The 71,452-nt window shown below is 44.0% G+C and overlaps 5 protein-coding genes across 6 annotated transcripts in view; 2 read left to right on the forward strand and 3 right to left on the reverse strand.

Moving 5' to 3' along the window:
* The first annotated feature begins 11,975 nt into the window (after positions 1-11,975).
* On the forward strand, positions 11,976-12,929 carry LOC146355186 (olfactory receptor 2A5-like). Its single transcript, XM_084829857.1, has one exon. It carries the CDS (start codon positions 11,976-11,978, stop codon positions 12,927-12,929), a length of 954 nt encoding a protein of 317 aa, XP_084685983.1.
* A 5,849-nt stretch (positions 12,930-18,778) lies between these two features.
* LOC146355187 (olfactory receptor 2T27-like) lies at positions 18,779-19,717 on the forward strand. Its single transcript, XM_084832529.1, has one exon. It carries the CDS (start codon positions 18,779-18,781, stop codon positions 19,715-19,717), a length of 939 nt encoding a protein of 312 aa, XP_084688655.1.
* Positions 19,718-28,827: 9,110 nt separating this feature from the next.
* On the reverse strand, positions 28,828-39,049 carry LOC146355188 (L-amino-acid oxidase-like). The gene is made up of 7 exons (XM_084829858.1): positions 39,037-39,049; positions 37,148-37,362; positions 34,262-34,368; positions 32,881-33,082; positions 32,507-32,560; positions 30,766-30,899; positions 28,828-29,590 (listed from the first exon to the last, which is right to left on the reverse strand). The coding sequence occupies exons 1-7, from the start codon at positions 39,047-39,049 to the stop codon at positions 28,828-28,830; spliced, it is 1,488 nt and encodes a 495-aa protein (XP_084685984.1).
* A 2,611-nt stretch (positions 39,050-41,660) lies between these two features.
* On the reverse strand, positions 41,661-56,138 carry LOC146355189 (L-amino-acid oxidase-like). The gene is made up of 6 exons (XM_084840780.1): positions 55,932-56,138; positions 53,699-53,805; positions 49,882-50,083; positions 48,183-48,236; positions 44,120-44,256; positions 41,661-42,477 (listed from the first exon to the last, which is right to left on the reverse strand). Exons 1-6 carry the CDS (start codon positions 56,082-56,084, stop codon positions 41,682-41,684), a joined length of 1,449 nt encoding a protein of 482 aa, XP_084696906.1. The 5' UTR covers positions 56,085-56,138; the 3' UTR covers positions 41,661-41,681.
* A 10,278-nt stretch (positions 56,139-66,416) lies between these two features.
* The window catches only part of LOC146355190 (L-amino-acid oxidase-like), a 16,422-nt gene continuing 11,386 nt past the window's right edge, over positions 66,417-71,452 (reverse strand). Inside the window, exons 7-8 of one of the 2 annotated variants that reach the window (XR_014788605.1) lie at positions 71,147-71,452; positions 66,417-67,300 (exon numbers count right to left, since the gene is read on the reverse strand). The exon at positions 71,147-71,452 is cut by the window's right edge and continues 668 nt beyond it. Coding sequence is in view for 1 of the 2 variants with exons in the window: in XM_084840778.1 (XP_084696904.1) it covers positions 71,325-71,452 (128 nt within the window). In the remaining variant the exon portion in view is untranslated. Of the gene's footprint in view, positions 67,301-69,447 lie in introns of those variants that run through there. The other variant, XM_084840778.1, reaches the window with a different exon arrangement.

Genomic DNA, 71,452 nt, shown 5'->3' on the forward strand with positions numbered 1-71,452 from the left:
CCCTTGAGGAAGAGTTTTCTCAAAACATTTTTTTTAAAGCATATTTTCTGGGCACCTTTCTGGTCCTTTTTCCTCTCATTTCTATTTTGGAGCTTTCCTCCTTTTTCCCTGAAGGCACATTGTTAAAGCTAAGGGTGCTCCCAGACAGAGGGTTCCTAACGCTACTAGTCAAAAGGCATTGTGCAGCTATATCATCCCTTGCTCCTTAACTGGGTTTTTTTTTCCCCCTCTGGAAAGAAAAAAGATAGGAAAAGCAGTGGGAAAAGCAGTGGGAAAATATAGGAGGTTATAAGTGGAAAATGATGATGACTGAATCCTCTGTAAAATTCTGTGAATGAGGCAGGGTGATTGCATGATAAAAGCCTTGGCTGGAAGCACCCTAAGTCTAGATGTGGTCAGTGCTGGGATGGAAGAGCATTAGGGAACCCACCAGCTTGATCTAATGGAAAAAAGGATGTGCTATAAATGTAAAAAACAAATAACAGTATCACTAATTCAGTTTCAACAAAAATGCTTCCATTTTACTAGAGTGTGGGTCCGATTGCTTCTGACCCACCACTATTTACATAGTGTTGTAAAAAATAAAAAGAGTGTTTCAAACAAAGACAATGAACTGAAGTCCTCGGTGTAGATTTATGATTCTTTTTGGCTGATTTATTTTCATTTGCTAAGTACTACTCAGTGTCTCATTAAAAGTTTGTTAATTGTAATATTCAGGGGGGCAATCATTTTCAACAAGATGAATTGGTACTTATTAATTGGGTTCATTAAAGTGCTGATGTTTATACAAACTGAAACTATTTTTTTAAGCAAATCTCATGGGAGAAATTTTCAGTCAATGAGGTTATTTGCTTCTGGGAGATGGTTCCCTGTGGAAGAAGTACTTTGGGAAACTCTGAGATATTTTGAATTCCATAAAAGCTTATTACCCAGTGACAGATTCTCCACAGATTTAAACTTGTTTGTGCTTGCTTTGATTAGATTACCTGCTGATTTTTCCATGGGAAAATTATCCCAGCTGTAGGCTTTCAGATAATGAGAGATATCACTCAGACTCTAAAAGAGATGCAAAATCTGATCCATACATTGTGTATGGAGTGCCACCTTACCATATAAATTATCTTCTCTGCTGTCAGTTTCTAATTACTGATTCCAAAAGGAGTCTCTGAAACTATTCTAATGGACATCTTCTCCTCTCTTCTCCTTGGGTTCACATGGATAATCTCTGGAAAGCCATAACTTGGAAATTGACAGACAGTATTTACAATGTCTTATAATACGTCATTTTGAAAATGAACACACACAAATTATACTCTGCTTGTTGCATCTACTAGCCACTGCAATACAAGACTGGGTTCCTTGAATTCCAGCCTTGCAGAGAACAAAGGCTACTAATAACAGTGAGAGGGAATTTCACAAAGGAAGCTGAACAGTGGAGAAGGTCCTGCTCAACCTCGTTCCCACTGTAACCTCAGATAAGTAGAGCCCTGATAGTTCAAAACAAAGATGGAGGTTGTACACAAAGCAAGGGATGGTCTTAAATGGCAGGGATACACATATGGGAGGAAGCATTCTCTAACACTGGAGAACCAAATATGTTTAGTGTGTTAAGGATTACTCTGGTTGTATTTTTATATTGTAGTTTTAAGCTTTCATATTTTTTATTGTTTTATGTTGTATTTTGTGATTTTAATTTTTGTGAACTGCCCAAAGAAGTTTGGCTATTGGGTGGTATAGAAATGGAATAAATAAGTAAATAAGGGTGAAAATCAGTGCCTTGAATTGATCCTGGCAACTAAGCAGGACTCCACTCTTTACATGGTAAATATGGTTGCTATGCTAATATTGGTGCTTCCCGTAGCAAACATGTAAAGTGGAGACACAATATACCCAGCTATTAAATAAGGATGGAAAAATGATAACAGATGACAAAGAAAAGGCAGAGGTGCTCAATTCCTACTTTGGCTCAGTCTTCTCCCAAAAGAGGGTCTATGACCCCCCTGGCAAAGGCGAAGTACAGGCTGAAGGGGCAGGATTGCAGCTTGAGATCGATAGGCATATGGTCAAGGAACACCTCATTACTTTGAATGAGTTCAAATCTCCAAGGCCAAATGAACTGCATCCTAGAGTCATAAAGGAACTGGCAGAAGAACTCTCAGAACCGCTGTCTATTCTCTTTGAGAAATCATGGAGGACGGGGGAAGTGCCAGATGACTGGAGGAGGGCTAACGTTGTCCCTATCTTCAAAAAGGGTAAAAAGGAGGAACCTGGGAACTACAGACCAGTCAGTCTGACATCAATCCCTGGGAAAATTCTGGAGCAGATCATAAGATCAAGGTGCAATCCATCTGGGAGCACCTTGACAACAATGCCGTGATTACTCGAAGCCAACATGGATTTGTCAAAAACAAGTCCTGCCAGACAAATCTGATCTCATTTCTTGATCAAGTAACCTCCCTTGTAGACCATGGGAATGCTGTAGACATCATATACCTCGACTTCAGCAAAGCTTTCAACAAAGTGCCCCATGATATCCTGATGAGCAAACTAGCTCGAAGTGGGCTAGATGAAACAACGATCCGGTGGATCCACAGTTGGCTACAGAATCGGACTCAAAGAGTGCTTATCAATGGGACCTTCTCAAGCTGGGGAGAGGTAATGAGTGGGGTACCGCAGGGCTCAGTCCTGGGCCCAGTGCTTTTCAATATTTTTATGAATGACTTGGAGGAGGAGGTGCAGGGAATGCTGATCAAATTTGCAGATGACACAAAATTGGGAGGGATAGCTAATGCTTTGGAAGACAGAAACAAACTTCAAAGTGATCTGGATAGACTGGAGCGCTGGGCAGAAAACAACAGAATGGCATTTAATAGGGACAAATGCCAAGTTCTGCACCTAGGAAAAAGAAACCAAATGCACAGTTACAAGATGGGGGATACGTGGCTCAACCACACTACGAGCGAGAAGGATCTTGGAATTGTTGTCGATCACAAGCTGAATATGAGCCAACAATGTGATGTGGCTGCAAAAAAGGCAAATGCTATTTTGGGCTGCATTCATAGAAGCATCGCTTCCAAATCCCGGGAAGTACTAGTTCCCCTCTACTCAGCACTGGTTAGGCCTCATCTGGAGTACTGTGTCCAGTTCTGAGCACCACACTTGAAGAAGGATGCAGACAAACTGGAGAGGGTTCAGAGGAGGGCAACAAAGATGATCAGGGGACTGGAAACAAAGCCCTATGAAGAGAGACTGAAAGAACTGGGCATGTTTAGCCTTGAGAAGAGAAGACTGAGGGGAGATATGATAGCACTCTTCAAGTACTTGAAAGGTTGTCACAGAGAAGAAGGACAGCATCTCTTCTTGATCATCCCAGAGTGCAGGACACGGAATAATGGGCTCAAGTTACAGGAAGCCAGATTCCGGCTGAACATCAGGAAAAACTTCCTGAGTGTCACAGCAATACGACAATGGAACCAATTACCTGGGGAGGTGGTGGGCTCTCCCACACTGGAGGCCTTCAAGACGAGGCTGGACAGCCATTTGTCAGGGATGCTCTGACTTGGATTCCTGCATTGAGCAGGGGGTTGGACTCGATGGCCTTGTAGGCCCCTTCCAACCCTACTATTCTATGATTCTATGATTCTATGACCCACCTGTTAAATACCCATGTGCACTCATCTAGGAACACTGATTGGACCAGGGTTCCTAGACATATGTACCTGGCTGTTTAACCTAGAAAGGTACAAATAGATGTTTATATCCAGGTAGAGGACTACTACCCAATTTGCATATCACGTTTGCTCTACGCAGCATATGTGGTATAACCATTGCCTCATAGACATTTCTTTCTGTTCCACAAAGACAGATGGTTCTCCTATCTTGAGGAATAGTTTTAATTAAATGGAACCACCCACACTCAAAGTCTGTGCCACACATCCAAGATGCAACTATATATGACATGGGAGATAAGATAATCAAGACTTCCCATCATAAAAAGCAGAACAAAAAAGGTTAAAAGCAGATGCAGAGATGGGGCAGATCATTTCTGCCCTCTGCTATTTTCCTAATTGTAATCTCCCCCAAAGCTGCTATTTGCCCATGGGGTGGAGGAGGGGACATTCAGGAACCATACAGGTATGTTTCCCTGTGTGTGGTAAATAGTAGCTTGGGGTAGGATTTCAATTTACAAAATGGCACAGGAAGAAAGGGTTAAACACCCATTTCCCCAGGGCTATAAGTCCAGTTTTTTGGATGCACACATGCATGCAGGGCTGCTTTTAATTTTTTTTTTTTAAGTGACACTAGTTGTGGCAGTGACATTGTTGTAATGAAAAGAGAGCAATATAAGTTTTTTAAAATACAATCATCATCATCATCATCTGCTACTGGTACAGAGTCTTTCAGGTTGCACTAGATCTCCCCATGCATGTTAGGAAGAATGTTGCTTTCACCAACAGAAAGCATAGCTACATGTGGGAGTGTGTACTTGTATCTCCTGTACAGGAGGCACTGCTACTAGCTCTTGGGGAAGAAGGATTCCTGCACCAATATACGTTAGGCAAGATTCAGTTTTCACATAGATCTGCCCTGCTCCATCAGGGTTTCCATTGTCCCAACAAGGTAAAAGCTCAGGCGAGAGGGTACAAGGGAGCTGAGTAGTGCAGATTTGGAACGGAGGGGGTTCAGGACCCTGGACAGTACTACAGCTAGCGAGCCTTGTGTTGGATTCAGGACCATGGCTAGCAATCCTGCAGCTGAGGCAGGGGTGTTGGCCTTCCAATTGTTGTTGGACTTCAACCCCCATCAGCTCCAACCAGCATGGCCAATGGCCAGGGATGATGGGAGCTGCAGTCCAACAACACCTGGTGGGTCATACATTTCCCACACCCTGAGCCAAGGTAAGAGACCAGTCACCCCAACACTGGCCTGGAGGAACTGCCGGGGCCTTGTAGCCTGGCCAGGAGGGTCCTTCTGGGAACCCTGCCCCCTCAAGTGCTTCATCTGGCTTTCGTAAAGAGAGCAATGCCCTTTTCTACAGTCACTGGCTTCTTCCTGGGGTTGAGAGTCAGAGGGATCTGGTTGGGAAATGCTCCCCATGGCTTTCCTGCTTGCTGGAGGAGTCTGAGGTCCACTCCTCAGAGTCAAGGGCAGCAATAATTCCCTGGATTTAATGGACAGAGGGAAAGATCCAAGGTGGGGGGCCTTACATGAGAGGAACCAATTCTGACTAGTCCTCAGAGATGCCACTGGTAGAGAATTCAGTTTCTGGGGATTCTTGGTCCAGGGTCACATAACTATAGCAAGGGGGCAGGTAGGATGAGGCAAGGAAGATACTTGCAGCAGTTATACTTGTAGCATGGATGCCCCCTTCCCTTGCTTACTTGTATGGTCTGTACTTGCACCCCCAGTGTAGGAGTGGAGTTGGGGGGTACAGCTAGGGATTTGTGTCTGGAGTCCTGAGGCAGAGAACCTACAAGAGTTCTAAGAAGAACACTGTTAGCAATGCATATATGTTCCTCCATGTGTTTTGAAGGCAGGCTGTCTTGTGCAATGTTTTTCCTTTCTGTGTGCCAAGTGCCTTTTCTCCATAGTTCCCATCACCAAAGTTCCCCCTCGTGTGCTCTTTAGGCCAAAATGATGGAGCCACATGTCATTTGTCCTGTTATCTTAAACATGGTCTCCCTGTCTGGATTTTATATAGTATAGATTCCATTATGATGATGTAGTAAAAGCAGGGGTGGTGGTGGACAGTGATTAATTTTCACTGTTTTTCCCCTCCCCATTGAATTCAATGGGTGAAATATTCCATATGCTTGCTCTGTAGTCAATGCAAAGTCATGTCACTGATGGGAGCACAGTTGGGTCTGAAGGGGTTTAAGACTTAGTGTACGCCTGCTCCTCCCCTGTCCCACCCACAATCTCTCCATGTCTCTGCTCCATTTTGGCTGCTACACTGACGGAGGTGCGCTGCCGTAGCAGACATCTCAGCATAGCATTGCACTGGCATTCTCCAGTGGTGGAGGGGAAACTCAGTTCCGCCAGCATAGTGGAGCTTCCACCCCATCCTCTGGCCCCCCAGCTGATGTGTCTTGAGTCTAGGATTGCATCCTGAATAGATTTTATCCACTCTACTGAACGTTTACCTTTATTTATTATTTACTTATTTTATAACTTAAATTCGTATATCACTTTAAAGTAAACTATCAAAGCATTTAACAAGACTGATAAAATAATCACTGGTTGACTATAACCATACTGGCTGGGTCAGCCCTCAGGGAAAGCTGATGTGAAGGCATAGGTCTTGAGCAGGCATCTAAAGATCAAGGGGCCATCCTCATGGAAATGCATTGAGAATTGCTTTCTGCTTTTCTCCGCTTTTTCCTGAAATCAGCTTTGTTCCATCATCAGCACACTAAGGTGAAAAAAGCAAACTTTACCCCTCCCAAGTCAACTGCTTTCACAGGTCACACTGCAACTCTAATCTGCCTTACTTCGGGGTGAGTTGGGCAGAGTCCTGCCAGTCAAAATGAATGTCATCAACCATGTATGAGAGGCTTGATACCCCCCCCCCCTCTTTCCCCTGCTCAGGGAAAGGAAATGTCTTGTAAGTAGGGATGTCAGAGAATTCTGCCACGGATTCCAGTGAGGCCGAATTCATTAGACTCCAGCCCCCCAGAATCCGTGGTGGAATGGCCTCCCACCCCACCCCGCCCCCTGCGAAATCCCCCCACAACAGAACTTACCTTGGGCGGATGCGGCAGTGGCGGCTCCGGCTGCAGCTGCTCCGGCGGTGGCGGCTGGTCTCCCAGCCGGCCATGGCTGGGTTGCTGCAGCCGTCATTTGTGACCTTGCAGCCTTGATAGGCTATGTAAGTATTTATGTAGCCTATCACGGCAAAGAGCAGGGGCACAAATGTCATAGTGGCCGCCATTTGAGTCCCTGCTCTTTGCTGTGATAGGCTACATAAATGCTTACGTAGCCTATCACGGCTGCTTGCAAGGACGCAAATGGCAGCCGCTACGATGGCCACCATTTGCGGCTGCAGCAGCCTGGCCACAGCCAGAACTCCAGCTGCGTACGGCCCCGGCCAGCAGCTCCACAGAGCCACCATGGAGCGCAGCCAGCCAGGGAGGATTCCAGGGGGAGGGATGGAGCGCCTCCCCCACACTGCAGATGCCCCTGCGCGGAGCCAGGTAAGAGATTTGTACATCACTACTTGTAAGGGATATCAGGCAGTGAGAGAAAAAGAGCAGAGCCTTTTCTCTGGAAGTTTTCCTACATCCCACCAACAAGTGTACTTGCCAGTCCCCACAGTCTGCCAGTCTCCACAGTAATGAGACTCCCATGTCCCTACTGCGAGATGGAACCATACAGCAATATCACACATAAGGAGCAATGATATATCACCATATCACTAAAACATTAATCGCCTTACTTTGGGGTGAGGTGGGTGGAGTCTCACCAGTCAAAATGAACATCATCAACCATGTATAAGAAGCTGTAGCAATATGGTGATATACTATGGCTCCATATGCACAATATTGCTGTATAGTTTTTCACAATTTAGCTGTATCATGACTTAGTGGTATAGCAATTTAGTGCTAGAGCAAATTAGCGATTTTGTGATTTAATGATTTTGGAGGTTCAGTGATTTAGAGACTTAGAGATTTCACAGTTTTAGAAAGTTAGGCACCTAAACCCAGATTGTTTACTTCAGAGGGATGGAAAAGGAAAGAAGAATGAATTACAGTGAGTGGCAAAGTACAGAAACCTGACCTGCATATGCGCAGCCTACCACAAAATGGTAGAAAAGCACCATAGTCACAGCCAGGTGAAAGACACATCCCTGGGCACACCCATCATGCTGGATTTGATCTGGAGGAATGAGGCACACAACAGCGGAACTGTATTGGAGCTGTATTAAGGGGGGGAAATGGACTAAAAGTACTCTGTAAAAATAAAACTTTTTCAGAAGGTATCTGCAGGGTTACTGCAGACAGACTGGCAACAAAACGTCATTTGTCGTAAACAACTGCTCCCCTCCACATTAAATCAGTGGTCTAGATTGGCCCCAAGACTGAAGATTCCTGCCTAACGTCAATGGGAAGCATGTTCCAGAGGGTAGATGCTGCAGCACTAAACACTATTGCAGGTACACCTGAGGTGAACTTCAGGCGCATGTAGCACCATCAGAAAATATATAGAAAATATATGCTGCTGTTCTGCTTTTTGTTCATTTTAATTGTGATTTTATAGTTATATTTTTGTTTAGTTTTTACTGTTTTGTTGTATGCTGCTCTGATAGACTTGCTGAAGGAAGGCCTAACAATCATTTAAATAAATACATGCTTTTCTTTCCTTATCCATCACCCCCCTCCCCCTGCTTCTCTAATCAGCCCTAGTGATCCATAAATAACAAGTGATTTAGTCTTCAGTGAGTTATTTTAACTACCAGATTCTTCTGGGACTGAGAGACATCTGTGAAGGATATAAAATCATTCCGAGATTCCTCCTAAGTTCTTCTACATCATTGAATTACTAGCAGAAGTTGCTCCTCCAAATTATCCCCCTTTCTGCCTTTATTGATTTTTTTTCTCCAACTTGGCTTCTAGATTTATAAATTAAACTGGAAGAAACTAGCTTTGTTTCTCATAGCACATATTCACCTACGTTGGCTAAATATATTTGCTTCTGTGTAAAACCATTATTATTAATAATAGTGTTTGTATTAGCATTATTTTCTGTAGCAACTGTAGTTACTATGTGTGTAAACTCTGAGTGAACTAGATGTTTGAATTTTCAGCTGAATAAAGCATGGGCAACATTTTGGGGAGAGTGGTTAATAAATGAAGAGAAATCCATTCTCAGATGTAGAGATGAAAAATGAAGGTAAGCAAATTTTATGATAGTCAATTCCGGCCTCCCATTATCAGGACTGAATCAATATTAATATCGCCAAGGAATGCTGCCTTACAGATATTCAGCAAGAACAATTCAGCTGTAATCCTACTCATACTTATTTGGGAGTAAGTCCCATTGAATTCAATGGGTTTGACTTCTGAGTAGACATGCAAAAGATTGCACTGTTCATTGTTTAAAAGGATGACAGGTCTTATAACTAGTCTACATTCTCCACAGCATGATGTGCCACCCAAAGATAATGAGCAACCTCAAAGGTGCAGACATCAAAGGTAACTCTACACATATAATGTTTAATAGAACAAATCCACATAGCTGAAGTAAGTGAGCCAAGCATGACTACAGGGAGAAGTCTGATGGAGCAAGAGAACAAAACAAAACCCATCTAACAAGTTTTTCCAACAGATTTTTTTTTCTTCCAGGGCATTTTTGATGCACCCTATTAATATGACTGTTGTATACACAAGCCTTGGGAATGGGTGAGCTAAACATAACTAAATAGTAAATAACATTACCCCACCTGAGAAAATATGTGCTTTAAATGTTTTATTATTACTATTATTTCTATTCCATAGAGCAATTTTTATTTCCAAAGAATTTTACCATCTTTCAGCACAAGCCTATCTATGTCTATTCAGAAAACAATTGAGTTTACTCCTAAGAGGGTATAGGATTTGGTTCACCCACACAACATGTCTGTTAGACTGGAGACAGATAATAGTTTTCAACAGAGCTGAAGCTGGTGCAGATGCAGATGCAGATGCAATCATTGTTTTCTAGTTTTGTCCAACCGCTATCTCCGCTCCAACAGCTTTTCCAAGTTCTTGAATCGCCCAGCCAAAACCCGCAAAACCTGTGAGCAGAGGGCCGAACTAGGTGTGTGACAGTGGCAGCTATGTCTGTTTAATTATGTGTCCATCCCATCCATGCAAAAATGGGGAGGGGGACTATAGCTCAGTGGCAGAACACATAGCATCAAGGAGACTGGTGGTACCTACTTACTCAGTCCAGGACCTGCAATGCACGATGCAGCCGCTATGGTGAGATGTCTTGTATTTTTATTCAAATTATAGTGTTGCTGGGTTGTTGTTTTTTTTTAAAAAATGCATCTATCTATACATTATGCAAATTGGTGTCCTCTTGTCCTCTTTTTGGGCAATGTAGCAGTCACCTTATCCAGGGATGATACTGGGGTGAGAGTGCAGATGCATATTACAAGCACGATAGGTCTCTCATATACCACTTTCCACCCTGAAAGAGTGTGTCTATCTTTTGTCTTGGGTCAGTGTTATTCCTGTTTCATAGATGAGACCAACAGAATGACCATCAAAGGCCATATAATGAGTTCATGGTAGATATTTGGCTTGTGCAAAGACCTCCTAAGTCCAGGTTAGATTCTCGCTCCTTTAGGCTTATTGGCAGCATCTCATTTTGCCATGTGCCATTCAGTTAGTTAGAACACTGCTTCACCATGCTAAAATTACCTTAGGCTGGAACTAGACTTATTTATACTTAGAGTATAACTGAAATCAACTGGACTTAAGTTCATCATGACTAACTTAATTCTGATTTATTTAAATGGGTCTACTCCAAATATGCCTAAATCTGGATCCAATCCCTTGTGGTGGATGTTCAGCATTTTTAAAAAAATATATATCAGTGCATGCATTGGTTTTTACTCTCACCCACTGCATGGCTATTCCCCACCCACCCTTTGGTAGTTCAGATATCTGAGGCTAACTGCACATTATGTGCAATACACATGTTAGAGCACAGGAGGAAAGAATTACGCATGCACCTGAAAACGTCTTCATTTTCAGTTGCCTCATTCCAAAACTCCCTTTTCTAAAACCAAAATTTTGGCATCAGGGCTCTATAATACTGTTATGCGGTTGGGGTCCGTCTAAATCACCTCCAGCCAGAAGTGCCTTACAATTCAGTGCCTCTGAACACAAAGAGACTGAGGATTTCCCCCCACAACTCAGACGTAATCTTTGTTCTACAAGGCCTGAGGGGGTAGGAAGAAGTGAATCTGGGGGAAGGGTGAATCTAAGACAAGAGGAGGACAGCTTTTGTCTTGCAGAAGGAGATTGCTGGGCAGCTGAGAGGAAGCAGGGGATTGCTTAGAGTGATGATGCTGTAGGCCTTCATCCTGAGCACAGTGTAAACAAACCTTTATAAAAGAAGCACTACAAGTCTCCAGTGCCCTCCTTCCAGGAAACTGAAGTCTGCATAAGTGCTGCAGTCCCTGGTTCTCCCCTCTCAGGACTGGGGTGCAGAAGCATGACAATACACACGCTTGCAAATATGGTGCAGTGAGTCCCTGATCTGAAAAGATGAGGAGAAAACCAAAGCAGTTGAAAAGGATGTGGCCCCATTCTGCTGAATACCATAAGTGGTCCTCAGATATTTCTGTCACATAATCACTTCACTTGTTTGGTTTGGGAGCTGCCACAGTGCTGTAGAAGAGTACATCTACCTTTTGCATGCAGAAGATCTCAGATTTAATCCCACATGCATCTCCTCCTCGGACAGAGAAAGACTCCGGTCTGAAACCCTGCAGACCCACTGCCGGTCAATGTAGTAGGTGGACCAATGGTCTGCGTTAGTGCAAGGCTGCTTTCTAAGTTTCTAAGGACACAATCCTATGCACGTTTAGACAGAAAAAAGTCCTACAACTCCCAGCACTCTGCAGCCAGCCATGCTGCCTGGGGAATGCTGGGAGTTGTAGGACTTTTTTTCTATCTAAACATGTAAAGGATTGCACCCTATGTGTGCTATAACCCTGTCCAGTGTTCCCGGTGTTGGCCACCTACTGGATTTCATCCTGCTGTACTGCTGTATTATATTAATTTCCACATAGACCCCATTGAATCACTCAGAGATATTTGGAAATATGTTCAGCAGTACATCAGTCTATTAAATGAATAAATAATAACTTGTTCTGTGTGACTATCTCTCTCACACACATTAATTTGTAAATGGAAATCTAATAACACTTTTGAATTTAATGTGATTTTTTTTAAAACTCCCCTGCTATTTCTCTTAGGCTGGGCATGGCAAAGGATCTTACTTGGGGAAATCAAAGTACTGTGTCTGAATTCATCCTTCTGGGATTTTCAAGCCAGCCCAAAACACAGCTGCTGCTTTTTGCTGTCTTCTTGACCCTGTATCTGATGATCCTGCTGGGGAACAGTCTCATTATCACCCTTATCTGGACAGAGTCTCATCTTCACACACCCATGTACTTCTTCCTGGCCCACCTCTCCTTCTTGGACATAAGCTACAGTACCACCACAGTGCCTCAGATGCTGATACACCTCCTCTCCAAGAGGAAGGCCATCTCTTTTGCTGGCTGTACTATCCAGATGTACATCTTCCTGTCCCTGGGGATAACTGAGTGTGTCCTCTATGCCATGATGGCCTATGATAGATATGTTGCCATCTGCCACCCACTGCACTACACCATCGTCATGAGCAAGTCTGTCTGTATCAAGATGGCTGCTGGGTCGTGGGCTTGTGGCTTTCTTTTTGCCATGGTGCATACTGGCTTCACCATGCGGTTGCCCTATTGTGGCCCAAATGAGATCAACCACTTCTTCTGTGAGGTGCCAGCCATCTTGGAATTGGCCTGTGCCAACACACAGGTTAATGAGGTGGTGAACTTTGTGCTGGGGGTGATACTGCTCATGACCCCACTGTCTTTGATTGTGGTATCTTACTCTTTCATCTTGGCTGCCATCTTGAGGATCCATTCCACTGAAGGGAAGTTCAAGGCTTTTTCCACCTGCACCTCGCACATCACAGTGGTGACGCTCTTCTATGGCACTGCCATGTTCATATACATGCGCCCAGCCTCCAGTTACAAGCCAGAGAGGGACAAGAAGTTCTCTCTCTTTTACAATGTGGTGTCTGCTCTTTTGAATCCATTCATCTATAGCCTAAGAAACAAGGACGTCAAAGGAGCCCTGGTCAAACTGGTTTGCAAACAGCAAAGAAGTAGTGCCTAATGTTTATAGGCAGAGGAAACATGAAAAATCAGTGGTCCCTTATATATTCATTGCATGATTCATAATGTGTACATGAATGTGGTGGACAACAAGAGTTTTCATCTCAGCAAGACACCTCTTGCATCTGTGACTGGGCATTGTAGTATACAGATATGTATGTGTACACAAAAACAACCATCTGGTTATGCACTTGGACATAATGCTTGTCTATCACAAACAGAATGGTTAGGAGGATTAATAAGGATGTTAAAAGTGCATTGCAAATAATATAAAAAGGCTGCTTTGCATATTATGTTTTACAGGTATGGAATCAGTACAGCAAACTGGCTCTCTATGAAGAGAGGAAGATGGAAGATGCCCTGGCTGATCTTAGCACCAGTAAAGCAGAGGAATTTCCAAGGGTAGTGGAAGAGTGGTGTCATACATAACATTAAAAACTCTCGTGAGCTATTTGAACACACCCAGGACAGAATGCCAGAGAAAAACCTTTTGAAATGAAATGTATATTCTAGGCCAAATTGATACCAAATTTGAATTACAGGGCAGAAAATGCCAAAAACAAAACAAAATCCTGCTTTAAGTGTCACTTGTGAAAATATTAGCCAAAGTACTGAAATTCATAACAAAGCTGAGTAAGTTTCTCAAGGCTTGAACAAGGGTAATGCATGATTCTTGCACTGCAAAAAAGGACATCTTCTACCATTTGAGTGCATTTATATTCACTGATAGGCTTAGAGCTCTAGAACTTATGATGTCCTTGTATCTCACCTTAGTGAGCAACAGATCCAAAAAAGATTGGGAACAGCTATAGCTGTCATACCTTGTTTGTGAGCTTTCCAGAGGCAACTGGATGGCTGCTGTAAGCAACACAGAGTGCTAGACTAGACTAGACTAGACTAGACTATAGACTAGACTAGATTAGACTAGACTAGACAGTTCTCTGGTCTGACTCTGAGCCAGCAATATAGTACTATGTTCTAAAGTGAGCTTGAGCCTTGATATATAACAGGATCTACCTGCTTTTTATTCATGCGCTGACATCCTATTGTCTCATAAAGGAAGTATGTTAAGAAGCTAGCATTCGGTGGTGCAGTTAGGTAATTTTAGACTCTGGACTTAGTCTTCTTATTGGGGGAGGTTCTTTAGATAATACTTCAAACTGTGGTCAGCCAGCTCTCCTGTTCATTCTGCTGAATGGGACCATGAGCTCTTCCCCAAAGTCCTGCCCTAATGGCATCACTCTTTGTATTGTATTTAATATAAAATACTCTTTGTATTTGTATTATCCATTATATGGATAATTATTTCAATAAAAGGTTTTGCTTTGTCTTTCTTATTCTGTGTGGTGGTGGTGGTGATGATGATTTCAATTTATGAGTCACCCTATAGCTGGAGCTCTCAGGGCAACACATATAATAAAAGCAAAAATAATATCTCTTCATCATACTTTGGTTGATTTCTTAACTTTGAATAAACTCATACACAGGTGATGCAATGCATATGACATGCCACTCCAAACCACAACAAATGACCAGCAATTGTGCGTCCAGTTGATGAATGTAACTTTTTAAAAAACACAGATTTTAAAAATGTGGAATGTTTCAGCATAAAATGCCAACTTCAGTCACAACTGAGAGTATGCTGTAGTGCCATTTATAAACTAAGCTAGAACTAAACAGGAACAGAACAAAAACAAACTTGAAAGGGGGAAAAGTTTAACAATCAGCACCCGGTTTAAACAACCAGTCAAGCTGCATTAATACGGATCACGGCTTGTTTACTCTCATCCTTCACATTGATATCAGTAGGGATGTACGAATCCCTTACCTGGCTCCACACCAGGGCATCCGCGGTGGCGGGGAGGCACTCTGTCCCTCCCCCCGGAATCCTCCCCAGCTGGCTCCGGTCCGCAGCAGCTCCGCAGAGCCACCGGCCGGGACCTGCCACAGCCAGAGTTCCTGCCATAACTGGGCTGCTGTGGCCACAAATGGTGGCCATTGTAGTGGCTGCCATTTGTGTCCTTGCAAGCAGCCATGATAGGCTACATAAGTATTTACATAGCCTATCACGGCAAAGAGCAGGGACACAAATGGCATAGCAGCTTACGTAGCCTATCACGGCTGCAAGAATGCAAATGGTGGCCGCAGCAGCATGGCTGCAGCCGGCTGGGAGACCAGCCGGAGCCGCCGGAGCCGCCGCCGGAGCTGCATCCACCCCAGGTAAGTTCCATCCCGGAGGGATTCCACGGGGGGGCAGGGGGTGGGGGGGAGGCCTTACTGGAATCCGTGGCGGAATTCTCTGACATCCCTACATATCAGGTTTTAATTGCTCAATAAACATCACCTGCTCCTTTGGAGGCTTCGTTCAATTGCCAGCACAGAAATCTTAACTAAGGCTACTCTGCTGGCGTGCTTACCCCACATATTAAGGCACCACAATCTAGCACAGTCTATTTGTTAACTTGTTCTATTCCACAGTGTTCCTTGGTTTGTGTTTGTATTCAATATTCAATTTGTATTTGAATATTGTGTTTGTATTCAATAGAGAGCTTTGGCTATTGGGCAGTATAGAAATGGAATGAATGAATGAATGAATGAATGAAATATTCTAATTCTGATCCAGAGACAATGGAATGCAGTGGCTGGGAAAATGGGATGGAGGAAAAGGCAAGTAAATATAAAATAAATGAATATTGAAATATATTTTTACAATTATATAAAAATGTTTTTAAAATATAAAAATGAGAGAGAACCTTGTAGAGCTGCCCATAGGAATCAATGGGGAAATCCAAGATTTTAATATAGTGGGGAATGAGCACTTCTCCTTCTCTCTCTCTCTCTCTCTCTCTCTCTCTCTCTCTCTCTCTCACACACACACACACACACACACACACACACACAAAAACAGCCCAATGCAGACTGAGCATGCTCAGTGCATATGGAATGCTAACTACCTGTTGGGAAGAAAAAATAGAAAACCAGGGGGAATATGGAATGGAATGGAGTCACTGGAACCCCAAATAGAAGCACTTCACACTGCAATATTTTGTTCCCAGGTTCTCTTGGATATATCTACTACCATCTCAATCCACTTTATGCATCAGAATTAGGCTTATGCCACCGTAAGATGACCAAGTGCCACAGCCTTGCTTCTTTTTGTTGCTACAGATGTAGACAACTATTTTATTTATTTATTTATTTATTTATTTATTTGGCCTTTAGATTCTCACCAACCCAAGGATCTTAAGGATGGATTCCACAGTGCAAGGTGGTGACAGGGTTGCCAACCATCAGTTATTTAACCTACCTATTTGGTATTTTGTTGGGATGTCTAATTGGCAATCCTAGGTTAGGAAGAGGTGTTGTAAAAATGCTCATGAACAGAAAGAGCCAGTGTGGCGGAGTGGTGAAAGTGTTGCACTGGGAGCCAGGAGATCTGGGTTCTAGTCCCCACTTGGCTATGGAAGCTCACTGGGTGACTTTGGGCCAGTCACAGACTCTCGGCCCAGCCTACCTCACAGGGTGGTGGTTGTGAGGCTAAAATGGAGAGGAGGAGGATTATGTACGCCGCCTTGGGTTCCTTAAAATAGGAAAAAAGGTGGGATTTAAATGTAGTAGTGGTGATGATGATGGGGGAGTGTGCTGAGAGAAACCTGGAGAATGAAGCCCACTCCCCACCCTTTTGCTCACCTGAGCTGGCAGGCTGGATGATGGGAAGGGAGTCCTGCCCCACAACACTTCATCCAGGAGGCTGCTGTCATTGGGCAAGGGAGAGATAGAACCAGGCCTCCCATCCCACCCTTTTCTTGTCCTCTGATGGTGCTGTGGATAATGTGTGTGTGTGTGTGTGTGTGTGTGAGTCCACCTTCAATTTCAAAGCCCATTGTCCAGAACCAACTGACACCATCCCTTGGAGATGGTGGAGATGAGCGAGGCCCAGGTCTTTAAGCCCATCATCCCTTGTGCATCTGGCGTCTACAGTAGCCTCAAATGACAGGCTGCAATGATGCATGAGGTGGGATGAAAGTTCTTCCCTCCCCGTAACACACAGATGTCCTTTGTTGGATGCATTAGAAAGCTGGAGTTGCCAACCAGCTAGAAAAAAAAAAGGCCTTTCCTGTTCCTGTTCCTTTATGCAGAAATAAGCAGGTGAAATATTTCATGGCAATAAATATTATGACCTAACTGCTGCAGAACAGACCAACCTGGTATTAAATGGACAGCTATAGGGGCTGATTCTGAAGCTGACAACCCTACAGAGAACCTAGCAAAGAGAGCTAGTGCTGTGACCAAGAGATGGAAGCCACAGACTGTATCAGAACACATAATAATGTTCCAAACCAAGCTCACAGTAGTAGCTGGATCAAGATAACTCTGTTAGTATTGACCATGAGAATAAACCATATTGCAGTTTCATCTATGATTACATGATGGATATTATCTAAAAGGTGATCTTTAATTATTCCACTGATCCAAATGAATGAAAGTACAGCCCCTTTTAAACTCCAAGTGATTGTTTGTGTGGTCATGTCTTTGCACTCTTATCACTGGATTGGGCTGTTGGTGTGACAGCTTGGCTTTGAGCACACTTCCCCAGCTGAAACCCTTCAGATGTGTTGGACTACAATTCCCATAATCCCAATGACTGCACTGCATGGGGGTTATAGGTGTTGTAGTCCCACACATCTGGAGGGCACCAGGTTGGAGAAGGTGGACTTTGAATGCCTGGAATATTGAATATGGTTTATTTGGTCTGATCAGTGAAGTTATGGCTCTGTTCAGTTCAACACATCGTTGTGTTCCTTCACATCCCATAGGCAATTACTACAACTTTTCTAGCCAAATCTTAATTAAAGCCTTGGGAGTCAGGACTGAAGTCTCCAAAGCGTGGTACACTTCAAAATATTCTTTTTTCTCCCAGAGGTGCCAGACTTGGATCTACCTGGATGATGCAAACAGCAGCCATAGTTTTGAAACAGCATAATGAGTTGTCACAATCAATTGATAAGGATTCCTTGGGCTACAAGAAGCATTTTACTTCATGGATGCAGATGTAAAATTGAGTATCAGAGGAAAATGTAATGGCAATGCGTGGATGTGTAGATTGTAGGTAATAATATTGGAATGGGGTTGTTTAGCCCTAGTTATCCTCATTCCAAATATCAAAATACAAGGTCTAGTGGTGACTACCTGTCCAGGAACCTGGATATATTTTCTCAAAAGGATGGGAAGAGAGAAGTAGGAGGATCTCAGAAATCAAACTGTTCTTCCCTAACCCTATGGAAAGACCAGCTACCTCAAAATTGAGCCAGCTGTGTGTAGAAATAGATGTTTTCCCCTAATGCAAGTGTGAGAAGGCATATACAGAGACTAGATACCAAAGTGCTGCTAAGAGGTAGTACTACATGAAACAAAATCAAGTAAACCCCCAGAACAAACATGGGTCTATGTTTTCCAGACCCAGTTCCAGCACAGAATACCTCCCTGTTATACACCTCACTTCCCCCGCCCCCAGGTTTTTTGGGGAAGAAAGATGTATCATCTCTGCCCATCGCATATGCCTTTTGGGGCCATCCTAAGTCCCATTAAAACACATCACCAGAGTGTTATGGGCTATCAGTTGTCTTCTGTTGCCTCTTAAGACCCACACTGCCTCTTAAGACCCACACTGATAGCTGTACTTACTAAACTTTTGGAGTCCAAAATGATAGAGCTAGAAGGAATCCTTAGGATCATCTTGACCAACCCCCACCCCATAATACTATTCCCTAGCTGCTTCCTTCATCCCTGCCTCCCCCCTTTTCTGCTCCATTTCTAATTCTTTCCTTTATGTTTTCAGCTGAACCTGAAATGGAAAAGATGAATGGAACATCATGGAGTGAATTCATTCTTCTTGGGCTTCTGAACCACACAGGGACACACACCTTTCTCTATGGTGTCATTCTACTTACCTTCCTTATTGCTTTGTCTGGAAACTGCCTCTTCCTTTTTGTGATCCAAACAGGTTCTGATTTTCACACCCCCATGTACTTTTTCCTCAGCCAGCTCTCCTTCATGGACATTTGTCAAATCTCCTCCATCGTCCCCAGAATGTCAATGGATTTCTTAAAGAAGAACAACAGAATTTCTTTGGCTGGATGTGGGACTCAGATTTTTTTCACACTGACCATGGGAGGAGCAGAATGTCTCCTGCTGACTGTCATGTCCTATGACCGGTATGTGGCCATATGCAAGCCTTTGCAATATCCAGTCCTCATGAGCAGGAGGACCTGCCTAGTCATGTCAGCAGGAGTCTGGTTCAGCACTTCTTTTCATGCTTTGATACACACCATTTGTGTACTCCAACTACCCTTCTGTGAGTCAAACAGGATTAATCAGTTCTTCTGCACAGTCCTAGCTCTACTGAAGTTGTCCTCTTCTGAGACATCCATGTATGAAAATGGAATATTTCTCACTGGCATTATAATGCTTCTTGTTCCCCTCTCTATCATCCTGGCCTCCTACATTTCCATCCTTTTGACAGTCCTGGGAATGCAGTCTGTTGAAGGAAGGCACAAGGCACTTGGCACATGCCTATCCCACCTCTGTGTGGTAGGGTTCTTCTATGGAGCAGCCAGTTTTAAGTATATGAGACCCAGATCTTACAGAACACCACAACAGGATAAGATCGTCTCAGTGTTCTGTGACATTGTGACCCCTATGCTGAACCCCCTGATATACAGTCTGAGGAATCGAGATGTGCTAGCAGTACTGAGGAAGTGGATTGGGAAATGTACACCAAGTAAATAATGCGTACATCCTCAATCTGTCTGGGGCCACACCTGAGCCCATCTGAAGGGATTATTTGTGAGCAAAATACATTCTTCATGACATGAGACAAAGAAGGAAGTGGTGCAAGGGTTTGAGAATAAGCACCTCAGACAACTGAAGAGTGAGAATAAATGATCTGAATGTTAGAGAGAAGCGATTATTGTTAACAGAAGAAGCATCAGTCCCTGAAAGAACTACGGATCTGTGCTGTGTATCACCTGACTGAAGCTGAAGGAGTGACTAAGGAGTTTGTGTTTTCTGAAGAGACACCTCTGGAGGTGAGGAGAAGGAGAGACAGAACTGTAAGGGTGCAACCCTCTGCATGTTTACACAGAAAAAGGCTGGGAGTTGTAGGACCTTTTTCTGTCTAAATATGCATTGGATTGGGCTTAAGAAACATTGTTTACGTTTAGAAGCCACACTGAGACCTTCCTCTTCCAGCAGGCATTTAATCTTTCATCTGTTGCTCTGGTAATTAATTTTACTGCCAGCTCCTTTTGAAAAAAAAAATATTTTTAGTGTTCAATATTGTAGTATTTTGATACTTTTATTGTTGTAATTTATGTTATTATTTTGTTTTTGTTTTATGATTGCAAACTGCCCTGAGGGCATTTGTCAGCTCTAACAAATAGAGAGATAACTGTGGTGTTACATTACTGTGTTATTGACACTAGAGCTGTGCACAGGTGACCTCTTGAAATTCTCTACTCTATTTGTGGGTAGAGAAATTGGGAGGAGAATTTCACCTCCCAATTTCTTGGGAGGGGAAAATCTCCAACAATTTCTCACAAGGAGGGCTCACCAGCTTCTTTCTTTTTTCCTGAAGGGGTTTTGTTTTTATGTACAGCCAATTCAAGAGGCATCAGCAGGAAGTGTGTTGTCAGCCTGACCCCCATTTTGCGTTCTTCACAATACCCCATACCTGGCATTGTTTCAGGGCATGGAGGGCAGGGAGAGGGAAGGCAACCCCCCAAAAAAAAATATGGGGAAGAAAATTTGGGGTAAATCTGAAATGTGGCCATTTACTTCTAGGGGGGTAAGAAAAAGAAAAATCTCAGGACTTTTCTGAGAAAAATTCCTCTGAGAAATGTTGGCTGAGCTCTAGTTGTTATTCTTTAGGTTTCAGCACTTTCCCCAGGACTTTTCAAATGTTAAATTTCTGAGGGGTGATTGTGGACACATCTTATCTCTAATGCAGTTGCAGAAAGATTATTGTACAATAAAAGGCAGGACACTCCTACACACTTCTCAGTCACATCCTAAGTAAAGGAAGCACAAGAACCCCGAACACAACCCATGAAAATTTCTCCAAAATTTCTTCTCCTTCAATTGACTTTCTGAAAGCAATTTTTTTTTTCTATCAAATTGAATGAGAATGGTCAAAAATAATGTGGGAGAAATTTTTGGCATGGCACTAACTGAAACTGTATTTATTTAAATGCTGGAAGCATTTGTTTATACAGGCTTCATTGTTATATGTATTGACCTCTCCTTCTTTATAATCTAATGATCCCATACTTACCCATTTCTTCATTTATACATTTGTGTTAACCTTGCCTTGTTGTTCACATCTAATTACATCTCTGGGAACCTGGGTCCACTGCAAGCCTATCTTAGTCCAGCATTCTGGTTGCACAGTGGCCAACCAGATCCCCATTGGAAGCTCACAACAGGACATGAATGCAGTTGGACTCCCTGGCTCATGTTGCCTAGCATACTGCCTCTGATAGTGGAGGTAACCTCAGTGGCGCTGCTAGGGCTAAAACATAAGGCAGATGTTTGGGGCCTCACTGCCTGGGAGGCAGTGGTGAAGGCAGCCTGCAAAGGAAAGTGCTTTGGTGGCAGCTGGCTGGTCAAGGCTGCAGCCATGCCATTTTAAGTTAAATGATTTCTTCTTTGAACAAGTCTTCTGAGTGGCAGCCACCTGAACTAATCAAATTCTGCCTGGGGGGGAGGGCATGGCAAGAAGACTGCCCTGACACCCCTCCAGTGCCCTCATTGGCTACTTGCCCCAAAGGCAGCCAGCATCTGACTGGGTCAGCTTGCTGCTACTCTGAAGACTTGGTCAAAGAGGAAATTAGGGCTGTGCACCACCTCGGTCCAAAGCCCAAATAACGAGTCGAAGTGGGCTGCTTCAATCAGAGGTGCCTCCGTGTGGTAAGAGGCAGAGCAGAATAGCAACAAGGCATCCTGGAGCAAAGCAGCTTGTATACGAAGTGCCTCATCTGACTCGGTGATTCATTATGAACAACCCAGACAGCCTGGCGCCAAAAGTATCAACTTGATAAAGTTCAGGGAGGGGTTGAGGAGGAGTGAGGAGGAGGAGGAGGAGGAAGAGGGAGGGAGCTTTGGTGAATGGAAACTCTAGTTGCCAAGTCAGGGAGGAGGGGGGAAGAGGAGGGGGAAAGATTGAATAACTGGAGAAAAACGGCTGTGTTTCAAAGACAGAGATAATTCTGGTGGTGTTACCTAGGGATGTGAGAACCCACCCCTGCCTGCGTTCTCTGGATTCTCCCCACCCTCAGCCCCTGCTCCGCTCACAGGTCCCTCCGCCTCCTCTGTGATCACCATGTTTTTAAAAACATGGCGATTAAAAGTCTATGGACATAGACTTTTAATCGCCATGTTTTTAAAAACATGGTGATCACAGAGGAGGCAGAGGGACCGGTGAGCGGAGCAGGGGCTGAGGGTGGGGAGAATCCAGAGAACCCAGGCAGGGGTGGGTTCTCACATCCCTAGATAACACCACCAGAATTATCTGGTGGACATAGACTATGTGGACATAGACTTATATGCAAAAAGCGCCATGAATCTTGAGTATATGGGCGAGTCACAGCACGTTTTGCATATAAGTCCATATTAGGGATGTCAGAGAATTCCGCGATGGATCTCGGTGAGGCCGAATGCCAGTGCATTCGGCCCCCCTAAATCCGGCACGGAATGAAGCTTCCACCCTCCCAACCCACGAAAGGCACGCGAAACGGAGCACTTACCTGCTCCCGTCCACGCTGCTTTGCGAATGGTGGACGTTCTGGCCGCCATTAGCTTCCTCCTCTTCCTAGCCGTGATAGGCTACGTAAATACTTACGTAGCCTACCACAGCTAACGCAGGGATGCCATTTGCATCCCTGCGGAGGCCGTGATAGGCTACGTAAGTATTTACGTAGCCTATCACGGCAGGGGGGGGAACCCCAGCGTATGCAAATGGCGGTGGCTACCACCATTTGTGTACGTTGGGGTTTCCCCCCTGCCGTGATAGGCTACATAAATATGTATGTAGCCTATCACGGCTCAATACAGGGACGCAAATGGCAGCGGCGGCTACGACAGCCGCCATTTGCATCCCTGCAGTGCTGCCCAGCGGCTGGATGTCTGGCTGCGGGCGGCTGGAGCTGGCCGGCGGCTCCGCGGCTTGGCTGAAGAGAGGAGAGGAGCCGGCCGGGCAGGATTCCAGGGGGAGGGACAGAGCGCCTCCCCCCCGTCGAGGATTCCGGGGGGAGGGATGAGCGCCTCCCCCCCCACCGCGGATGCCCCTGCGCGGAGCCAGGTAAGGGATTCGTACATCCCTAGTCCATATGTGCACATAGACTTATACACAAAAAGCACTGATAATCACCCAGGCAGGAGGAGGAGGAGAGGCACATGTCCCCGCCGCTTGCTAGCTGTCTCCTCCTTGTTAGCAGGAGATGGCTAGTAGCGGGGGAGGGCGTGCAACGCTCCTCCTCTTCCTCCTCCTCCTCCTACCTGGTCGGCAGTCAAGGACAGTCGACCAACATTACGGTTCATGCCCCCCACACCTCGCTAGCTGTCTCCTCCTCCTGGGGGTGATTCCACCAGCGAGTTACCCCCTCAATTGACAAGGCACAGTGGGATCTCAAGGCTCCGATTCGCCTTTGTTTGGTTTATTGCCTTAGGAACGTCTTCATTAGAGAGATCCTATGAGTTAAAATGGGGGCTGGTTTCCATCTTCATGTTGGAAGAAAGTAAAATAAGGTTCCATGAAATCAAAAAGGGATACTCATGATTTCATATGATTTTTAAAGGGGAGACCAACAAAAACACCATCCAATCACAGAGCACATCTGCCTCCACGGACTAAAGCAAAAAAATCATGGATCCTCCACTCGTGGGCGCAGCCATGTTGCAAAAACAGGGATCCTTGGCAGGGATCCTGTTGATTTCATATGATTTTTAAAAAGCAAATCCCCCAAACCACTGTCATACCACAGCGCACATCTGCCTCCATGGACTGAACCAGAAAAATCATGGATGTGCCACTCATGGGCACAGCCACAGCACAAAAGCAGGGATCTGAGGCAGGGATCGCCAGAGATCCTCATGATTTTTACAAGAAATATATCCCAAAACACCAACATATCACAGAACACATCTGCCTCCATGGACTGAACCAGAAAAATCATGGATCCACCACTCATGGGTGCAGCCACGGTGCAAAAACAGGGATCCAAGGCAGGGATCCTCTTGATTTCATATGATTTTTCCCATCATTTGAGATGAAGCAGAAAATCTAGGATCTTCTGGGAAGCAGCAGTTCTGGGATTCTTAATGTGCATACTTGGACAAAGATGAGTTCTGTGCTTTGATGGGGTGGGTGGGCAGGGCAGACCCAATGTAAATTTGTGTTTGTGTTTTCCATTTGTGTTATCCTATGCAAGTCAATGGGAAAATGCCCAAACCAAGTGGTCCAGATATCCGAATCTCGCTTCAGATCCAGAATTGAGTCGAAGCAGAGGGGGTCTGAATCAGTCTGAGTCAAAGCAGGGCTGATTAGGAGGATCCAAAGCAGCATCTGAGGTGAAGCAAGGGGTCCATGCACAACCCCAGAGGAAATACATCAATTTAAAATGGGGCGTGGCTGAGCCTCAACTGGGCAGCCACCACCAAAGCATTTTATTCTACTGTGAATACTGGCAGGCTAGCCAGTGAGGAAGAGGAGTGCTGCTGCCACCACCATTGCTGCTATTCCTGCTGCTGCTGCCACCAAACAGGTAAAAAAAGAAGGTGAGGCTGGCAGAGAAGGAAGGAGAGCAGGTGGGATGAGCAACCAGGGGGAGCCCCCCCTGGAAAAACATATTTCCTGGGGGGCCCTCAAGCTGTGCAGCACCTCTGGGAAATATACCGCCATCATGACTAATAGCCATCGATAGCCTTAGCCTCCTCTTTTCTGTTCTGGTGCCACCCCACCCATTTCCCCTTGGGGTTATTTGTGAATCACCCATAGAGTTTTACACAGATCCCCAGGTCCCCCCAGTCATGCTCTGACATCTGGTGACTCCCATTCCACATATTTCACTTTATACGTTAAGGCCGAGAAATGCTAAATTATATCCATCAGTGAAGCTCTAATTTGTATTGTCAGATTGGCTTAATTGAAAGGGGTGTTTTAGATGCAATTTATATTTGAGGTTGTAATATTTGAATTTGTGTGTTTTTTTAAAAAAAATGGGGAGGGAGGCATCCTAGTGAGAATTTCCCATATGGTCCAGCGGGTTCCTGCTTTCCCTGCCTTCCTCTATTAGTGCATAAGACACTGCCCTGACTACACTTCAATAGTGTGAAGGGGACCTTTATATTAGATTTTAATGCCCAAACCTCACAAGTGGCTTGTGGATGCCAGCAGGCATTGACAATTGTTCTGCACACTTTTGCACACAGTTTGATTAGGCAGTAGAAAACTTTTCTTTACTGACTGTCTACTAATCAAGTGCATAAGCAGAAAAACAACATTAATATAATGAGGTCTGGGTGTACAAAACCATATTATTCCTAAGATATGGCAACAAACATAGCATGCAGCTGAGGCTTAAAATTGTTCGTTTAGAAATCAGATATTATTACGATTCAGAAACAAAAGGCTTTCTTAATCACAGTCCAGAAGTATTAGGATCTTTGGGGAAAAGAGAAGTTGGCATTTGGGATGGAAGTGCCAGGAAAAAAACCCAAGGCTCCCAACCCTTGCCTAATCTTCTGACACTGATGGAGTTCAAAAACGCATTTTCTTGAATTCGCATCTACTCCTCCTGTGGCACATGGAGCCAATTAATGCAGTGTAGACTTGAGATAAATTCCACTTTCATGAGGCAAATGTAATCTTAAACCGTATTCATCTGACTATATGTAGACAAAGTGTGGCATTTCCTTCTCTTCTTTTTTTTCCATTAAGCTTAATGTGCTCATGGTGCGAAGGAGTGGAGTTTTTTTTTGTTTTTTTTTAAGTCATCCCAAAATCAATATGCTGACTTTCCCAGGAGTAAGCCTCATTGAAGACAATGTGAGCAGACATGTATATCAGCATGTTTGGGGGCTAATTGTTCTTTGAGGCAAGGAAATGAAAAGGACAAAAGGAGAGTATTGGGAAGGCTTGAAAAGACATCCCAAACTTTACTTTTATTTTTATTTTTTCAATGGCAGGGGAAGCAGCATTGCATTCACTCTTCCGTTCACTGGGCAAGGCAGAGAGAGCGAGGAAGGGAGAGAAGCAATTGGTGGGGAAGACATGAGGGAGGCAGGACAGCAACTGAAGGCTGATGGGGCTTCTCTCCTTCTCAAAGCTGCCACTGTTTTGCGGAGGCTGCCCAGTCTAAGCAGAGCCATGTGCAGCCTTCCTCACCCAGCACTTGAAGCAATATGAGATGTGTGGGTTATTCACAGACTCAGACCGTCACAGGTGCACATTAGCAAATGCTTTATTTTTTTAAGGCCAATCTTGGTCAGTGGAGGGTGGACCCGACAGGAATGGGTTAACTCCTCTCCTCCATGAGAGGAGTTAACCCTTTCCTATTGGGTCCACTTTTCTGTTCCTCCTCATAGCTTCACTCCCCACAGCTGGCTACCCTGCTGAAGCCACACACACACACACACACACACACCAGTAGTACCGCAAATTTAGGACACGCTGAGTCCCAAAATACAGGGAAGTTGCAATCAAGGGAAAATCCGTCACAAAAGGACTTAGCAAAAAGGTATGTTTTTATGGCAAGAAACCCTGGGATTGATACAGATTGGGGGGTAACATCATGTGTCACAGCCATGTGTGAGGTGCAGTAGTACTACAGTAAACTTCCCATGTAGATTGGGCCCCTGTGTTTGTCTTGTAATTCTAATACAGGCTTGGGGAAATAGTTTGGGGGGAACATTTGCAGGGGAGTATCTGTGGGCAGGGTTCCTTAACTTTTCCTATGACTACAAATTCTGCCCCTACTAATTTGTTTTAGCCATCCCCTCTCTCCCTAGCCAGTTTCCAAGACTAAAAGAAGCCCAGCTATGGGGAAATTGTGTGGTGAGGAGACATTTGCAAGGAAGAATATGTGGGCATGGGAAGATTTACGTGCCTCCTCTCCTGCCTGCAGATTCTCCTCTCTTTCCTCCACTGCATCTATGTTAACTGGCAGATCCATGTTTTCAAAACACTTGTTTCTGCACCCTTAGGCTAGCTGATTGGACTTACAAAGCAGAACTGGGAGATATTTAAGGATAAGCTCAAAAGGTTGTATCCAACTGTCTCCTTCCATTAACAGAAGCATCTTTGATCCTGCAGAGGCTTCTATAAACAGAAAGGGCAGGGAGACAATTTTGGCTAATTCCTCCTTTCCTCTGCAGCCCCTGCACACCCCAAAATCTGCTCCAAAGCATGGGGGGGGGGTCTCAGAATAGCGTGAGAGATGGAGTCCTGAAGGAAAAAAGGGGGTTGCAAAAATCACCTCCAACCCCTTTTCTTCTTAGAAGCTTCCTGGATCAAAGTAAGGATGAAAGAACCAGCCATTTTTGTGCTTGCCGAAATTCTCCAAAAATCACGTCTAAGTGCATTTCACCTCAATCCCATTTGAATTTTTGACCCATTTTTTGGATCATTCAAATGGGAAAGGTGTACATTTCTATGTGTACTTTTCAAAGGTGTGCACATTCCCCCCATTGGCTAAAGTGTGAAAATGCAATTTTTAAAAAATGCATATTTCAAGGTGCACATTTAAAAAAAAAAAACATACTTTTTTTTTAACATGATTGCAAATTCGGGAATTTCTTGGGGAAAAAGTGCTCCTGCTTGTTCAGGCTTGCAAACGGGACATATTCACATAATTTGGAAACAGAAACAAAAATCTTGTGCACTGTTAGATTAAAGAGCCATCTGAGAATGGAAGGTCACTGCTGGATGCATCCCAAAGTCCTTGCAATTCTACAGTGGTAACGGAGGTCAAACTAGATTCAAACAAATTTGACTTTGATGAAGTAATTAGAGATATTTGAGAAACTATTCTATCTCCTTTCTCCTGTAATGGTTTGTAATGCAGGTGAGGGATGTTACAATTCTATGGTTTGTCATAGAAAGTTTAAGCTGTTGTGCCACCATAGCTTCTCAATCTCCTCCTCCACCTTTAAGGGTGCAATCCTAACTAGATAGGTGGCTGCCTCTGATCTTGGAGGTGACCATCTATCCAAAGCAAGGCAGGAGAAGCATGGGGGGGATTGTTCCCTCTGTGCCTCTCCTGCCTTGCTGTTTTTCACTAAACAGCAGTTTCAGCAGGGGGCCCGACCAGGAGAGGAAGCTGCCATATGACACATTGGATGTGTCGTACGCGCAGCTGCACTCTCCTTGCCCCAGAATGCCCCCCAGAACACCCCTTTTCAGTCGCTCTGCACTCCTCTTACAAGTGTGGAGGATGGGGCTTCTCCGCGCTGCCTCGGAGGCAGCGCAGACAAGGGGGGAGGTCAGTTCCCAGAAAAGAGCATATCCTATGGCCCTCTAGACAGTGTCTAGTGGCCATAGGATTGCTCCCTAAAGCTCCCAACCACCCCCTATTTCCTAGTACTTCCAGAAAGTTGTGAAGGTTTCTCTTTTTGATCCAGATCTTTCTATCTGTCTGCCTGCCTGCCTACCTATTTTTTAAGGTTCCCCTGCCCCCATTTTGCTTTACATGCAACCTCCTACAATTTCTTATCCAGAGCACCAACCAGGTCCACATCTGCTTGGCTTCAGCAATGGTGTAGCATCAGATACTCCCAAATTTGGAGTCAGTTTAGAGCCAAATTAACCTTCCATCATTTTTTAATCTCTGCTCTGAAGCAATGTTTCACCTACTGTGAATAATACTTGCTGCCCTTATAGCAGATTTCATTGCATTGTCAATCCAAGCATGAGGATGAGCTGTATGCTCTCCTGCAAAATAGACCCTCCCTTCATTCTGGGACAATGCCTTAGAAAAGTGGGTAAACTGGTATGGTGTGAAGCTGCTGTAGGCTCCCATTGAATATTGGTCCAGGGCCCATCTCTGCATCACGTGCTTGCCACAGACAGATCGGAGATAATTTTTAGATACTTGGTGGATCTCTGCTAGGTCATCCATCACCACATCAATGCACTTTTCATCAGTGAGTGGAACATAGAAATTGGCATCACCATTCCAAGTGTAGGAAGCCAGGAGTACCCCGGTCCCATTGGGGAAGTCATGGTTTGGGTAGTAAATCATCCGGGATGGGTGATCTGTGATTGACTTCCCACCTCGAATCCCATCTTTCTCCCAAAATTTCTCAGTGCAAACCAAGGCAATTTTGGTAGCACTTGCATAATTTAAGGACCGCAGCGCATGATCCTTGGAAGCAGAAAGAGGTGGCGCAAATTTGATGAGTCGTGTGGCTTTCGCTGTAGCTGTGATGAGGACGTAGTCAGCAGTAAAGGCTGAAAGGACAGGTGTAGGTGGCCAACGGTAAAACACTTTCACTTTTTTGCCTATGCGAAGTATCTTCTCCACTGTGCAATTAAAATGAACTATCTCAGGCATTTCGCAGAAGAAAGCTTGAGGAAGTTGATCAAATCCACCTGTAATTTCTTCAAAACTGAACATGGGAAGAAGGGAGGAAGGCAAATAACAGTGTCATTTATTACAGTTATTTTAGTGAATCTCAGAGGAATCTAAGTGTGCTCAGTATTTTGAGGCCACTGACCATACAACACATTGGGTTAGATCTAGACTTTGTTATCCTTAGAGTAGACCCATTGAAATCAATGGGACAAGTTAGTCAAGTTAAATCCCATTAATATCAGTGGGTCTATTCTAAGAATGACTAAGTCTGGATGCAACCCGACATCTACTGTTTAGTTAATCAACTTGAAATCAAGACCATATCAAAGTATGTTTCCACAGCAATATGGTTTTGTCCTTCATGGCTGCTGAGAAACATTTGAGTAGAAAGAAATTACGCACTGTGCTCATTTTGTGGAGGGTTACATTAAATATACCTATTTGCTAACAACAACAACAACAACAACCTAAAAAGGTTCCGGTACTCTCTTCTCACAAGGAGGCTGACCTTCAGACTTCCTACCACTCTGAGAAATGCACAAAATAATGTTGTTATGCTCACCCCGATTCTCCAAGTGATGAGAGAACATGAGAGCACAAGAAGAGCCATGCTGGATCAGACCGCTACCTAGTCCAAAATGCTGTTACCATAGTAGCAACAGATGCTCCAATGGGAAGCCCCCAAGCAGGACATGAGGGCAAGAGCGCTCTCTCGGTGATGTTCCCCAGCAACTGATATTCAAAAGTATACTCCCTCTGATCCTGTAACAGCATATAGCCATCATGACTAGTTGCCATTGCAGAGTTTTCAGGAGTTTCCTTTGGAATGAGGTCACTGGGTTTTATAATATTTGTGTTTGCTTACAAATATTTAAGTTAAGCAAGGTTTCTTGGGATCAAGGCTGTTAAGTTGGAAGGGACTTTAACAAGTAGCAAGATCATTGACCCATTTTGCACGAAACAATGGAAAATTGTGGGTTAATTAAAGGCCATTTTGAATATTCAGTCTTCAACCGGGCTGATCCATGGTTGCTATGTGACATCAGAACCCAGATATTATAGGTTAATCATGGGTTAAACAACCCACAGTTAACCTACAATTAGTAGTTAAGTTAACTATAGGTTGTTTAATCCATGATTAACCTATACATTTAAATTCAGAAGTCATTCTTAAGCTCACACACACACACACACACACACACACTTTACCTGTCTTTAGAGTAGACAAGATAATCCATGACAGAGTTCAGGAATGACATATGGAACCCAGCATCTTCATTCAGGAGGTCACCAATCATATCAACAGCTGCTTTGCTCAAATTTCCTTCCTTAATTAGGTATTCCTAGTGCACGTGGAAAGGGGAGCAAGGGAGTGGAGAAGATACTTGAAGATTTTAAAATTATTTTTCAACTCACTAACAGAACCATCCTATGGGAGAGCATCCCAAGGACAATGGGAATACTTGGAAGAACCCTTCTTAGGAAGGAGACAGTGCTCCAACTTCAGGAGGGGGAGTCAGAGATCTGACCCCTCCTCCACCCCCTTGCAGCCAGTGCAGAAAGAACCACACTGGCTGTCCTCCAAGTTTGGAAGATCAACCTCAGAGAAGGAAAGGGAGCATTCCAGTGGGCAGGGATGGGAGGAAACCAGAGAGGTCAGGATACGAGTTATCCTGAGCCTCCTCCAGCCTACCCCCCCCCCCGAAGTGCCTTGCTAGATGGGCTGAAAAGCCCATCTAGTGAAAATCAGGAAAGACAGAGGACAGAAAGGCAAAGCTCACCTCCACCACTCCTCTTGCTCTGCCAGGTTCAGCTTAGCAAGGCATAAGAATTCCAAAAGCCTCAAGGTAGCGATGGCGCAATGAAGAAAACCTTCTTAGATTTTACTGATCTAATGGGGGATTTTCTCCCAACACAAATGCTAGGATTTTCCTCAGGCCCACAGTACAGGGGGAAAGGGGTTAAACTCCCTCTCCACAGGGCCAGTCCAGCCATTAGGCAAAGTGTCTCCCACAGGTGGCAGATGCTAGGGGGCAAGGAGCAGAGGCAAGATGTTGGCAGGGTGGGGGGACAGAGTGGTGCCTGACCTTCACCTCCTAAACTAGCCTCCTGCCCTCAGATGTGGCAGGGGACACTGACCCATCACCCATGTTGTAGTAAGATAGGATTTAACTGCCAGTCCAGTCAGCTTCTCTACATGGAATGGTCAATGGGGTAGATGCCATCTTGTCCTTTGCCTTAGGCAGTAAAATGTCTTGGGTTGACCCTGCCTCTCATGCCTGCTCTGATCCCATTAATTATCAGCTCCCCTTAAGCGGATGCAATTTGCATTATTTTAAAACCTGCATATTAGATGCAAAGACACATTTCTCAGGCTAATCTACCTCACAGGGTTGTTGGGGATAAAATGCTGGGGAGGAGGACTATGCAAGCCACTCTGAATTTCTTGCAAGAGGAAAAAAGAAAAGAAGGAATAGAAATGTATTAAGAAAGAAAGAAAGAAAGAAAGAAAGAAAGAAAATTTAACATCATGTCTAGATTTGCCCTAAGATTATTAGTTATCTATTTTTTGTCCAGGCTTTTAATACTTTAGAGTGCAATCCTATGTATGTTTAGACAGACGAAAGTCTTAACTGACTGGGGAATGCCAGGAGTTGCAAAAATTTTTACTGTCTAAACATGCATAGGATTGTGCCCTTAATTGATTTATGCTGCTGATGAGGGTTTAAAAATTATTTTACTGTTGCTTTGTTATTATTGATGTATTTTTATTGTTCTTAGTATTTTTATTTATTTTTGTTGCTTGCTTTAACTGTTGGGAACTGCCTTAAATTTGGGGGGCAGGGAACTAGAAGACAGGAGTTTTTAAAAGAAAGAAAGATCTCTCTGAAGAAGATTGTGAGATTTTTCAGTTTGTGTGAGAGATAAGTGGTGGAGATACTTCTCTTACCTTAGTAGAGAATGAGTCATATTTCTCTTTCAGAAGGGTGCAGTTCATTGTAACCTGTGCAGGAGAAAACAGACCGATGGATAAAAAGGACTAACCATAGCAAAATCTGAATAAAGATGAAAGAGAGCTGAAAAAGCCATGCAATTGTACAAAACATCACCACATTTGCCATTGATGTTGTCTGTTTTATTGTAAGGTAAGTCAACATCATTAACCCCAACATTTTACAAATGGAAGGCTGAGGCTAATGGTGAACTGCCTATGAGGACACTCAGTGTCTTTGCATCTCAGACCCTTAGCTACTATGCTACTACATTAGACCTAAGTCCACTTGTTCATTCAGTTTCCTCTTCAAAGCAGATAAACATTCGTACCTTATCCAACGTCTCCTGAAAAAGTTGGTCAGCAGATTTCCCCCGCTCACTTGGATGAACTTGGTACCCGAAAATTCCAGCATTTTCACTGACATGTGCCACCTTGTGTCGGACATTTCTAATTAAATACCAGGCATTTTTGTCAATTTGAGTGAATGGGTTTAGACTGAGATTGAATTTTCCAAGGAATTCACGGACAATTCTGAAGGCAGGAGGGAAAATTAACAACAAATTATTTATTTGTAAGAACGCAAGAAGAGCCCTGCTGGATCAGACCAAAAGCCTGTCTAGTCCAGCATCCTATTTTCCACAGTGGCCAGGCAGTTGCCTTTTGGGAATCCCTCAGGCAGAACATGAGGATGTTTCCCAGCAACTGGCCTTCAGAGGCACTCTGCCTTGGGTCACAGAGAGGGTACATAGCCGTTATTCCTAGTAGCCACCGATAGCCTTACCCTCTATGAGTTTGTCAAATCCCCCTTTAAAGCTGTCTAAAACAGAAAACCTATGGTCTCTCCCCCACTGCCCACCCCTGTTAGGAAGAACCAACAGGGAATAAGATGGAGTGGAATCTCCCATAACAGAGGCTCCACACAGGAGCATAGGATTGCTGTCTAAGTCATTTCTTTTAAAAGATTTAAAAGACCCCATCTTTCCATCCCAGAAATAGGGCCCTTCTGGTGACCAACAGCCATGTCAAAGCATCTATCAATAAAGCAATAGAAAAACTAGTAAACACAAAACAATGATGTGCACAGCAGCAATATTTCATCACCATAGGTGGCCAGATTCAGCCACTGCTCTAAACAAAGGCCCACTGGAAGAACGGCATTGTCAGCTGTCATTAACAGTTCCCGAGGTCAGACAGCACCCCTGAAAGGGCCCTTCCGTGTACTCAGTACAGCCCCACTGTAGCTCAGCTGGGATGGGATACAGAGCAGCACTTCCCCCAATTATCAAAGCAGGCAGGCAGGTTCATATGGGAGGACATGGTGGATTAGATAAATATCCTGGCCCCAAAATATTTGGGCTTCAAAGGTTAAAAGCAGCACTTTAAAATGGGCCCATAAACAAACTTGGTGTTACTGAAATTGGTTCAAAATGGGTGATATATGATCTGTTTTGCACCAACTGAAAACGTCTGGATGCTTTTCAAAAGCATGTACACATTACATAGGATGTACACATTATTTATCCCTTCTTTGACAGGTAATTTATACCTACCATTTTACCAACATTATATCATAAATCCCATGGAACATTTAACTGGCAGCCATTATTAAACCATTTTGCACACTGCAATTTTACTTGGATTTTGCGCAAGAGATACAAAGTTGAGGACTTTGGGGGATGGGATGGGGAGATCCCGTCACGCCAACCTTACCTGTGGGCTTTGGGCAAACGCATAGGCCCCAAATCCATATACCAATCTTCCTCTCGGTGTGTCTTTATCCGCCCTCCCACACGATCACTGGCTTCCAGAACCACAATCTAGGGGGAGAAAAACACTGGTGGATGGGGTGGCCACTTACACATTGCTGAAAAATGGGAAATCCCTCACCAAAAAGGAGAACAAAAAAGGATGCAGATTTGCATAAAATTTGCACATGTTAATTTCTATGTATAGATGCAAATTTAGAAACAATTACTAGAATTCGAACAGAAATACATGCATCCCACCTTGGTGGAGAAGACTGTGACTAGGTGTCCCGTATGCCTCTTCAGTCTCCTGTCGAGGTGCTAAGTGTTGATGGGTGACTTCAGGGCCCCTCCTGCTCTCCCTTCAGGGCCCCTCCTGTTCTTCCTCCTGTTCTCCCTTTAGTCTCTCTGGACTAAAGAGAGTCCAGTTTCTCTTTAAACTGGACTTGGACTGGGCAGCCCTTCAAATAGATGATACTTTCAGAGGACTGTCCTCTGACAGCCCATGTGTCCTACTCTGAAAAGTAGGACACATGACCACCATATCAGGAGAATTGGTTATTCCATTCTCCACCTCTTCCTTCTTTACACTTTGCAAACTCTGCCCACTTTGGTTCTGGTTCCATCTAATTTTGGTTGCTGGAGTGTGACCCCAAGAGGTCTCAACTAAGGTGATGCAGGCCCCAAAAGGGAACAGATTCCTCACCCCTGTTATAATATTTTGTTCCTGATATTATATCTCTTTGGCCCAGTTCATATAGTGTGGGAGCTCCAGCAGTGTAGGTCCTCCCCATGCTGCCAGGATAATATATGCACCGCTACAGCTGCCACACTTGTAACGTAAGGAAAAAGGAGGCTTGGAGTTAGGCGTAAGGTCCCCCGGCGAGGCCAAACCAAACTTCCGTTTTCCTGAAACTGGGCCAGCCCGTCTTGTTGCCTGAGGTGAAGGACAAGATGACACACACCCCATTCCATGCACAGAAGCCAACCAGACTGGAAGGTGAACCTTACTTCAATACCGTCCACAGGACAGCACCCTCCCCCACACCTGAGAGCAGCAGGCTACCTTACAGGGCACAGGGCATGGGTCAAGTCCAGCAACATGCAAACTTTGCTGCCACTGGGCACTGGCTTAGGAGGATGGGAACAGGCAGGGGATTCAGGCGAAACAGCCAGAGGGGTTCATGAAGAACAGGGCTCATGAAGAATGGAGGGGGGGGGATTTGCCACCCCAGCATCTGCTGCCTGAGGCAGCTACCTCACTCTGCCTAATGACAAGGCCAGCCCTATGACCAGTGCACATTTTCAACACCCCATTGCTGGCTCCTCCCCCAGAGGACATGACATCAAAATACCTCAGCCTGCCTGCCTGCCTATCATTTTATTTGCTTTGCTTTGCATTATATCCTGATCTACCCCATTGACTCAGAGCAGTTTACAACAGGTTTTTGTGAATGTTCTTCTGTCCTCCAAGGGGCTCAAAAACTAAGGAAAGCAAAGGGCAGTATCCAGCTGTGTCACCTAGCAGAAACTAGGTTCTGAACCATGCACAAGTGAAGAATCCAACTAGAGCTACATTTGCACAAACACACCTGCACATGCAGGTGCGCATGATACTTGTGCAACCTGTTGTGCAATCCATCCCGCACAACTCTTGCGCAAGCCGTTGGGCAAACAGTTGCATGTAAGTCTTGTGCAACCTGTTGGGCAACTTGCTGGGCAACTGGTAGGGATGTTGTTCACATCCATGTAGGGGGTGGAGTCCAACGGACACCCCCCCTGCTTAGATCACCTCCTGCAGCTCACCAAGCCCCCACCCCTGCCCACTGAGTTGTGCGAGCCGCCCGCAAGCACCTGCAGTTGTCTGTTCTCAAGTTGGTGACTTGCTACTCTCTGTAAATTATATCTTGCTCACCACACCTGCACTTTCCAACCAGTCATTGTACACAAGACTTAATTTATGGAAAATAGCAGCGGCTGCAGGTGCACGGCTGCGGGGGAGGGAACGATCCTTTCTCCCCCTCCCAGCTACTGCAAAGGCAGTGGCTTGACGGGATGAGGAGGCCAAGAGAGGCTTCCATCTCGGCCTCCCCCCTTCAAGCCGCTGCCCCCACATAGCTGGCCCGGGATGGGAGGGGGAGAAAGCAATGATCCTTTGCTCCCAGAAAATATAGAGCCCCTTTTATGCAACACGGGGCTCTATATTCTTGTATACTCACTGTTGTCCTTTCCAGCCACCGTTGTGCACAACAATAAATATAGGAAAACATAGAGGCCCATCTTATGTAAAAAACGGCGGCTCACTTGGAGGAGCAGGCAGCCACAGCGTGCTCCTGTTCAGCTCGCCAAGCCCCCCAGGGGCTCATGCCGCCTGGCTCGCACAGGCGAGTGGCAGCCGTGTCTGCTCAAGGGCCACTGAGCATGGACACCAGTGAGTCCGTCCATCTCTTGCAACTGGTGTGCAACTGCTTGGACAGCCAGTTGCGCAAGCATCATGGGCAACCACTTGCGCAGCGGAAAGATTCAGCAGAGCACCATTAGCGCTATTTGAGTTTGCGGAATGACACCGTTGGATACTGCCCCATAGATCTCCAATGGCTGGTGTCAGGGTTCACCAATCAATGCCATTGGCAACTAGTTTTTAGCTGTTATATTACTGATACAAGCTTATGCATTTTCCTCCTCAGCAACCACTCGAACACACACACACACGGAGGGAGGGAGGGAGGGAGGGAGGGAGGGAGGGAGGGAGGGAGGGAGGGAAGGGGGTGAGAGAGAGAGAGAGAGAGAGAATTCTTTTTTTCTGTCTGGCTAAAGGCCACTTGCATCTCCTCTGAGTCAGTGCAGTTACCTGATGGCCAGCATCCTTCAGTAATTTGGCAGCAGTGAGTCCACTTATTCCTGCCCCAACGATCACCACAGTCTTTGCCTTTGAGGCCTTTCCTAGCCCATCTCTGGCAAGGTCCAACCATTTCTCATATTCAGGATCTTGGAAACACTCTTCTACATTGTTAATGCCATTTTCAGAGGTCAACTCAGTCATGACCAGTAAAAGCTGAAGTGGTACTAGCAAAAACAGTGGAGAAATAGGGTTTAATGGATTTCCCCAGCCCCGTTATACTTCTGCCATCAAAGTATCCCTTGTGTGCTGCTCTACTTGTCTTCCAGCAACATTTGTGAATTTCAGCACATTGATAAAAGATTACAAGTGGGGCCTTGCAAAAAAAGAAAAAATGCTGCAGTGCAGAGTGTTCCTTCTATTCGGAGTTCCAGCCACGTTGTGCCATCCTCCCTCAGCTGGTTTTCTACCATTCCCCAACAGTCAGTCAGCATTGCATGCCCACTGACCATGCTCAGTCCTCATTAGCTTGGGGTTTGGGGGGGGTACTTCATTATGAATTTGAGGGGTGGACACATTTGTGCCAATTCCCACCTGCTTTAAAATCATCGATTTTTCCACTGGTGTCTAAGGGCAGCTCTCACTTTTATTGCTGGGGACATTTTAAAACAGCTTCTAAGTATGAACCAGGAAATGACCTATCCAGACAATGAGAGGGCTCTTTCTACTTCTTTATATCTATGTGTCTCTTCCTCCCTCCTCCCTTTGTAGCCACGCCATTCCATTCCCCTAACTCTCAGTTGTCTGTTTCTTTACCCCCTCAGCCAGTCAACGTTCAGTGGCCTTATGGGGCTGTTTGGGGAGTGGGGTCTCCCCTTTGGATTTTTAAATCAAGATTTTTGGGTTATCTGCAGACCTTGGGATTATGCCAATCCTGTTGATAATCCCATTGGTTGATAACCATTTTCACTACAGCTCCATGAGCATGGGAAGACTTGAATTGGAAACAGAGGGAAGCACACCCACATACTCTAAAAATAATTTTCAAAATTAAAAGCTTCCCCCTCCCATGCTCTTTAAAGCCCACACTTTGGTGGCTTTTTAGCGGACAAGGCAATATATAAATGTAAGTCAGTCAGTCAGTAAATAAGATCTATTTGAAGCTGCTAGGTGAGGTCATCTGGGGAACGGGAGTAAGGTGTCGTCAGCATACTCTGTTTCTCGTCATCAGATTAAGGTGAGGCTGTGGCTGCTTATTAACTCCAGAGCCCAATTCAAGGTGCTGGTGCTTACTGTTAAAGCCATGAACAGCTTGGGGCCAAAATATCCGACGGAGTGCTGTTGCGACCTTGGAAAGCACTCAGTGCAGCACTTTCTGCAGTGGCTGTGAGGGGTGGTGTGCGGGTGGATCGGAACACAGAGTCCCCCTCCCGATGTCTTAGCCTCAGGAAGGGGACTCTGAAAAATCCTGTTGTCCCTGGGACACTCTCCCAGAACCATAGGATTGTGCCCTAAATCATTTTGATGAATTGGGCGACAAAATACGTTCAATAAATAAATCAGCTCCAAAGAATGGGAACACAAGTAGATTTGGGATGACACCAATTTGAGACCAGATCATTCTGAGATGAATTTTTCAGGCAACTGGGGAAAGGTACTCGAAGCCTATGTTGCATTTATAGCCTTGAGGAAAGCCTTGTTCATTCATTCTATCTAGCCTGTTCTGACTGCAGCAGATCTCAAGCAAATGTCTTCTCTAGCCCTGCTCCCCAAGATCCTTTCTAAGGAGATGTGCCAGGGACCAAACCTGGGGCTTTATGCATGCACCATGCCACTGAGCTACAAACCGTTATATGTTCAAAGCCTCACAATTATATCTCAGAGGAAAAGAAAACACTTACAGAAGCGGTCCATGTCGGGCAGCTTAAGAGCAGTTTAAGGCAGCAAGTGAACTCTTCCATTTTATAGAGACCAGCTACTGCTGGGAGTGCAAGGTGGTTAAGAATCCAAGAAAACTGGTTTTGACACCTGAAAAATTTCCACTGACAAGACTTTTGACAATTACGCAGTTCCTCTCCCAGAGGCATCTCCCAGGGGGTGACCTTATGTATAATACGATAAGACTGTGTATTGCACATATCCTTCCTGAATAGTACCATACAATGCCTTCCTATGAGTCAGTGTATATTTCATTTTAAGGGATTGTTAATACTGACGGCCTAAAAACCCAGCTTATACCTTGCAGCAGGGTACCAAAGACAATTTGTTCTGCTCTCTAAGGATTCACTTGAACATAACGCTTTCAGGGCACACTTTTTATTCTTCGTAACCAAAATGCGATGTCCTTGTGGGAACTCAGTATGACAAGCAGCCTGCCAATAGCTTTTTCCTCCTTCCCTTTGCGGAAGTTGCAAGGACACTGAGCAGGGTGGCTGGGTGTCCAACTTTTCAGAGGACACTCCTCTGTTTTGAAGAGCTGGCAGAGGACAGTCCTCTATTTGAAGTTTCCTCTATTTGAAGAGCTGTCCAATCCAATTGTGGTTTGAAATCAAAGAAACACAAGAAAGGAGAGTGGGGCCTTGAAGTTGCACCTGGAGAGCAGACTGAGCAGGCAGACAGGTCACCTGGTCAGTCTTCTCCACTATGGCGAGGCACCATGTATTTCTGTCTAACTAATAGCTAATATTTCTGATTTTGCACCTATACATTTAAATTTGCATGTGCAAATGTTATGCGAAGTGGTCTCCTCTTTTGTCCTGTTTTGGGGTGTTGCATTTCCTCTTTTTTGCCAATGCATAACTGGCCACACTAATACTGAGACCAATGAGAATAAGGCCCGGCTGGGATTACCTTGGCCAAGCAGTGTTCATCCTGATGCAAGCAGATTTGGAGCAGATTGGCACTTGGCATCTCGTTAAAAAGAATACAAATACATTTCCTTTCCAGAGGAATGTTCCTTTCTCTCAAATGGAAGCCCAGCAATTGTTTTCATGCTTTTATACCAGTGGCCTAGGAGCTCAGTAGGTAGGAGCATTTTCCTACCAACTCCAAGATCATGATGCCCACTTTGCTTTGGAAGGGCTGGAGCTCAGTGGTAGAAAACATGTTTCCTGTATAGAAGGTCCCAGATTCCATCTCTGGCATCTTCAGATGTGGCTGGAAGAGACCTCTGCCCGAGACCTTGGAAGGCTGCTTCCAGCAAGCGTAAATTAGAGGTTCCCAACCTGGTGCCTTCCAGATGTTTCAGACTACAACTCCAATAGTTCCTCACCATTGGCTATGATACCTAGGGCTGATGGGAGTTGCAGTCCAACAGCATCTGGAGGGCCAGATCTTCTGCCTTCCTGGTATAGACAATACTTGCCCAGATGGACCAAGGATCTGTATAAGGCAACTTTTTGTGTTCCTCAGCTAAAGACTTGATTACAATGTGCTTTAGATGGGGACTACCCTGAAAAACAAAGTGTAGTCATACATTGGCAACCTCAACCAGACCCACACAAAAAGAACAAAGAGTTTTCCCCCAAAAGGACATTGAACTTCTTCCTCATACACTGACCTGATAAAGACTCAGCATAGCATAGTCAAAACGGAATGTTACTGGTACACTGTAGTTATTGGAGTCTGAGACGTGAGTTTCAATCAATTAAAAAATTTAGTTGATTTGGATGGGAAATTAATTTGTTTGTCTCCTATGATGTTCAAATGCTAGAAATTATCTCCAGATTCTAATAGTTATCTCCAAAATTGCACACATACGTGTAAATTAGCAGATGCAAATTTAATGAAAATTGGCATTCACTTTTGTCCTCTTTCATTTTATTTATTTATTTATTTCTATACCGCCCAATAGCCAGAGCTATCTTCGGCTCCCTTTTCCAGTGGTGTACGCCCTCCTTTTTGGCAATGCATAACTGGCCGCCCTAGTTGTGAAGGGGCAGAGGAAAAAATGCATAAATCAATAGAAATGGGGAGCAGATTCCAACAGCCATCCAAGAACCTTCAGATTTATGTGGTGCAATTAACGTGAGCTTTCCACAGTCCCACCAGCCACTCTTCCTACTACATCAAGCCACCAGGGCAGAACAGGTTTCTCATCAATATCTGTTTACACTGATGCACTGGTAATAAAGCATGAGTGCTAGTATGTCATCTGACAAGAACGTGAAGACATATGTATTATTATACGATTATTTTAACAAAACTGATATCGTTGCCAGGAAAACTTCGTGATTGTGGAGCTGGACTGTATATGCTCCCACATACCAGCTCAGCCCTCGACTATGCAATTACAGAAAACAAAAAGGAACCTTTTTCTCTATTGTGGATGTTCAGCCCAAAAACAGGTGAAGAGGTGGGGGGGGGAACATTTGATTACTATATATTTATCTATCATTATGAGCAGATACTCAAAAAATGAGTGAAGACAGCCAGCATCACAAACATACAGCAGGTTCAGAGCAAGGTCCACAGAGTAGATGAAACCCCTTTTTCATGAACAATAGACATCGCCCAGGCTTGTTTTGGCAACTCCTGCAATACAGATTTATTGGCACAGATTTGGCAATACAGGTTTATTGGCACTAAGATTAATACTGCTTGCTGCCCTTATAGCAGATTTCATTGCAGTGTCGATCCAAGCATGAGGGTGGGCTGTGTGTTCTCCAGCAAAATAGAGCCTCCCTTCATTCTGAAACAAAGTCTTGAAAAAGTGGCTGAACTGGTATGGGGTGGGGGAAGCAAAGGCCCCCATCGAAAACTTGTCTAGGGCCCATTTCTGTATCACATGCCTGTTGCAAACAGATCTGAGATAATCTTTGGACACATTGTGGACTTCTGACAAGTCATCCATCACCACATCAATGCACTTTTCCTCACTGAGAGGAACAAAGAAGTCAGCATCATCATTCCAGGTATAAGAAACTAGGAGTACCCCAAGGCCACTGGGGAAGTCATGGTTTGGGTAGTAGATAATTCGGGATGGGTGATCTGTGATTGACCTCCCACCTCGAATGCCATCTTTCTCCCAAAATCTGTCGGTGCACGCCAAGGCAATTTTAGTAGAACTTGCATAATGAAAGGAACGCAGAGCATGTGCCTTTGCATGGGAAAGAGGTGGCTGGAATTTGATGAGCCGTGTGGCTTTTGCAGTAGCTGTGACAAGGACATAGTCCACCGTCCAACATGAGAAGGCACTTTTGCCCAGTTTGCGGAAAAACACCCTCACTTTCTTGCCCAAACGAATAATCTTCTCCACTCTGCTGCTTAAATGGATTGTCCTGGGCATATCCTGGAGGAAGGCATTGGGGAGCTGGTCAAATCCACCGGTGATTTCTTCAAAACTGGTCACGGTGGGAGGAGGAAAGAGAACAGGAAAACAGTGAGAAGATCAACTCACTGAACAAACATGTAAACACTGAAAGACAAAAGCATTATTGCAACCATTGTATTTTATAAATTATTCCAAAAACGGGACGACTCTTTGATAATTCTGCTTACTGATCTATTTTAGGATACATCCAGAACAGCATGCTTGTCACATTCCACTTCAGTTTTGTCCCTCAATATTTTGTCCCCACTGATATTCATGTGTTTCCCCATGTGGGTCTTTGTGGCCTTCCACCCTTTTAGCTCAGTGGAAACCTCTACTTCCAATATCAACCACTCACTCTCTCATCACTCAGACCACCTGACATTCAGCCTTGCATGTCTATGCTGGCTTCCCATCCTCTTCTGCATCCAGGACAACTGTGTCCTTAGCTTCAAAGCTTTCCATAGGTTTGCTCCACTTTATCTTTCTGCCCTTATCTCCTGACATGACCCTGTCTGATCTATGGCCTTTGCTTCTCCAATTCTACCAACCTCAGCTGCTCAAAAGTCCCTTACTCTCTTTAATGGCTCCAGCCAATTATTTTGTTTTTAATACCTTTTATTCTATTTTTTATCTTTATAAATGAAATAAACAATACCAATAACCTAATCAATAACTACAATTTCCCAACAATACAGTATTCTTAGGGGGACACAGCAATAAAAATAGAAGAAGAAGAAGAAGAAGAAGAAGAAGAAGAAGAAGAAGAAGAAGAAGAAGAAGAAGAAAGAAAAAAAACATGAAAAAATATAAAAAGTTATTTAAAAGGATTAAATTTAAACTCCATGACACAGAAACTTCAAATCCCATTCTACTTAAAAATTATACCTATAACACTGGCAATATTACAATTCAATACAGCATAAATAATCAACCTTACATTTCAATATCATATCATCAGTCTTATAGCAAGGAAGGAGGCCTACAGTTCATTTCCAGTAACCATATATTGCTCTTCAGCTAACATATAATAATAAAGCTTAACAATTTAACCAGCCAAAAATCTTACTCACCAATAATGATAGTAATAATAATAAAAAGGAAGATTTAAAAGGATAAATAATAACAACAACAACAACAACAAATCACTAATACATGAATAGCATGAATAGCATGAAGAGAAGATTTTCCTAGAAGCTTTGCAACACACATATTTCAGACTCATGCCTGACCATTCAAGAATGATGGATTCCCATCTTCTGGCACCTTCCCTCTGTATAATCCCTAAACACCCCCAAATAGGGCCTAGTTCACACATGCATGTTCATCACTTAGTGGCTGCAGCATCAATGTGCATGTGTGGATTTCACAAATACAGACAGAATAGTCATATCACTGCATACATCACCTCAAAATAATGTTTTTCATTGGAGTCAGCTGTAACCCATCAAGCACAGAATAAATAAATGGTGAAAAGAAAAGCAGTTGATCATCTCTATTTGAGAATACATTTGACTTTGAATGTCACAGATAACTTCTGGCAGAGGCCACTGGCTTTTCAAGCTAGGAGGCTAGTCAATTTGGGGGACCATAAAATGATACTCTCTCTCCTAACAAAGACAATGTTTCACTCCATACCCATCAAAGAGAATACAAAATCGTCCCTCTCTTACCTGTTACCATCAAATAAGGTTGCATGTTCCAAGGCAGAAGTAAGGAAGGAAATGTGGAATCCAGAATCTTCATTCAAGAGGTCACCAATCATATCTACTGCTCCTCTGCTCAGATTTCCTTCTTTAATTAAGTATTCCTAATTGGGGGAAATGGGTGGGAAAGGTTGTTTAAAAGTGCACATTCCAACTTCTTCACTTTTGAACTTCAGCTTCATTTATTCTCAATTCCTTTCTCCGTTACCCCAAAACAAACATAGGGCTGTATCCAGAATCTACCTCCCACAGAGGGAAAGGCCCCTTCTGTAGGTGGCAGGGAGGCTTCTGATCCAGCACTGGTGGAATAGAGGAGGGCAACCTTTGTGGATTCCGGCTCCCTTTGAAGTCCCCTATACTCACCCCCTCTCAATCATGATCCTTAATATTCAATTTAGTTCTACTCCTTTTCATATATGCCCATCTTATTTAGGTTCACTGCTCCCACATTGTATTGTTTGTGTGAGCTATTTTATTTTATTTTTATTGCTTTTTGGCAGAAATGAGCAACTGACTGATTCTCAGTCATGCTCTGCTCTCTGTGAGTAGGACCAGTGGGCTGGCCAGAAATACAGGTGCCTTTGATGAATCAGCATACTGGGTTTGAAACTGGGCAAAGGGACGGACGCCCCTCACTATTGCTAAATGGTGCCCCTGTCTCCAATATGTATCACGTATATGAACAATCCTGATAACTGCATAACTACTGATTCTGAACTGAATAATACAGTATAATATTTACAACTGGAATTTTGTTGTGTGGGTTTTTTAAAAATAATTGGGTAGGGTTTGTTGTTGTTTATTCGGTCAGTCGCTTCCAACTCTTTGTGACTTCATGGACCAGCCCATGCCAGAGCTTCCTGTCAGCTGTCGCCACCCCCAGCTCCCCCAAGGTCGAGTCCGTCACCTCCAGAATATCATCCATCCATCTTGCCCTTGGGCGGCCCCTCTTCCTTTGGCCTTCCACTTTCCCTAGAATCAGCATCTTCTCCAGGGTATCCTGTCTTCTCATGATGTGGCCAAAGAACTTCAGTTTTGCCCTTAATATCATTCCCTCAAGTGAGCAGTCTGGCTTTATTTCCTGGAGTATGGACTGGTTTGATCTTCTGGCAGTCCAAGGCACTCCCAGAATTTTCCTCCAGCACCACAGTTCAAAAGCATCTATTTTCCTTCGCTCAGCCTTCCTTATGGTCCAGCTTTCGCAGCCATAGGTTACTACGGGGAATACCATTGCTTTCACTATGCGGACCTTTGTTGTCGGTGTGATGTCTCTGCTCTTCACTATTTGATCAAGATTTGTCATTGCTCTCCTCCCAAGAAGTAAACGTCTTCTGATTTCCTGGCTGCAGTCAGCATCTGCAGTAATCTTTGCACCTAGAAAGACAAAGTCTGTCACTGCCTCCACGTTTTCTCCCTCTATTTGCCAGTGATCAATCAAGCTGGTTGCCATAATCTTGGTTTTTTTGAGGTTTAACTGCAACCCAGCTTTTGCACTTTCTTCTTTCACCTTCATCATGAGGTTCCTCAGTTCCTCCTCGCTTTCAGCCATCAAAGTGGTATCATCAGCATATCTCAGATTGTTAATGTTTCTTCCAGCGATTTCAACTCCAGCCTTGGCTTCATCAAGCCCAGCACATCGCATGATGTGTTCTGCAAACAGGTTGAATAGGTAGGGTGAGAGTATACAACCCTGCCGTACTCCTTTCCCAATCTTAAACCACTCCGTTGTTCCGTGGTCTGTTCTTACCGTTGCTACTTGGTCGTTATACAGATTCCTCAGGAGGCAGACAAGATGACTTGGTATCCCCATCCCACCAAGAACTTGCCACAATTTGTTATGATCCACACAGTCAAAGGCTTTAGAATAGTCAATAAAACAGAAAGAGATGTTTTTCTGAAACTCCCTGGCTTTCTCCATTATCCAGCGGATATTGGCAATTTGGTCTCTAGTTCCTCTGCCTTTTCTAAACCCAGCTTGTACATCTGGCAATTCTCGTTCCATGAATTGCTGGAGTCTACCTTGCAAGATCTTGAGCATTACCTTACTGGCATGAAATAAGTGCCACCGTTCGATAGTTTGAACATTCTTTGGTGCTTCCCTTTTTTGGTATGGGGATATAAGTTGATCTTTTCCAATCTGTTGGCCATTCTTGTGTTTTCCAAATTTGCTGGCATATGGCATGCATCACCTTGACAGCATCATCTTGCAAGATTTTAAACAGTTCAGCTGGGATACCGTCATCTCCTGCTGCCTTGTTATTAGCAATGCTTCTTAAGGCCCATTCCACCTCACTCTTCAGGATGTCTGGCTCTAGCTCACTAACCACACCGTCAAATCTATCCCCGATATTATTATCCTTCCTATACAGATCTTCTGTATATTCTTGCCACCTTTTCTTGATCTCTTCTGCTTCTGTTTGGTCCTTGCCATCTTTGTTTTTGATCATACCCATTTTTGCCTGGAATTTACCTCCGATGTTTCTAATTTTCTGGAAGAGGTCTCTTCTCCTTCCTATTCTATTATCTTCTTCCGCTTCCGCACATTGCTTGTTTAAAAATAATTCCTTATCTCTTCTGGCTAACCTCTGGAATTTTGCATTTAATTGGGCATATCTCCCCCGATCACTGTTGCCTTTTGCTTTCCTTCTTTCTTGGGCTGCTTCCAGTGCCTCAGCAGACAGCCATCTTGCCTTCTTGATTTTCTTTTTCTTTGGGACGTTTTTTGTTGCCGCCTCCTGAACAATGTTGTGAACTTCTGTCCATAGTTCTTCCGGGACCCTATCTACTAAATCTAGTCCCTTAAATCTATTCTTCACCTCCACTGCATATTCATTAGGAATATTCGTGAGCTCATATCTAACTGATCTGTGGGTCATCCCTATTCTCTTTAGTCTGATTCTAAATTGTGCAATAAGAAGTTCATGATCTGAACTACAATCAGCTCCAGGTCTTGTTTTTACCGACTGCATAGATGTCCGCCACCTTTGGCTACAAAGGATGTAGTCAATCTGATTTCGGTGTCGACCGTCTGGTGAAGTCCATGTATAAAGTCGTCCCTTAGGTTGTTGGAAGAAAGTGTTTGTTATGCACAGTGAGTTGTCTTGGCAAAATTCTATCAGCCTATGTCCTGCTTCATTTTGTTCTCCCAGACCATGCTTGCCTGTAATTCCAGGTGTCGTTTGACTACCCACCTTAGCATTCCAGTCTCCTGTAATGAAAATAACATCTTTGTCTGGCGTACTCCAGTAGGTGCTGCAGCTCCTCACAGAAGTGATCTACTTCTGCTTCTTCAGCATCTGTGGTTGGGGCATATATTTGGATCACTGCGATGTTAAATGGCTTACCCTGAATTCGAATTGAGATCATTCTGTCATTTTTTGGATTGTATCCAAGCACTGCTTTAGCCACTTTATTAATAATTATGAAGGCTACTCCATTTCTTCTGTGTAGGGTTATATTATGCCTATTGTTGTATTTTGCTTTGTGCCCTTGGACATGGCAAAAGGGGGAGAGTCACTGTATTGTTGTTGTTGTTGTTGTTGTTGTTATTATTATTATTATATTCATATCCCATCGTTTTCCCTCTTGGAAGGAACCCAGGGTGGTTTACACAATCCTCCTCTGCTCCATTTTATCCTCACAACATCCCAGTGAGGTAGCTGAGAGCCAGTCACCCAGTGAGCTTCATGGCCAAGTGGGGACTACAACCCAGTCCCAGTCCACCACTCTAACCACTATACCACACTGGCTCTCATTAAAGCCTTGTTGCATGTCACACATCTTCTCCCCTGGAAATTCTAACCTGGAAGTACATTTCTCTGGGGTTTCTATTCCCCCACTTCTAGTAGACAGGCACACAAAATGGTGGGCCTCACCCAGGAAGCACTTTCATACTCTCCCCCTCCTCATCATTATGAGTTGAATGAGCCATCCATGTGCAAAGGAGCCCCACTAAATAGTTTGGGGGAAATGTACAGGGCCTGAGAGTATATTTGATTTTTAACGACAAGCAAATGCCCACTTCTCTTACCTTGGTGGAATACGAGTCGTATTTCTCCTTCAAGATTGTGCAGTTCTTTGTCACCTGCACAGGAACCATAAATAAAGGTAACTAACAAGCAAAGGGAAATACATACCACCATTTCCACCATTGAATGTTCATTCAGATTTTGAAATTGAGAAAAACACTTGTTGTAGATAACATCTCAGCGAGGGATGGGCAAACGAGCAATGTTCAAGTTCACCAAGGTTCTGTGAACATGAGCTCGCTGCTTGATTTGGGCTCATGTTTGCAATCACTGTTTTGTGCCAATGGGAGAATTGCGCAAAACAAATAGTTATTGAACATGAAAGTTGCGCAAACAATTCCCACATTGGCACAAATTTCCAAAATTGGGCAAACTCTCCCAACAGACAAAAGTGTGGGTGATTTAAAATGTGTGCATTTTGAGAAAACTGTGCATTTGTGAACATGAAGGCAAGTTCAGGAATTTGCCAACATTTTCAGAGAAAATGCTCTCCTGTTTGCATTCGCATTCAGGATCGCCTGAATGGGGCATTTTTGAGTGATTTGAGAACTGAAACAAAATTCTCACACATCCCTAATGTCGATGGTGGTTATACTAACTTATGTGCCCTGGTGGCACTATACCAGGGCCACATTCCCTCAGGGGTAATCTGTGCCTGCCAGCAGTGGGTGTGGCTGAAGCCAGTGGCGGGTGGAGCGAAAGCCAAAACTGGGTAGCACACTCCCTCCCCTTTTCTTCCTCTCCACTCAGTGGGCTGCCACAGATTACTCCTGCTAGAGGTCTGAACTGATTGCAAAGGCTTTTGAAATTTGGCCAAGGCCCACATGACATTAACTGAGGGCTGCTTATGGCCCTAGGGCTACAACTTGCCCACCTAAGCACTCTACAAACAATAGCCCAGATTGAAATAATTGTGCAACAAGTTCCACATGCACAAGGGAGTTTGGGGCTTGTGTTTTCAGGAACAGCACTCTACCTCCATCACCACCACCATGTATTTGTGAAACAAATTGTGATACATGAGAATTTTGGGCAAGGATTTAGAAGATTGCAATATTCAGGGCCACTTCATGCATTGCAGATTCCCAATAAGGAAATAATATCACGTAGGAAATTATGGGTTTGCTTTAATGTGCAAAGTGGAGAACAGTTAGGGTGCAATCCTGTGGTCACTAGACAACGCCTATAGGGCCATAGGATATCTTGATTTCTGGGATCCGAGGTTGGAACCAAGGCTCCAAACTTGGAGCCCAGTAACCACCAATCGCCCTCCCCCCACCCCCTCCCCCTCGTAGCCAGAGTGGTTCTCTCTGCACCAGCTACATCTCCGTACTCAGAAATAGAGCACAGAGACGGGGGAAAGGGAGTGGTCCCAGGGGCAGGGAGGGGAGGAGACCACGGAAGCTGTGTTACGCGGCTTCCTACGTGCTTTGCGGCCTCCTTCCCTCCCCGTCCCCAAAGCCATAGCTAGACAGGCCTCTAGCCAAAAATGCAGCACAGCCAGAGCACCGAGGCGAGGATCACCTCCATGCCCCAGCCACCCTGCATTGGATTTTCGGCAGCCTCCAAGTTTGGAGGCTGCCAACTATCTCAATAGGATTGTGCCCTCCATGTGTGAAGTGGAAGGCACTTAATGTGCATAGCGGAGGACAAGTGTTATATGACTACTTAACCATAAACTCTTCTTCGAAATGCACGTACCTTATCCATTGTTCCCTCATAGAGTTCATCAGCAGACTTTCCCCTCTCACTGGGATCCACTTCATATTCAAAGAGGTCAGGATTTTCATTCACAGTTCCCACCCTTTCCCTTCTATTTCTCATTAAATACCAGGCATTTTTATCTGTCTGGACAAATGGGTTTAACATGAGGTTGAATTTCTTAAGATATTCATGAATAATTCTGAAAAGAAAAACAGCAAAAGACTGTGAGAGAAAGCATTTGGAAAACACAAGACCATATCATAGGAGAGGACATGATACTTCTATATCCAGGAATGCTAGCATGCTGTGAGTCAGCAATCCAACTTTTGCAAATCGGAAGGGCAGAGGAGAAAATGCAGGAAAGGAATATGTCTGAACACATTTCGTTATATAGAGTTGCATCTCAAATGCAACAGGTGTTCTACGCTCACTACCTCTGCCCTATTCAGCGGTAGGGATGTCAGAGAATTCTGCCACGAATTGAAATGGGATCGAATCGCCATCAATCCGTGCCGCGGAATCCTCCGCAGAACGGAATGGCGAGGTCCCGTGGAGTCAGCGCTTACACGGCTCCTTTTTTTTGGTCCGCAAAATGCTGGAATTTACAAAAATTACGAAAGAAAATCCATAAATCGGAACGAGTGAAATAGAATGCAAATGGATTTCCTATTTTTACGAAAATAAATATGCACTTTCCTGTAACCATGCAGCTTTCTTTCGCTGGGACTGAGTGTCAGGGTTGGATCGGAGCCCAGAGAGCCCCAAAGCAGTTCTGATTCTGAGGAAGAGATAGAAACTGTGGGAGAGGAACCCGCGCACTGTTCAGAGGCGCAGCCAGGGGGAGAGCCCCTCCCAGTACACATTCCTGAGAGTGATAGTGACCCTGGCAGGGAGAGGGAGGCACAACAGCAGTTTCTGGATGCTAGGCGCTGGCACAGCATCAAGCAGGAGATGGCGGGCGCTGAGAGGAGGCGCTCAGCCCACTTGGCGCGATGGCAACAACAGCGCCCCAATGCCCCACGGGAAAGGGGTGGACTCTCTCTTTCTATCCCATAAGTTCAGAGGTTTCCCACCTTCCCCCCTCCAAACAGAGATCAACTGATTCCCAAGGTTAGAACCCCCTAGTAGGCAGCTCTCTTAAGTCTCACTTGTAGGATTAAGCAATTAGCATCTGTAAGCGTCATTAGGTTGAATGGAAATAAAGCCTTGGAAAAGAGCCCTATTGTCTGCGTGTTGATTCTGGCTACCTGAGGATTTGAGAAGGCAGCAGGGGCGACCTTCTGACACTGAATCGCGAATCAGCTGCTCATATATATGCTTCTTCTAAACCAGTGGTGAGCCAGTTCAGGAGGTCTGGGGGGCATTTTTGTGCCCTGTTGGCTGTACTCCCCCCCCCCAGCACCAATAAATTAAAAGAAGATGAAGACAAAGAAGAAATGGTATCCAGGGTGTAGTTTGTTTGGAAGCTAATTTTGGCCCCTTCAGTGCTCTATGGTAGCTATTGAGTACTAAAAGGTTCAAAAAGGCGGTCAGGATGGCCACTCAGGGCACCATTTTGTTAAGGTAAATGTTTAGGGGTCACAGCAAGGAGCAGTAGGAGCTCCATGCAGCCCATGGGGCACATGTTGGCCACCCATTCTAAACACAAAAATCACACCAATTAATTGTTTTCAGGGAATGAGGAGCGGGAGGGATGAAGCCCAGGAGAATATAACTACTATACTGCAGATCAGTACTTTCTCTTTCAAGTATCCAGAGGGAACAATGTTAATTACTCAATCAGTCAATCAATCCCTTCCTTTCCTATGACCCAGTTTACAATAATAAAACAATACAATTAAAAACATATAATAAAACAGCAATGTCATTACAACAAAACACCGCAAAGCCATAACAGCAGCTGTGTGACCAAATGTTGTCTGAAACAACACCTTAACCAAATAGTGGACTGCTGTGCTGTAAAGGATGTCAGGTGACCATCTTTTGTACCTGATGGTCCACAGATGAAGAAACGAGTTTTTAAAACGAGTTTTGGTCGTTGGTGGTTAGGACACACCGCACCTGCTCAGAAGGAGATTGGAGAAGCAATTTGGAGATGAAGTAGTAGAAGAAGGAATCTTAGGGCCAAACTAGACAAGATTTCAGTGAGCCATGACTGGATCTCCAGTCTTTTTAAATTTTAGCAGGCAGTAGCTAGGACCCAAACTGGATTAGGATTGTGGTGCTTTGGGAGAGAGGGATAAAACATTTTTCCCATGCTGGTTTTCTAATGAAAATCACCCCACCTAAAGATGCTGTTTGCCCTGACAGGAATAACACAGACTGTATGCATGTGCTCCTTACGAGGCAAATAGCAGTTGGGGGGGGGGGATTTTCACTGGGAAATTGGTATGGACCAATTCCATCTCCCTCCAGTGTTGCGGACCTGAGCATTATGTCTGATCATGGCTATTTGTCATCTCATCGAGTTTGGCCCTTATTGGGCTCCAAATGCATGCTGTTGTTTACTATATAAACCAACAAAAATAAATACCTGTTATTAAATGATAATATTTATATTATTTACATAGTGCCTACACCTAACTAAGCAGAATATAAACAGTTTAAAAAGACAGGCTGTTCCCTCAGGTTTACAGTCTGAGGCAGTCTTCCCCAGATGTGGTGCTCTCCAGATGTGGTGCCCTCCAGATAACTCCCTTAAGGCCCAACCAGAATAATCAATGGTCAAGGATTATGGGAGTTGTAGTCCAAAACATTGGGAGGGTACCCTGTTGGGGAAGGCTGGTCTAAGAGATGAGGCAGGATGGAAATAATTGAGAAAAAGGGTTGAAGAGAGTTGCTTTTCTGTGGGAGAAAGGGGTTTGACAGATTGCCACTGTCTCCCTGGGTGCCTGTCTGCTTCTCCATGCTCGAGGCGTATATTTGTAAATAGACAGATATTTCAAAAGGCACTGTAAGTCTCCAGCGCTTTCTCTCATCCAAACGAAATAAAAGCCCCTGGAACTTTTTGCCTCTCAGGGAAAGTGGGGAGTGGCTCACAGCTCTTTACACAGGTGGTTTAACAATAAACTGAACCTGCAACAGGCAGACATGAAATGTGTGGTGGTTGAGCAGCAAGCTGTGAGTCTGAACTGCCCTGAGTCTGAAATATTATGAGGGGTGGTATATGAACCACCACCAGACAGGCACGAACTCTACAGTGGTCGAGCACATCATGTAGTCACTTGAGTGGCAAGCCTTGCCTGTGAACTGCCCTAAATGTGAAATATTATGATGGGTGGTATATGAATGCCCTAAATCAATAAAAACAAAAACATAGTAACTGCAAACCACTGAAATAAAACAAACGAACAAACAAACACCCCCTAATGTGCTTAGACCTGGGGTGCAGAATCTCTTTCAGCCTGAGGGCCAAATTCCATTTTGGAGAAGCTCTCAAGGGACACGTTCCAGTGGTGGGCGGGGCAGAAGTCAAAATGGGGTGGGGCCAAAAAGGGGCCAGTCAAAATACCAAAGCTACCAACATGTTATCACTTGAAGCTCTTCCTGCCAGTAACCAAGCCTTTGGAGAGGCATTTCAGCCTTTTAGAATGGGGAAAAACTGCACAAAAGCTGGGAAACAACTTATCAGTGGTTCGGGGAAGGGGTGGGGTCACTAGAAGGGGGCATGGCCTTCTGGGGAAGCCTGATGTGGCCCCTGGGCCTGAAGTTCTGCACCCCTGGCTTAGGCCCAGCTAAGTTCAGAGCATCCTCCCTCCCGCTGCATGAAAGGAATGGGTTTTCTGCATGATTGGTACCACGCCTTTTTCCTTACCTGTGGGTCTTGGGCAGACGCATAGCTCCCAATTCTACAAACCAGTCCTTCTCACGATAGGTCTTTATCCGCCCTCCCACGTGGTCACTGGCTTCCAGAATCTCAACCTAGGAACAAAAAAAATGCTTTGTTTTGCATCATTCTGCCACGTTTCCTTCAAGATTGCTACCCCAGATATAAACAGACCTATTAACAATACACAATGTTGTGTAATAAATACACAACAAACATTACTATACACCACCAAGGAAGTGGCCATAACTCCATGACAGAGCACCTGATTTACATGTAGAATGGCCCAGCTGCCATCCTTGGCATCTCCCATTAAAAGGGTGAAATGGCAACTTGAAGTTGAAAGACCTGCTGTGTCTCAAACCTTACAAAGCTACTGCCGGTATTTGTCAGAATAGTCAATATAAGACTAGACAGACAAATAGTTCGACCAGTTTAAGGAAGCTACCTATGTTCTTAACCTCAGTGTACAGCAGAGGAGAGATGGTTACTCTCAGTTTCTCATTTTTCCCATTTTAAATTCAGCTCGTCCCAAATGTGAATTTTTTTTGAAGTTCACATGAAAATTCTTTTAAAATTTTGTGCACACTTTTGCCTAATATATACATCTTTGTATGCAGCTTTACCTGACATGCACATTTTTTGCAAGTGGTTTTCCTAATATAATGAAGTTCTGAACATTATTTTCACTAATTTATGCATTTTTGTGTGCACTTTTCTCTACTTTGTGCGATAGTGCATGTTTGGATTGGAGAATTCCATTGCAAAATTTGAAGAAGTGTAAATTTCAAAGGAAGGCTGAATTTCTGTTTGTATATAGGTTCAAAAATGCAAAATTAGACAAGTTCGCATTAAAATGCAAAACAAGCAAATTTCTCACTATCCCTACAGCAGAGTGGAAACCCTTCCATTATAGACACTGGCACAAGTCACTGAGTATGAAAGTAAAGGTAGCACCTGAGTTGCCCATAAGAAAAATTACAAAATCCATATTGGTGTAATACCCTAATTTACAAAATTACAAAATCCATATTAGTCTAATACACTTATTGGGCCAACTGAAAGGTCACAAAAATACGCAGTTTTTCAAGATCTTCACAACTCTTCATCAGGGATGTTGTTACAAAAAGGGGGAGGGGATAGGAGGGGGGAAAGGCTGACTTGATGTTGAAGTCATGGTGTCTGCATAGCCAGAGTCTTCAGATGAAATGGGGAAAGTGGGTCTGCAGGCATTCAAACTGGGCTCTACCAGGTGATATAATGGTTTGAGGTTTCACCTGGAACTAGGGGCAGTTCCAGATAAAGCCTGAAACCATCACATCACCTGACATATTCACACCTCAGATAGGAAATATTTGTCTCAAAATTTCAATTCAAATGCTTGAATTGACTTAATGCCATGTCTTAATTCTGATTTTGGCTGGATTCAAATTTGAAATCTCCTAAGTTGTCAACTGTTGAATAGTAATTGTTGTGAACCGCCCAGACAGCTTTGGCTATTGGCCGGTATAGAAATGTAATAAATAAATAAATACTGTTGCATATTATCTGTCAAATGCTGTTAAGATACTAAATGCCATTACATGCAAAAGATTAAATACAGAAGCATGCCAATCATCAAACACAGGGGTTTCAGGTTCAGTCCAGAGCAATGGGAAGTGACCTAGGCAGGATGCCCCTCCCCCTCCCAAGCATAGTTCCCCGTGCACACAGCCCCTAAGTACAAGTATGATAATAATCTGGCAGAGGACAATGGAATCAATTTCATGCCTAGTCACCTCATAGCATGACTCAGGGCACTGCCAACTGGTAGCATTTAAATAAGAATGACTTACCTGACAGGGTTGTGTGTTTCTTTGAAGAGATAAATAATGTAAGTCTATATATGATGGGTTGGATTTAAGCTGGGTCTACACTGGCAGCGGTGGATTTTCCTGCCCCCTCCTTCCCACAGTAGCCCCTCCATCCTCCTAGAAATGCTACAGAGAGTCAGGAAATCCTACTAAATGGGGCAAGCTGTGGTGTGGGAGGAGGGAGAACCCCCCAAATTGGGCAGCGGAATCTTCCATGAATGAAGGCCTTCCTTCCGTGGAAGGCAGATTCTGGATCCAACATGCTGGAAATACCAAATATTAATACAAAAGCCACTCACTCAGAAAGCTCTAGTTTCTCCTTTTTTGGTTGAGATTAAAGGCCTGTGTTTGTCAGTCAGTGCAATTACCTGATGTCCGGCATCTTTCAGTAACTTGGCAGCAGTGAGTCCACTTATTCCTGCCCCAACAATCACCACAGTCTTTGGCTCCAAAGTCTTTTCCAGCCCATTTTTGGCAACGTTTAGCAGCTCCTCATAGTCAGGGTCATCAAAACACTTCATCCACTCCTCCTGTTCGACAGCATGCTGTTTGGAGACCAAGGCTGCCACGAGCAGCAGGAATGCGAAAAATGCTAGAAGAAAGGAAAGCAACGATTTAACAAGGATGATGATGCAAAAGAGAAAGCAAATCAATGAAGCATGAAAACAAATGTTGGTTAATTCATTTTCACCTTTGATTCTGATGCTATTTGGATTCTCTAGAAAACGTTTAATAAATAACCACGTACTGTTCGGCTGAACACCAAGTTGGTGGAGATCTACTGCAACTTTTCTTTTTAAGTCATTTGAAGAACTGGGTAACAAACTGACCAAAGAATAAGCATTGCAGTCTTTTGTCACACTTGAATCAAATGTACTAACTGTACAACCACCCACGGCCAAATCAAAAGCATTGATCTGTCCCTTTAATTCCAGTTGATCTTCCTCCCTTAACTGCTGCAACTGCGTTACTTAACATTTATGTTGTGCCACTGTACTCAGAACATCTGTTTTGGGCACAATCCTATGGGGGTAGTCGGCCGCCTCTGAACTTGGAGGTGACCGTCTATCCAAAGGAGAACTCAAAAGAGAAACCTCATAATTTACACCATTTTAATTAACTGTAAATCACATTAAGGGCTCTATTCAGGTCAAAAGGTGATTCATAAAGGTATAACATAAATGAATTAATTAACAAAGAGTCAAGGTGGACCCAATAGACCCAATCTCTTGACCTCAGATTGGACAAGCATCCCCGACAGAAGTTTGTCCAGTTTTTTTCTTGAAAACCTCCATAAAAGGATATCCCACAATGTCCCTAGCCAGCTTAGTCCATTACTAGTAAGGTAACAAAACTACCACTACTGACAAGAACACTAATAATAATAACTATATACATTTATTAAGATAATAACCATTTGCACTTAGAAAGTTCATGGTCATAATTTGATGTCCCAAAAGACAGAAGTCTCCTGAAATGAGTTCAATGAGAAAAACATCAACCACTTACAGAACTGGTCCATGTTTCAATGGTCAGTGTAAGGGTGCAAGTGAGCTCCCTTATTTTGTAGCCAGAATGTGCTGACTCAGTGATTCAGAACTGGAGAAATCCAGCTTTCCCAACTGAAACCTTGTCAGTGGCCAACCTCTCCTCAGGCAGTGCCCATACACACCTAGCTGAAGCAGGTCACTTGAAGCACAGTAGAACACAGTTTCACATAGTATATTAACACATACACAACCAAGGTGTATTTTAATCAGTTTTTTATTGTAAGTTTCAACAAAACAAACAAAAACTGAGAACAATGAAAAATTAAAAGAGAAAAAAATCACTAGTACAACTACATGCTTTAAAGGTCTCAGTTTCAATATTACAACATTTTAAAAAAGAAAAAAAAAAGATTGTACATAAACTTCATTAAAAGCTGACCAAATATCCATATATAGGTCCATTCCCGAGCGTTGCTAGTGTTGTTAAGTCTACCGTTGATTGTAATATAGGAGGTGAGCATTTATCCTTCCGGTATTGCACTCTCAGTCTTTTGGTGGTCAAAAGGGCATGAAAAATCCCTTTACACTGACCATGTGCTAACTTCCAAGGAGCAGGCAAATAATTTAAAAGAAATGTACATCAGTAAATATTAAAGAGTGTTCCAATACAAAGTTTATTCCTGTGATAACTTCCTCCCCAAAGGAGGCAACTATTGGGCATTTCCAAAACATATGATTAAAAGAATCATTAGCTGTATTACACCATCAACAATTAGCCGAATTAGACAAACCTTTATTAAAGAGATGTTGTGGCATCCAACAGACCCTAACAAAAGTTTTTTGCTGAATAAAACGTAACCGAATATCCATAGACATGTCAGATACAGATGCCAAAGTGGCAATTCACTGATTAGGTAAAACAGAACAATCCAATTCCCTGTTCCATTCCTGCTTAAGACCCTGTGTATCATATTTATTCACAGTATTTATAAACATGAATTGTGGGTCGATGTACCTGCACACAGTGTATTAACACAACCAAGGTGTATGGCACAACATCACAATCATGTAGTTGTGTTGCTTCCAATAAAATACATTTTTAGTATTTTCATAAATGATCTGGAATTAGGAGTGAGCATTGAAGTGGCCATGTTTGCGGATGACACCAAATTATTTAGGGTGGTTAAAATAAAAAGGGATTGTGAAGAGCTCCAAAAGGATCTCTCCAAACTGGGAGAATGGATATCCAAATGGCAAATGCCTTTCAATGTAAGCAAGTGTAAAGTGATGCAGATTGGAGCAAAAAATCCCAACTTCAAATATAATCTGAAGGGATTTGAGCTAGCGGTAACCAACCAGGAAAGAGATTTTGGGGTTGTGGTGGACAGCTCAATGAAAATGTCAGTCCAGTGTGCGGCCACTGTAAAAAAGGCAAACTCCATGTTAGGCATAATTAGAAAAGGAATTGAGAATAAAACTGCCAATATCATACTGCCCCTATACAAATCCACGGTGCAACCATGCTTGGGATACTGTGTACAGTTCTGGTCACACTTCTTCACACAGCGCATAGTTAAACTATGGAATTTGCTACCACAGGATGTAGTGATGGCCACCAATGTGGATGGCTTTAAAAGGGGGTTGGACAAATTCCTGGAGGAAAAGGCTATCAATGGCTGCTAGTCTTGATGGCTATGTGGTACCTCCAGTACCAGAGGCAGTGAGCCTCTGTACACCAGTTGCTGGGGAACATGGGTGGGAAGTTGCTGTTGCGCTCATGCCCTGCTTGTGGGTTCCTGGTCGAAAGCTGATTGGCCACTGTGTGAACAGAATGCTGGACTGGATGGACCCTTGGTCTGATCCAGCATGACTCTTCTCATATTCTTATGTTCTTCGTTTTTGTGAATGGTATTTGTTCTGTCCCCCAAGAGACTCATAATATAAGGAAATCAAAACTGTCAATGGTTGGTGTCAGTGTTCACAAATCAATGGCACTGGCAGCTAGTTTTTAGCCTTTATATTATTGATACAAGCTTTATGCATTTCCTTCCTCAGGGATCCCTCCAACACACACACACACACACACACACACACGGAGGGAGAGACAGGGAGAAAGAGAATTTTTCTTTTTCTGTCTGGCTAAAGGCCACTTGCATCTCCTCTGAGTCAGTGCAATTACCTGACGCCCAGCATCTTTCAGTAATTTGGCAGCTGTGAGTCCACTTATTCCTGCCCCAACAATCACCACAGTGTTTGCCTTCGAGGCCTTTCCTAGCCCATCTCTGGCAAGGTCCAACCTTTTCTCATATTCAGGATCTTGGAAACCCTCTTTAGGCTGTTAATGCCATTTTCAGAGGTCAACTCAGTCATGACCAGTAAAAGCTCAACTTATACTAGAAGAAACAGTGGAGGGATTAATGGATTTCCCTGGCCCCATTAAACTTCTACCATCCCAGTATCGCTTGTGTGCTGCGCTTGTCTTCTAACAACATCTGAGAATTTTGGCACATTGATAAAAGATTACTAGTGGGGCGCTGCTATATATGTATGTATGTATGTTTCAATACCACTTCAGCAAAGGAGATCGTTGCCTTGTCGTGGTGCTGGAGCTTGAGCACCTCGATGATGTCATGAGCTAAACCGTGAAGGGACACCCAAGACGGGAAGGTCATGGCAGAGAGATCAGACTAAATATGATCCCTGGGGAAGGAAATGGCAACCCACCCCAGTATTCTTGCCATGAAAACTAAATGGATCAGTACAACCAGAGATATGTCGGTATACCATCGGAAGATGGGACTCCCAGGTCGGAAGATGGTCAAAATCCTACTGGGGAGGAACAGAGGATAAGTTCAAATAGCCCCAGATGTGATGACACAGCTAGCTCAAAGCCGAAAGGACAGCTAGCAGCCGATGGTGCTGGTGGTGAACGATGAATCCGATGTTCTAAAGATCAACACACCATAGGAACCTGGAATGTAAGACCTATGAGCCAGCGCAAATTGGATGTGGTTATTGGGGAGATGTCAAGATTAAATATAGATATTTTGGGTGTCAGTGAACTGAAATGGACTGGAATGGACCACTTCACATCAAATGACCACCAGATCTACTACTGTGGACAAGAGGACCACAGAAGAAATGGAGTAGCCTTCATAATTAATAATAAAGTGGCTAAAGCAGTGCTTGGATACAATCCAAAAAATGACAGAATGATCTCAATTCGAATTCAGGGTAAGCCATTTAACATCGCAGTGATCCAAATATACGCCCCAACCACAGATGCTGAAGAAGCAGAAGTAGATCAGTTCTGTGAGGATCTGCAGCACCTACTGGATAGTACGCCAAACAAAGATGTTATTTTCATTCCAGGAGACTGGAATGCTAAGGTGGGTAGTCAAATGACACCTGGAATTACAGGCAAGCATGGTCTGGGAGAACAAAATGAAGCAGGGCATAGGCTGATAGAATTTTGCCAAGACAACTCACTGTGCATAACAAACACTCTCTTCCAACAACTTAAGAGACGACTTTGTGCATGGACTTCACCAGACGGTCGACACCGAAATCAGACTGACTACATCCTTTGTAGCCAAAGGTGACGGACATCTATGCAGTTGGTAGAAACAAGACCTGGAGCTGATTGTAGTTCAGATCACCAACTTCTTATTGCACAATTTAGAATCAGACTAAAGAGAATAGGGATGACCCACAGATCACTTAGATATGAGCTCACGAATATTCCTAATGAATATGCAGTGGAGGTGAAGAATAGATTTAAGGGACTAGATTTAGTAGATAGGGTCCTGGAAGAACTATGGACAGAAGTTTGCAACATTGTTCAGGAGGCGGCAACAAAAAACGTCCCAAAGAAAAAGAAAACCAAGAAGGCAAGATGGCTGTCTGCTGAGACTCTGGAAGCAGCCCAAGAAAGAAGGAAAGCAAAAGGCAACAGTGATCGGGGGAGATATGCCCAATTAAATGCAAAATCCAGAGGTTAGCCAGAAGAGATAAGGAATTATTTTTAAACAAGCAATGCACAAAGGCGGAAGAAGATAATAAAATAGGAAGGACAAGAGACCTCTTCCAGAAAATTAGAAACATCAGAGGTAAATTCCAGGCAAAAACGGGTATGATCAAAAACAAAGATGGCAAGGACCTAACAGAAGCAGAAGAGATCAAGAAAAGGTGGCAAGAATATACAAAAGTTCTGTATGGGAAGGATAATAATATTGGGGAGAGATTTGACGGTGTGGTCAGTGAGCTAGAGCCAGATATCCTGAAGAGTGAGGTGGAATGGGCCTTAAGAAGCATTGTTAATAACAAGGCAGCAGGAGATGATGGTATCCCAGCTGAACTGTTTAAAATCTTGCAAGATGATGCTGTCAAGATGATGCATGCCATATGCCAGCAAATTTGGAAAACACAAGAATGGCCACCAGATTGGAAAAAATCAACTTATATCCCCATACCAAAAAAGGGAAGCACCAAAGAATGTTCAAACTATCGAACAGTGGCACTTATTTCACATGCCAGTAAGGTAATGCTCAAGATCTTGCAAGGTAGACTCCAGCAATTCATGGAACGAGAATTGCCAGATGTACAAGCTGGGTTTAGAAAAGGCAGAGGAACTAGAGACCAAATTGCCAATATCCGCTGGATAATGGAGAAAGCCAGGGAGTTTCAGAAAAACATCTCTTTCTGTTTTATTGACTATTCTAAAGCCTTTGACTGTGTGGATCATAACAAACTGTGGCAAGTTCTTGGTGGTATGGGGATACCAAGTCATCTTGTCTGCCTCCTGAGGAATCTGTATAACGACCAAGTAGCAATGGTAAGAACAGACCACGGAACAACGGACTGGTTAAAGATTGGAAAAGGAGTATGGCAGGGTTGTATACTCTCACCCTACCTATTCAACCTGTACGCAGAACACATCATGCGATGTGCTGGGCTTGATGAAGCCAAGGCTGGAGTTAAAATCACTGGAAGAAACATTAACAATCTCAGATATGTAGATGATACCACTTTGATGGCTGAAAGCGAGGAGGAACTGAGGAACCTCATGATGAAGGTGAAAGAAGAAAGTGCAAAAGCTGGGTTGCAGTTAAACCTCAAAAAAACCAAGATTATGGCAACCAGCTTGATTGATCACTGGCAAATAGAGAGAGAAAACGTGGAGGCAGTGACAGACTTTGTCTTTCTAGGTGCAAAGATTACTGCAGATGCTGACTGCAGCCAGGAAATCAGAAGATGTTTACTTCTTGGGAGGAGAGCAATGACAAATCTTGATCAAATAGTGAAGAGCAGAGACATCACACTGACAACAAAGGTCCGCATAGTGAAAGCAATGGTATTCCCCATAGTAACCTATGGCTGTGAGAGCTGGACCATAAGGAAGGCTGAGCGAAGGAAGATAGATGCTTTTGAACTGTGGTGCTGGAGGAAAATTCTGAGAGTGCCTTGGACTGCCAGAAGATCAAACCAGCCCATACTCCAGGAAATAAAGCCAGACTGCTCACTTGAGGGAATGATACTAAGGGCAAAACTGAAGTACTTTGGCAACATCATGAGAAGACAGGATACCCCGGAGAAGATGCTGATTCTAGGGAAAGTGGAAGGCCAGAGGAAGAGGGGCTGACCAAGGGCAAGATGGATGGATGATATTCTGGGGGTGACGGACTCGACCTTGGGGGAGCTGGGGGTGGCGACGGCCGACAGGAAGCTCTGGCATGGGCTGGGCCATGAAGTCACGAAGAGTCGGACGTGACTGACCAAATAAACAACAACAAATGTTGCACTGCAGAGTATTTCTACTCAAAGTTTCAGCCACTTCATTCTATCCTCCCATCACCTGGCTTTCTGCCAGCCCCCAACAGTCAGTCAGCATTGCATGCTCACTCACCATGCTCAGTCCTCATTAGGGATGTTGCAGGCACCCGACTGAGTCTGGGAATTTCTCTTTGCCATCACATTAAGGTGAAACTGTGGCTGTTTATTCACTCCTGAGCCCAATTCAAGATGCTGGTGCTTACCTTTAAGCCATTTGTAAATTTGGTCCCTATTAACTATAGAGCCTACACCAAACAGGTTCTTAACACCCTGGTGATAACCAAGCTAAGTCCAAACAGGCAAAAATCACCAAACAGACAACTGTAAACTGAAATCTATTTACTGCTTTATTTAAGAAAACATACAAAATCAAAGAAGGAAGCATGGTGGTTATATGACCATTAGGAACTTTTTCCGTGATAACAGGGAAAGAGAATGGAACAAAATATGAGATTAACTAAAAGAATTGCAATTGCGAAAGCTGGTACTATGAATTTAGCTAATAAAATAACAACTTGAGCTTTTAACATTGTTATGACTCCTCCCTTTTATCCTCTCCTGTTTACTAATTTTGCAGTTTAAAGCTAAACTAAAACATACTAACCATAATTGTTAACTTTCTCTTTTAGTTCCTCCTGCACATTATTTGAATATAAAAGCTAAGCTGAAGCATTTCATTGGTTTCTTTAGGCACGTGAAGACTTCAAGGTAGAAGCTAGACTTGGAAATAATTCTAAGTTTCATCTTCAGAAATAACTCCAAGTCTCAAACTCAGAAGATATTCCAAGTCCTAACTTCAGAAAATATTCTAAGTTAAGAACATAACTGTACAGTTCTGGTCACCACACCTAAAAAAAGAGATATTGTCAAGCTGTAAACAGTGCAGAAAAGGGCAAGTAAGATAATCAAGGGGCTGGAGCAAGTCCCCTATGAGGAAAGGTTACAACCACTAGGATAGTTTAACTTAGAAAAAAGGTGGGTAAGGGGAGATATGATAGAGGTGTACAAAATTATGTGTGGTGTGGAGAAAGTGGATAGGCAGACATTTTTCTTCCTCTCTCATAATACTAGAACTCAGGGTCATCTCATGAAGCTGGTTGGTGGGAGATTCAGGACAGATAAAAAGAAGTACTTCTTCACACAGCACATAGTCAAGCAGTGGAATTTGCTGCCACAAGATATAGTGATGGCCACCAATTTGGATGGCTAAAGAGGTCCATAGTTACCCAAATCCTTGGATCTGGTGGTTCAGAGAAGATCTGAGGTGAAGCAGCAAAAGAGCAAAGTGAGACGGCAGCAGCAGCCCACATGAACTCTCACTACCTATGCTTGGGAGCCTCAATGAGTGATGAGACAACTATCTTCCAATCAGTGATGGGATACATGAGTGATTAGACCACCCAGTCACCAATCAGAAGTGAAGTGTCCCTCTGTCCCCAACAATCTCATGTTTTATTCGCACATGTTTTGGGAACATCTCTGGCACTACTACTAATGGGTTAATTTGAAGTGTCCTAAAACATGGCTTAAAGTCTGCTATCCGGGCATGTTATCTAGGCTGACGTATTTCTCCCTGGTACATCTTCTTTGAACTCACGTTCATCACTAGTCATTTTGGTCATATCCACCTAAACAGCAATTGTCGTTCGTGCTCCCCCATCCAAATAGCATCAAGTAAAGACATTCTCATATATGCAGGTGTACACCACGGGATGTCAAACAATCATTTTCCTTCTTCTAGTGGGCGTCTGAGCATGCTCACTTCTTCTGTTCATTTCACTCATACACTCACATTGGCTGGTCTGCCAGGTCATCGTGGCCTTGAGCTTGCTTCTGTGAAACTGCTTGTAAAGATAGCTCCATTTTTTTCTTCTTCAAAGCCTGTCCTGCAAAGTCTTAGAGTAAATCAGCTCCAAAGAATAGGGAGCTTTGGGGTGACACCAATTTGAGGGTGAATTGAACTGAGTTGAACTTTTCAGGCAACTCTAGAAAGGTACAAACTTTTTCTCAAAGCTCATGGCCAGATCTACACCTCGTGTCATATTGATACCATCCCATCATGGTTATATCTGGTTCAAGCATTTATACCTCGTAGCACACACAATAACATCTGTTGTGGTATTTTGGATAATATAATAAGGAATAAAAAGTGAGAAATAACACTAGGAAAGCGGGACACAGAATGCGCAATGTCCCCCAACAGTTATCGGTGCACCTCAATACCAACAAAAAACCATAGGCAGTTCTAGCCTATTTTCAGCCTTGTTGAAAGCCTTGTTCACTCATTTATACCAGGGCAGACCATTGGTCTATCTAGCCTATTCTGACTGCAGCAGATATCAAGCAGGTGTCTTCTCTAGCCCTGCTCCCCAAGATCCTTTCTAAGGAGATGTGCCAGGGACCAAATCTGGGGCTTTATGCATGCACCATGCCACTGAGCTACAAACCATTATATGTTCAAAGCCTCACAATTACATCTCGGAGGGAAGAAAAACACTTACAGAAGCAATCCATGTGTTGAAGGGCAGTTTAAGGCAGCAGACATACTCTCCCATTTTATAGAAACCAACTGTGGCTGAGAGGGAAAGCAACATGCTTAAGAAGAATCCAAGAACACTGATTTTGACACCTGAAGCATTTCCATTGTCAGACATTTGCGAATTACACAGTTTCTCCCACAGAGGCATCTCCCAGGAGGTGACATTAATACGATAAGGTTGTGTATTATACATATCCGTCATGAACAGTACCATACAATGCCTTCCTAGGCATCTGTGTATATTTCATTTTAAGAGCGTGTTAATACTGACAGCCTAAGAATGCAAACCAAGTTTATATCTTGTAGCAAAGCAGCAAGCATGGCAACAAAGACAATTTGTTCTGCTCTATAAGGATCTACTTGAACATTACGCAACACTTTTAGGGCACACCTCTATTCTTAACGAAAATGTGATGTCCCTGTGGGAACATAGGCTGACAAGCAGCCTGCCAATAGTTTTTTCCTACTTCCCTTTGCAGAGGTTGCAAGGACACTGAGCAGGGTGGCTGGGTGTCCTACTTGACTACTCCTTTGTTTCAGGGGGGGAGTGAAAGGAGACTGGAGAGGCCTCAGGAGAACTCATAGCCCAGCCTCTCCAGTCTCTTCCCCTCCCCGCCCACCAGAATGCCTCCTTTGCCCCCTTTCCGTGGTCAGATTCTCAACCTCAGATACGCAGCCGGCACGGTTTTCTCTGTGCAAGGGGGAGGGGAGCGTGGATCGGAGTTATGTCTCCAAGCTTGGATCTGGGAATCTGAAATATCCTATGGGCTCCCATATGCTGTCTAGGGGCTATAGAATTGCTTCCTTACTATACATAAGGGTGTGTGGGGAATTCTTTTTCTGGATGTGATTCCTTTTTACAAGTCAAAAGGACAGATTTGTGTAAGGAATTATAGAAAACCAGTGGATAGGAATACTATTCCTATAGTTATCACCCAGTTCAACTAAGAGTCAACTTACCATTGTGCGGTTCGTACAACTAAAATGAGAGCCAGTGTGGTGTAGTGGCTAGAGTGCTGGACTGGGAGTTGGGAGATCCGGGTTCTAGTCCCCACTCGGCCATGGAAGCTCACTGGGTGACTTTGGGCCAGTCACAGACTCTCAGCCCAACCCACCTCACAGGGTTGTTGTTGTGAGGATAAAATGGAGAGGAGGAGGAGTATGTACACCGCCTTGAGTTCCTTGGAGGAAAAAAGGCGGGATATAAATGTAATAAATAAATAAATAAATAAATAAATAAAATGTAACAGCTGCAATGTAAAGGTGTATAAGGAATGTAGAGATGAGTATGATCAGCAATTGAGACTTTGAGAGTTCCCTCAGAGGGTTATTAGGAAAATGAAAAATAGACCTGATAGACACCATAGGAATGAGCTTTTATTAGATAATAAGCGGGTTCATAACAACCAATTGTTTTGGTTGTTAGAATATAACATGTTCTCTGCCATTAAGCATATAGCTCTAAAACATTGGCATCTAGCTAAAGATATCCTAAGATGTCAAAATGTACCAGCCATAGGGTATTGCAGGTCATGTAGTATAAAAGATAAAATTGTACATTTCCATTTAATTCATAACAGGATTAGACACCTCATTGCAAATGGATATTTTAAATGCAGGAGGTATGTTTGCAGTGCACAGTCCTTACAGCTGAAACAATTTACTAACCACAAATATGGGAAGGTTTTCAGATTAAGGGTGCCATTCTGTCTAGATAGGTGGTTGCCTCCGAACTCGGAGGCGACCTGCCTATCCAAAGCAAGGCAGGAGAAGCACAGGGGGATTGTTCCCTCCGCGCCTCTCCTGCCCTGCTTTTTCTGCTAGACAACCATTTTCAGTTGTCTAACTGCGGGGGGGGGGCGAGCAGGAGAGGAGGCTGCTGTATAAGTTGTGTCGTACACACAGTTCCGCTCTCCCCGCCCCAGAACACCCCCAGCCACGCTCCTTTTTGGCTGCTCCACGCTCCTCTTGCGAGCACGGAGGATTGGGCTGTTCCGCGCTGCCTCGGGGGCAGCGCAGACGTGAAGGAGGTCAGTTTTCTGGGAACCAATCTTGGAGTGCAGGCTCCAAGGTCAGTTCCCAGAAAACAGCATAACCTATGGCCGTCTGTCTAGCTCCTGTCTAGCGGCCATAGGATTGCTCCCTAAGAGACTTTACCATCTGTCAATTTAACAATGTGGTTAACTTAGTATTGTGCCCACCCTCATTAGTTTATGTTGGAAAAATCAGTAGGGCCACGAGGTTATGTATCATGAACACATAACTAAGATTAAGCCCAAGATTCCTGATGCCCCATTGATATCACATTTTTGGAATACAATCATTTACCTGAGGGTCTGAAGTTTTGGCTATTGCGCAGTGGCATCCTACCATTCATAGAGGGCACAATCCACATGTTTTACCCTATCAGTGAGAGGTATTTTGGATTTTTACTTTGCAAACAATAGCTCCTTATGAGCTTAATGACAAATTTGATTTATCTATGTTGTAAGAAACATCTGTTTTCAATTACAAATTACTGTTTCTTTAAGTATAACATTGGCCTTTAAGGAATAAATTAAGCTTAGTTTTGAGCTGCATGCAGTCTGTGGAAAGAGGAATGGATTTTGAGACAGCATGTTTGGGCATTTTTTAAAAATATTCATCTGTTGATAAGAATTATTTGTTTGGTATATAATGTTTTCCCCCTTCATGGATCACTGCCTTGTTGTGGCGAAGGGGCTTGCGTAACTCAGTGAAGCCATAAGCTATGCCGTGCAGGTAGGGATGGCAGAGAATTTCTCCCTGAAACTTCGGGGGGCCGAGCACCAACGTGTTCGGCCCCCTGAACAAGTTTCAGGGAGAAATTCTCGGGCCCCCCCCCGCACCCCGCACCCCCCCCCCGGGATGGGACTTACCTTTGCCAAATGTCCCTCCCGGCGGCGGGTCCGGCCGGCGGTTCGGCGGGTGTTCATCCGGGGCGGGAGCGGCTGCCGGTCTTTCGACCGGCTGCCGCCGCCGCCATTCCAATCAAAGAAAAAAAAAAAGCCCCCGTGATAGGCTACGTGACGATTATCGTAGCCTATCACGGCTAGATTTGCAAAGTCAGCCGTGATAGGCTACGTTAATCGTCACGTAGCCTATCATGGGTGACTTTAAAAAAAAAAAGCGTGTACGGATAATGGCGGCCCCCATAGGGAGCCGCCATTCCCGTTCCTTATTTGGTCGCTGTAGTCTACGTAAAGATTTACGTAGACTATGGCGAAAATAAGGGCAACGCTATTCCCGTTCCTTATTTGGTCGCCGTAGTCTACGTAAATCTTTACGTAGACTACAGCGACCAAATAAGGAACGCGAATGGCGGCTCCCTATGGGGGCCGCCATTTGCGTACGGGCTTTTTTTTTTTTTTTTTAAGTCACCCATGATAGGCTACGTGATGATTAACGTAGCCTATCATGGCTGACTTTGCAGATCTAGCCGTGATAGGCTACGTTAATCGTCACGTAGCCTGTCACGGGGGCGTTTTTGTTTTTTTTTTAAACTTTTGAGTTCGCGGCCCGGCGAGGCGCCTCCTCCCCGGCCTGAATTTCGGCCGGGCGAGGTGGGAAGCCTCCCCCCCCAGCCTGAACTTTGCGGGGGGAGCAGCGAAGCGCCTCCCCCCCACCGCGAAAAGCTTCGAGGACAGGTAAGTGAGTTTCGTCCACCCCTACGTGCAGGGCCACCCAACAAGGAGGTCAAATCAGTCCATCCTAAAGGAAATCAAGCCTGAGTGCTCATTGGAAGGACAGGTACTGAAGCTGAAGCTCCAATATTTTGGCCACCTAATGCAAAGAGAAAACTCTCTGGAAAAGACCCTGATGCTGATGCTGGGAAAGACTGAAGGCAAAAGGAGAAGGGGACGGCAGAGGATGAGATGGCTAGATAGCATCACCGATGCAATGAATATGAACTTGAGCACGCTCCGGGAGAGAGCGCAGGACAGGAAGGCCTGGCGCGCTATGGTCCATGGGGTCACGAAGAGTCGGACACGACTGAATGACTGAACAACAACAACATATAATGTTTTCAGCTAGTACATAATAACAAGTTTGGTAGAATTCTTCAGAGAAGTGTGGACTGGAGGAATTTTTGGCTATCGACAAAAAAACATGAGGATCTGAACCTCAACCGAACCCAAACAAAAAGAACAAAAAGTCCCGTCCCCCCACCCGGAACATTGAACTTCTTCTTCATGCACTGACCTGATAAAGACTCAGCATAGATGAAAAGGAATTTTACTGGTACACTGTAGTTATTGGAGTCTGAGGCATGAGTTTCTATTGTGCATTTTCATCTGTGTATTGATGTATTAGTAATGTGTATTTCATTTTAGTACTGACATATGTTTCTATATATTGGGTGGAGAAAGTAAACATATTATGCATGTCTACTGGGTCTTTGTTCAGGTTGGACTATTTTTGAGACGACCCATATTGTGTATTGGAATTGGGCTGTTACTCCACCTCTTGGCCTATTGAACGTCACACAGAGACAGCAATTCAGCTTACTTCAGAGAACATTCTACAAAGTGGTGAGGGAAGAAGGATGAATAACTGCCTGCATCTCTCTGTCCCATGAGAAGAGGTAAATCATATATAGGGTCTATTGACCTTTTTATGGTTTGCCGCCAAATTTGGCTTACTTCACTCACAAATATATTTTCATTTAGGGAGGAAAATGATGTAAATGATTGAACTGAATGGGGGTAATTTATCAGAGGGAAATTGGAGCAGGACCTGGGTCATCTAGGGTAAATTAATTGAATAAGAGAACTGATCTGAGTGGCCTAGGGTGCGCTGCAAATCAATTAAAGAATTTAGTGGGGTGATTTGGATGGGAAATTAATTTGTTTGTCTTCCATGATGTTCAAATGCTAAAAATTATCTCCAGATTCTAAGAATTACCTCCAAATTAGCACATATGTATATGTATAAATTAGCAGACACAAATTTTATGAAAATTGGCATTCACTTTTTTCCTCTTTCTCACACCCTCCTTTTGCACACACCCTCCTTTTGGACTAGCCCCATCCTCCATGCTCACAAGAGGAGTGAAGAGCGGCTGAAAAGGGGCGTGGCTGGGGGTGTTCCAGGGCGGGGAGAGTGGAACAGCAGCCTCCTCTCCCGCTCCCACCCCCCTGGTGGCTAGACACACCCTCCTTTTTGGCAATGCATACCTGGCTACCCTAGTTGTGAAGGGGCAGAGGAAAAAAAACTATAACTCAAGAGAAATGGGGAGCAGGATTCTGACAGCCATCCAGGAACCTCCTGAATCCTGATTTAAGTGGAGCATTTAACCTGAGCTTTCCACAGTCCCACCAGCCACTCTTGCTACTTCATCAAGCCACCATGACAGCACAGGTTTCTAATCAATATTTATGTACATTGATGTACTGGTGATAAAATAACTGTGCCATTACATCATCTGACAAGAACATGAAAACATATGTAGTAGTAGTAGTAGTAGAACTTGTATATATATAACTATTCTATTATTATATACTAATAATAGTATTACTATTATTTTCACAAAACTGATATTGTTGCCCCTCGGTGCTAGGAAAACTTTGTGATTGTGGAGCTGGACTGTATATGCTCCCACATACCAGCTCAGCCCTCAGCTATGCAGTTATAAAAAAACAAAAAGGAACTTTTTCTCTATTGTGGATGTTCAGCCTAAAAACGGGTGAGGACAGGGGAGGACATTTGATTACTATATATTTATCTATCATTATGAGCAGATATTCAAAAAATGAGTAAAGACAGCCAGCATCACAAACACACAGCAGGTTCAGAGCAAGGTCCACAGAGTAGATGAAACCTCTTTTTCATGAACAATAGACATCGCCCAGGCTTGTTTTGGCAACTCCTGCAATACAGATTTATTGGCACAGATTTGGCAATACAGGTTTATTGGCACTAAAATTAATACTGCTTGCTGCCCTTATAGCAGATTTCATTGCAGTGTCGATCCAAGCATGAGGGTGGGCTGTGTGTTCTCCAGCAAAAT

Source organism: Heloderma suspectum, chromosome 2 (genome assembly GCF_057233095.1).
Source record: "Heloderma suspectum isolate Gila_16-S chromosome 2, 16-S_ref, whole genome shotgun sequence".
NCBI classification, from domain to species: domain Eukaryota; kingdom Metazoa; phylum Chordata; class Lepidosauria; order Squamata; family Helodermatidae; genus Heloderma; species Heloderma suspectum.

Coding starts and splice junctions, on each gene's coding strand:
- LOC146355189 (XM_084840780.1), bottom strand. CDS start 56,084: ATGAAGTGTTTTGATGACCCTGACTATGAGGAGCTGCTAAACGTTGCC. Junction 53,806..55,931: donor TGAAAGATGCCGGACATCAG/GTAATTGCACTG, acceptor TTTTGTTCCTAG/GTTGAGATTCTGGAAGCCAG. Junction 44,257..48,182: donor ACGACTCGTATTCCACCAAG/GTAAGAGAAGTG, acceptor TCCCCCAATTAG/GAATACTTAATTAAAGAAGG.
- LOC146355187 (XM_084832529.1), top strand. CDS start 18,779: ATGGAAAAGATGAATGGAACATCATGGAGTGAATTCATTCTTCTTGGG.
- LOC146355186 (XM_084829857.1), top strand. CDS start 11,976: ATGGCAAAGGATCTTACTTGGGGAAATCAAAGTACTGTGTCTGAATTC.
- LOC146355188 (XM_084829858.1), bottom strand. Junction 34,369..37,147: donor TGAAGGATGCTGGCCATCAG/GTAACTGCACTG, acceptor TTCTCCCCCTAG/ATTGTGGTTCTGGAAGCCAG. Junction 30,900..32,506: donor ATGACTCATTCTCTACTAAG/GTAAGAGAAGTA, acceptor CACGTGCACTAG/GAATACCTAATTAAGGAAGG.